The sequence below is a fragment of the Haemaphysalis longicornis genome, unplaced genomic scaffold (assembly GCF_048455015.1).
Source record: "Haemaphysalis longicornis isolate Haplotype H1 unplaced genomic scaffold, Haemaphysalis longicornis Haplotype H1 scaffold_1, whole genome shotgun sequence".
Classification (NCBI taxonomy): Eukaryota; Metazoa; Arthropoda; class Arachnida; order Ixodida; family Ixodidae; genus Haemaphysalis; species Haemaphysalis longicornis.
This window is the reverse complement of record NW_027526203.1, coordinates 216,867,113-216,938,961: the sequence shown is the minus strand read 5'-3', so window position 1 is coordinate 216,938,961 and position 71,849 is coordinate 216,867,113. Positions and strand designations below refer to the sequence as shown.

General features: G+C 49.8%; 1 protein-coding gene and 3 non-coding genes across 4 annotated transcripts; 3 read left to right on the top strand and 1 right to left on the bottom strand.

Annotated features, from left to right (window-relative positions):
- The first annotated feature begins 8,457 nt into the window (after window positions 1-8,457).
- Window positions 8,458-8,530, top strand: Trnar-ccu (transfer RNA arginine (anticodon CCU)). Its single transcript has one exon. It is a non-coding gene; the product is annotated as a tRNA-Arg (tRNA).
- Window positions 8,531-9,986: 1,456 nt separating this feature from the next.
- On the top strand, window positions 9,987-10,059 carry Trnar-ccu (transfer RNA arginine (anticodon CCU)). The gene has a single exon. It is a non-coding gene; the product is annotated as a tRNA-Arg (tRNA).
- Window positions 10,060-23,849: 13,790 nt separating this feature from the next.
- Window positions 23,850-43,716, bottom strand: LOC144157467 (beta-1,3-galactosyltransferase 4-like). Its single transcript, XM_077688423.1, has 3 exons — window positions 43,415-43,716; window positions 32,445-32,768; window positions 23,850-24,278 (listed from the first exon to the last, which is right to left on the bottom strand). Exons 1-3 carry the CDS (start codon window positions 43,714-43,716, stop codon window positions 23,927-23,929), a joined length of 978 nt encoding a protein of 325 aa, XP_077544549.1. The 3' UTR covers window positions 23,850-23,926.
- Window positions 43,717-64,868: 21,152 nt separating this feature from the next.
- Trnar-ccu (transfer RNA arginine (anticodon CCU)) lies at window positions 64,869-64,941 on the top strand. The gene has a single exon. It is a non-coding gene; the product is annotated as a tRNA-Arg (tRNA).
- The last annotated feature ends 6,908 nt before the right edge of the window (window positions 64,942-71,849 follow it).

Here is a 71,849-nt window from a genome sequence, read left to right as displayed (position 1 = left end):
CCTTGCCCTTTCCCAGGCAAAGACCAAAGTAATTATTACGGACAGTCAAGCCGCCTGCCGAGCATACCAAGCAAGTAAGATTTCAAGACAAGCGCTTCGGGTTCTCCTTCAGCGACCCACCCAGAAGCAGGTCAGAATAATTTGGACCTCGGCCCACACTGCTGTTTGCGGCAACCAGACGGCACCCGTCCTGGCCCCAGAACTCGCCCACCGGGCACCACAAGGAGAGTCGGAGCGAACCTGGCAACCGCTCCTCACATACGCCGACATCACCCAACATTACGGACTAGCGAGACAACTTTATCCATTAGTCATTGATCAAGCCACGAAAGAACAGGAAGTCATCCTGAGACAACTGCACACTAATACGTACCCACACCCAACAAGGCTACACGCCATCCATCCTACTCTTTATGATCCTCTGTGTACTCCTTGCCCAGCCCCACGCACACTGTATAATATTGTCTGGGAATGTCAACTGAACCCAGATCTTCCCCCAACCCCAACCTCTCACGCGAGCAGTGGGAGATTACGCTGGCCAGCTGCTGCCCCGAAACGCAGCTTTTGCTAGCGGAAAGAGCGAAGACAGCCGGCCTTACCAACGTAGTCTTCGACTGAAGACCCCGACCGCAAATATGCTCATTTCAACTGTGATTAAAGTCTCTCTCTCTCTCTCTCTCTCTCTCTCTCTCTCTCTCTCTCTCTCTCTCTCTCTCTCTCTCTCTCTCTCTCTCTCTCTCTCTCTGCTACAATGCTTCTGAAATCACCCCAGATGCGTGGTTGTTTTCAACCGCATGACCTTTATACAAGCGGCGTCTCTGTTGGGCCGGTCAGCAACTATACCTCTCAGTAGCAATAAAAACAAAACAGCGTGTTAGACATCGCCATCACCGGCATCATCGCCGGGTTATGTATGCATACACAGCATACCGAACGCCTTTCACATAATCGTTGAACCACTCCTATTTTGCAACACCCTCATGCACTCTTTGTACCGAATTTTATGATCTCGCATGATTTCACCGAGTTTTTCCTCATCCCCTAACAGTGACCCCATTCCCTTAGTTGCCATTCCACTTTTCTGGTGGTCCCTCTGTTGTCAGTCCTCCGCATTACTTGCCCGGCCCAACTGCACTTACGTGTATTAGACACCAAAGTGCAACCATGAATGATTCGATGTAACTTTAGACGGCCGCAAAGGCTAAGCATATGCGATCTACACACTTCCGCACAAGTAGGCACAGGATGAGAACTTCGAACAGGGCGGCGCGTGATGTACGTTCGGACATGGTTTGTGCGATGTCCTGAACGTAGACACCAGCCAAACTTAGGAAGGAAATGGACGATGGACTAACCTAACGACACTTCAAGCTGTAGCGGCGCTCCCCATCTGCATTCAGCTCCACCACCACCATCATGAGTGAGCTCCACCCTCATCATCCTCAGCGGTGCGTTGACTGGCGCGTGAGCTTTGCCGCGCGATAGATGGAACGGGACTGGGTGCCTGGGCGGTCGCTCGACATCACTGCTCCCAGATCCAGCCAGGCTTACGCGCCAGCAATAAATGCAGGAAGAAACACGCGCCCTACCCAGCCCACGTCTCCTTCCTACACAATGCCACGTACGCTGCTGAATACATGCCTGACAGAGGTACACATAATTCGGAGACCACTATTGAAAGAGTTTATACTCAGGTACAACTTAAGAACGACAACGGAAGTGGCCCCTGCGCCTCATCACTGCCGCCGGCTGTTCCTCCGTGTGGTGCAAAATGCGTTACTGCGAGTATTTTGAATATGACACGAGTCGTTACGGCATTTATTTGGGCTTAACCAACCAATAAATTACGGCAGCAACGACAGACAAACTAGGCGAGAACAAGCAGAAGATGTCACGCATTAATCGCTATCTCTTTTCAAAATGCAGCCGCGCGTTGACATCCGGGTCTGTTGCTTCGGCGCAGTGACACACTACATGAGCTATTGCCATTCTCACCCTCATGCCTCCGTTACAGCAACAGAGAGTAGGTAAAAGCAGTAACAGCCAGACACAGTACCACGCACCGCAAACTCTATTCTGACGGTAAAAAGATTTGGCAACGGCAGGGTCTTCAAATCTCTGGCTATGCATCACTAACTGGACGAGTTAAATGGAAAACCTCTGTAGGAGGGATTTGGGAGCCTCCTCACTGACTGCAGCTGTCCAAGATCCAAACGAGGAGACTGCATGCCCCATCTTTAATCAGCCGGCTAGCCTATGTCAGGAAGCCTGACGGTTCGCTACAAGGCCTCTCGGCCGGTTTCTTCCTAAACAGATTTTCAATTCAGGCTACGCTTAAAAAAACAATAATAAAACAAGAAATTCTGGTAATTATGGTAACATAAAATCAAAGGCCCAGCTGACCAGCGCCATCCAATCACTGGACCTTCGTTTACCCAACCGCCGCGTCACGTCGTGTGGGCACATATCGGTCCGGGCCTAGGCCCCCAAACAGTATCGTGTTTACACGAGTCGGTGTAGCGTCTCTTTGCGCGGATTCCGTCAAAAAAGGGGCGACGCGACTCCCGACGCACGAGTGTCACGCATATCGCAGGGGCCACCATGGCCGCATTAGTTTTGATTCCTGGCACAGATAAACATGTCTAAGCTCAGCGAATCTACTCACGCCGCCAGAAAGGTATGTGCATATATACATATATCACAAGTGTGGCTGGGTTTAAAAGTTCTCTCAAGGTACTCTGGAGCGGTCTAGGAATAAACAGTATAGAGCGAGACCCGTTGTCAAGATCCTTCCAATGAGGAAAGCAAACTTTAAAAAACAATGCGCTCGTTTACAATAACCGAACACGGTTCCGCCCACACTGCAGCCGCGACGACTCAACAGTTCAAAAGCTCGTCTACAGCTAATCACTTCACAAGAAGCGTATAAGAGATGATTCGAGTCGTCATTTGGGGTTCTGTCATGAACGGAGAACTCGCAGGAATGGCTCTCAATCTCAAAAGCGGATGCGTCGACGTTCGATGCTGCATGCTGGCGCTGGCGTGGAGTTGAACAAGCTGTCAGTGTTGTTGTGAAGCTGTTACACAACCCGGCTTCAGTGCTGGGGTGAATCACCGAAAACCTGCCTTAGACCCTTCGTCATAACTTTCCACGAACCGGCGTATTCACAGAAGCGAACTATGCGGCCGGCTACTTGAACTATGCGCCTTTCAGCGACCTCGTGGCTTCTCAAAGCGCCAACCGGCCAGCGGCGGTGCCACCACTGTTGGGAAGCCAGGGGCTGACTCCACTGTTGCGAACCATGGTAGCGTGGTTGCTGTGGACCGAGGTGGGTGTTGTGCCGGGGCAGTCATGATGGCGTGGCGAGGTTGACGGAGAAGAAGAAAACTTTATATACAATTATTTACATCTTCAAATCAGAACGGGCAGTGCGCTCCTGCGCGCGCGGGATTAAATAGGGCACGTTGGGTCCATTCCCCTTCACCCCTTTTCTCCGGTTGACGTCAGGATGCACCAATCACAGAGCATGGCACTGATGGCAGCGCCACCACACACAAACACACACACACACACACCCGAGAGACCCGCTCCTCTCCTGGGCAGGAGAGCGCTAAGTTGCTCCCGCCGTGGCAATCCGCCGTGGGTCAGAGCCCCCTTTGCCCTGGCGATGTGGCACTACCACGAAGACGCCTTGCATCCCTCGGTGGCAATATTCTTCGAGCGGCCTATTGAAGACAACACGCCACAAAAAGGGCGTGACAATAAAGCGCGGGCAGGCCGCCGATGCTTGCAGTGCAGGGCGCCAAGCAATACCATTGTTAGCACTTGCCATTGTTAGCGGTTGGCGCCTGAGAAGCCACGAGGCCACTGAAAGGCGCATAATTCAAGTAGCTGCATAGTTCGGTCCTGTGAATACGCCGGTTTGTGGAAAGTCGATGATTGAGGGTCCAAGGCAGGTTTTCGAGGAATAAATGTCGCAACAGTGTGCAGGGACGGCGAGTATACAACGAGTTGGGAGACAGACAGTTTAATCTGGGCGCCTCCATACATTGGTGTCTCAGGTAACGAGATTGCCCATCTCATAGCTCGAGAGTTGACCGGACGAGCACCCGAAGAAGAAGATATGCGTCCCCTTCCTCTAGTCTCGCATCAGGAGATTACCGCGCACTATCGGCTGCAGAAAGAGGCAAACTACGCCCCACTGCACAAACAACTACCCAAGGGCCACGAACGAATACTTCACGCCCCGCAAACTAACACTTACCCCCACCCAGGCAGACATCACTACATAGCCCCCCGCTGTGTATCCCCCTTTGTGCCGATTTTGTGGAGAATCTAGGACACTTGATCGTATGGTCGGCGGCTGTACGCAAAGCCCACTTGAGCCGCCCAATCCCTTCCATACTCACGAGCTTCGGGAGAGCGCCTTGGCCAGCTCTTCCCTCGACGTCCAGCACAAGTTGGTGGAGAGAGCAGAAGACGGGGCCAGTGCCAATGGACTCTTGGAATGAGAAGGCCACCCTAAAGACTCTTTCCTAGAAAACAATAACCATGTTTACTCTCTCTCTCTCTCTCTCTCTCTCCAGTACACTTGCCGAATGCGGGCGAAATCTGACGCTGAAGGTTAACCGGAGGCGTATTTCCAAACGCTGCACTGTACAGCCACCCCACGTGACATGCGTCTTCACGCGACGCAGAACGTAAAGCTAACGTGGTCATAGGCTGCGCCCCGAACCTAAAGTGACCTCTAAAACATACCAAATCACTATTATTATTAAAATCCACACGTAAAATCGAGTTTATGAGACAAAAAATTTGCAACACAAAATAAACGGTATAACCGCTGGGGATTGAACCCAGGCCGCCAGCGCCAGTAAATAGCTCTACGTCGAGGCCACAGAGTTTTTTTTTCTTCATTGCAGCGAAAGTCGAGAACGTTGCCTATGCGGACGCGGCTGATTACGCTGGTCGCGAGGCAATGGCCATAGCGGTGGTCAACAATCAGGGCAATACCATCGCCTCCTGCTCTATCCGAGCGAGAGACTCGGTGGTTGGAGAAGAGGCAGCCATTGCTTTAGCCATGGTTGCCTCCACAAAAATCAAGACAATCATCAGCGACTCCATATCAGCAATTCTAAATTTCTCACGAGGACACATATCAAGGGAGGCGTTCGCAATCCTCATTTCTTGTCTCCACCTCGAAAACCGGACAGGCAAGATCAGCTTAATATTTTGGACCCCCGTCCACTCCGTCCTTGCAGGGAACGAGTCTGCGCCCGAAGCCGCTCGAGGCTTTACCGACCGAGCGGACGGCCTTTCCGATGCGGAACTCGTCCCAATGTCAGGCAGGGACAGGCTGTTATCGTACAGTGATATCATCGGTCATTACCGTTTAGGCCGGGCCCGCTTCCCACCCGCGCACCCATCCCTCAGTAAACGGGAATTGGGTGGTCTGGCGACTGCTACAGACCCACTCGTACCCAAATCCCCTAGTGTATAGCTATTGTTACCCAGGGCGCTACTCCCCCCAGTGTCATAGATGTCAGGAACGAGTGGACCTGGCGCACATGCTATGGCAGTGTCCGCAAGCGATCACAAATGGCCGCACAATCACTAACAGTGAGCAGTGGGAGACCGTGCTGCTCAGCTCCAGCCCGGAAGATCAACTCTGGACCGTCCAGCTGGCTGAGGACGCTGCCAGAGCCCAAGGGCTCACGGGCGACGACTAAGCTACACAGCTGGCAAATTGAATAAAGTCTACTCTCTCTCTTCTTTATTGCATGGGAGAATATGCTCAGACGTGTCAGTACGAAGGCCACAGAGACCCAACGGCAGGCTCCGTTCAGAAGGAGTTAAATAAAATAGCGCGCGCAGTGACATCACGCATGTCACATGGGGCGCTGTGCAGCGAAGTATTTGGAAACACACTAACCCCGAGACCGCGGCAGGGGTCATGGCAGCTACGGTGCCATAAAAGCAAGGTGCCTACCCCCTCAAGGGGATCGACTCGTTCAAGGTATTATTTAAAACTAAAAATGGGTAGGAAGTAGGACTACACGGTACTCAATGTTTGTAGGAAATGAATCCGACGGCAAATTTTCAGAAAAAAAAAGTGAAACACTGATGTGAAAATATGTTACGAGAATACGCATAATTTTTTTCAATGTTGATCGCCCCAGACAATGACTGAATATGTATATGCGTTTCACTGACATGCTAAAGAAATTGGTTCAGAAATAAAAAAAGTAAAGGTCCCGACAAAGGTCTTGTTGCAATAATAAAATTCAAATCAACCCAATGGTAATAATACATTGGTTATCGATAAAAAGTGACCCAGCCGTGGGCTCCCTGGAATGATGATGACGATGATAATCATGATGATGATGATGATTCTTGGTGAATGGAACATTCCCTGAAATAAGCAGATTCGGCCTCGTTTTTCTTTCCGCAACAATGGCGCTCTTAGGGCATCACGTTTTACGATCATGGGGACGCTGTAAACTCTAATAACTTCACTGCGAACTACCTGATTGCGAAAAGAAAATGAAACTCGCCGTATTGATAGAATCGCCTGAACTGTCCATTTTCATACATATATCCCAGCCAGAAAGCGACCGTACCTTGTTTTTATAAAACTTTCTCAAAGAAAATTTTATTAAAACAAGATACAGCCGCTTTCTGGCCAGCATACGCGATGTATTCACTTGATGTGAATACATCAAGTGATATCCGCTAGACATTGGAGGCCGTCCCTGCATGTACGAACCCAAAGATTCCTTGAAATTTTATCAGACCTAAATATTTCCTGGTCTTCTGAATTAAATAGGTCGGCACACGAATATTCGCGATATCAAAAATATCCGGATATCTTGCTGGTAGCATACAGATCAGTGACTGTCGCTCCGTGGTACTCCTGTGTAGCCCATTTAACGAAGTTAGGATAAATATGAGGCTAAACGACCTTTGCGGCGGGTGCGGGCGAGCAACCAGATAATGCAAACCAAAGCGGAATACAAAGCCTTGTAGCTGCGACGGCGAATGAGCGGGTAGCTGCACCTGATGGGCGAAATGACAGCGGTCACACTTCATTCCGGGGCTGAGCAGCGAAATTACGAGCGGAGCAGCCTCGCCGTATCTTCTCCCGCGACAGATGCAGGCTGAACCTAGGCCAACCGCTTGTGACATTATCTGGCCGCCCTAGGAAGCGTTGTTTCCACTCCTGTCTTGTTCTTACTCCATGGGCCATGTCGACGTCTTACTGTGTCAGTCTCCATTTCCTCCAGAATCTTCTCCCACAAGTAGAAAGCAGCTAGAAGTGGGCAAGGTCTGTCTCGGCTCCCCGAACGGGTCGCCGTGCTTGGGCACTGTCGCAAAAGCTCATTGATGCGATTCGGCTTTTGGAGGTACATTTGTAGCATTGGCCGCATGCGAAAACCTAAATATTACCACGTAAAATAGAAACTGGCGGCTCAAGTTCAGGGCAACCACTGAAGACATTCTACTTTACCGTTCTTTTCAAAGCGTCAAAAGGAATGTGATCTCATTTCCAGCCCTGGACTTTTTCGGCCCCACAGGTCAGATACAGCATCCCCGGAATCAACATCAAGGACAATATGCCTATATATTGCCTGCTACCGTTAGCCCTTCACCGCATTAGGAGGTTGTACTCTGGTGCAAACCAGGTTTTTACATACAGCTCATGTACACCTAAACGCAGTTCTTCTGAAGTCTTTATGAGACAGCTGGGCAGAGTTAAGCAAGCGTAAAATCTGGGGAAGCTATCGCCTCCCGTATGTTACAGTTTTTTGTTTTTATTTTTTGTTTTTGTTTTTAGTGTTTGCCCGAACCACGCTAATAAAGAAGAATATTCATACGCCATTCCACTCTGTAAAGGTGGATGACCAGCGAAGGCAAGGCAAAGTCCGGGCTATACTCGGCCTCGCCATTACGACGATCAGAAGAGAAGTGCACGTTAAAATGCACAACAGCGACTTGTCTTGACGACGGGACCGCTGCCACGAGGAACCGGAGGAAACTAGAGACACGCAATCGATGGGAACGCCGACGAAGAGCGGGCCGGGCTAACGTAGAGATGCCCGACGCGGGTAGCACAGCAGCAAACCTTTGAGAAAACAAATAGCTAATCTACTCAAAATGCATATCCAAGTGATTAGACATGTAAGCTTGAACCCCAGATTAACGTTTTGAACAGGGTATGATTTTGATTGGGACCACACACACACACACACACACACACCCGCGCGTCCGTTTTCCAACGTTTTGCGCTTCGAAGACACGTCAATCATCGAAAGTTTTCCTTCGCTCGGAAAAGCTGGTTAAAACTTTAGAATACTTTCTTTTTAGTACCCTCCTAATCGTTTTGGTGCTGTAGAAGAGACGTTTCCGGGTTTGGAAATTCACCGTGGGCGTTCCGGCTTTGGAAGTACGCCGTGGGCGCCCCCGTGGCCTAATGGATAAGGCATCGGTCTCCTAAACCGGGGATTGTGGGTTCGAGTCCCACCGGGGGTGCGCACCTTTTTTTTTTTTTTTTGCTTCCCACCTAAGTTTTTCAAAGCAAAGCTGTACTAGTCTCGTCCAGCTGTTTCGCCGCGGATGTGCAAGTTCACCTTTTGACCACAGACACACCCCCTGCGACACACCCCTCGAAGCGCATCGCGTGATTCGCCGGGTCCGCTTTCTGCACTGTGCACAAGGCCCCGTTTTCACTCGTTCTGCTCATCTAGCGGCGGTGGCCTACGCGGTTGTGGGCACTCAGCTAATCGGCAGCCGACCAACCCCGCCGCCTAACAGGCATGCACCGCTGGGTCGTCTCGGGCTACGTGACTCGCCTTGCGCCCGGCGAAGAGGGACGTCGCGTTCGCCGTGAATAAAAGTGAGCGTTTCAGGGACCTAACTGCTTTGAGCCGTCGTCGGCGACGCAGCTACATCAAAGGTTAACCAGGCGAAACCAAGGTCCAACCAGAATAAGCCAAGCTTTTGCTTTGCATATCCAAGGTGAGCTGAGCTAAGCCGCAGCCATTTTGTCGGTGTACAGAAATTTTATTTCAGCGTCAGGAGCTCGGGACGTAAAGCCTCGAAAGTTTTCCTTCGCTCGGAAAAGCTGTTTAAAGTTTTAAAAAACTTTGTTTTTAGCATTTTAGCACCACCGTAATTGTTTTGGTGCTGTCGAAGAGACGTTTCCGGGATTTAGGCCTCACCGCGGGCGCCCCCGTGGCCTAATGGATAAGGCATCGGTCTCTTAAACCGGGGATTGTGGGTTCGAGTCCCACATATTTGGCCACAGCTGGTGCGATTAGGCCGGCGACGTCTTCGTCGTCTGTCGGGCAGCAGGGCCCCTTTTGGGCAGGGGTCCGCTGCCGTCGGCCAAGCGGGCCAGGTCTTCTTGAACTTCGGGGTTTGGGTCACGCAAGGCGGCCTCCCAGCGCGCCTCGCTGGTGGTGGTAAGGAGAATGGGATGGGATCGGTGCCTAGATAGTAGGATGCTATCACAGGCCCATATTATATGGGAAATAAATTTTATTTCCGCGCCGGGAGTTCGGGAGCCCTCACGCACGCGCCCCCTTTGTCTAGGATTTATTTTCTTGCCAGCGTAGTGTGCGTGCTCAGAACAACGAGATCGTTTCAAGCAGCAGTTTGGGCTGGCCTTGCGGCCGCGGTAGCAGGTCTTCTGTCTGTGACCGTGAAAATCAGTTAGCGCTCCTCATCTGTCGTGAGGACCATCTGCCCACGACAGGATTTTTTTTTTTTTGCGCACTGACGTCAAAGGACGGCCGCACAGGGTGGTAAGATGGTCTGCGTAAAGAAATTTTATTTCCGCGCCGGGAGTTGGGGACGTAAATCTTCGAAAGTTTTCCTTCGCTCGAAAGAGGTGTTCAAAGTTTCAGAGAACTTTCTTTTTAGTACCCTCCTAATTGTTTTGGTGCGGTCGAACAGACGTTTCCGGGATTTGGGCCCCACTGTAAGCGCCCCCGTGGCCTAATGGATAAGGCATCGGTCTCCTAAACCGGGGATTGTGGGTTCGAGTCCCACCGGGGGTGAACGTGTCTTTTTGTTTTTTGCTCCCCACCTGAGTTTTTTGTCTATGTAAACAAATAAAATTTCTTTACACAGACGCCGCTAGTTCAGGAGCCCGGACGCACGCACACCCGTTTTCTACAATTTATTTTCTTACAGCGAAGTCTGCATGCGCAGAACAACAAGATCGTTTCAAGCAGCAGTTCGGGCTGGCTTTGCGGCCTCGGTAGCAGTTCTTCTGTTTGGGACCGTAAAAATCAGCAATGGCTCCTCATCTGCCGTCAGGACCATCTGGCCACAACACGAGATTTTTTTTTTTTTTTTTGCACGTGGACGTCAAAGGAAGGCCGTACAAGCTAAGTTTCCGGGCCACGCTGATTCGTCTGGCGCTTTTTTTATGTTCTCGGCCGGGGGGTGTACCATATGAACCGTTTCTGCGCGGTGACTTTCAAGGACGCTAAAGGAGCGATGGAAGTTGTCCCTGCTACAGAACCTCAGGTCAAAGGACGTCGGTTCCTCACCGTCAATGCCCTAATCTAGGACGCCCGTTTAAACCCCCAAAAGCTTCCCGACGAAGAATTGCTAGCATACCCACCCCCGATTCTCACATACCAAATTGGGGTGTTGGTGAGTAAAGATGGCAGTGCCATGAAAGGCTCACCTCCAATTCTCCAATTTACGAAGCGGCAATGTTTTCGAATTCAAAGCATGCAAGCAGCACCAACTATCCGCCGTAATTCTTACTATGGTATTTTAACTGCGTTTGGGCGAACGAAGGTAGAAGTAGATAGATTCGCTGCTGCTTGAGGAACTAGAAAAACATGACAGTTGAGGTCGCACATTGTTCATAACGTCAGCACGCTGGGGTTCAGTAATTTTAAGGGAACTAACAACACCCATTTAGGCAGAATTTATGCGTCGCTTGATTTAGCTTCCACCTTGAAGGAACCAATGAAAACATGCATCATTCACTGACATGTTGTATTTTTTTTTCAGGGGTACAGGGAATTTATGAAGTTCAGCTGAGAGCTATAGATATTAAATGTAAAACTTCTAATCGATAAGGTGTACAAATGAAGCATTTATGCAAGCTTTAAAGAACAACAGCAACAACAACAACAACAGCCAAAACAAAAAAAAAAAGTAACTAAAGCCGGGCCTCGATAGATTGACTGTACTCTTCGAGAGATTGACCGCGTCAGCATCATGACTGTGCTGGCGTGAGATGGCCTCCGCGCTAGCCTTACGCCATCCACTGTGGGGTTCACGGACCATGTTATGAGACTGGAGAGAATGAACAAGCTCAGATGCATTGCGGGCGAGCTGGGATGACTTTCGACAGGCCGTATGCATGTGAAAGCGAAACATACCCATAATGAAGAAGCTGCGCCTCACGATCGGGTCCACCATATGAAAACCGAAATGGCCTAAAAGCGCGTTTTTATGGATGCGACAGCAGCGTATCCCATTTGATTTGTCGTATTACTATACCGCATCGCATAGCATCTAAGCAGGACAATTCGCTGTATGCAGATGATATCACTCTGTGGATTGGAGGCGATAGCGACGCATACATAGAGGAGACTCTACAGAGGGCCTCCCAGGTGGCAATAGAAGAAGCAAAGAAGGCAGGATTATCATGCTCACCAAATAAATCCCAACTCCTTCTAATTCCTCCTAAACGAAGTAAACAGCAACTCTCGGACATTAAAATACACATTAACCAAAATCGGATTCCAGGATCTCATCACAAAAAATCCTAGGCCTCCAAATTCAGAACAACAGGGTAAACACTAAATTCCTCCACGAAATCGAGAGACATATCAACCAATCAATCGGTCTGATTCGCCGAATTTCAAACAGACGCAAAGGTTTAAAAGAAGATGGGAGGATCAGGCTGGTACAAGCATTTGTCATCAGCAGGATAAACTATTCTTTACCATATCTAAACCCAAGCACTGCAGAACTGAACAAAGCGAATCAGCTAATCAGAAAAATATATAAATCCGCACTGCACCTTCCACTGTGTACCTCCAGAGCCAGACTCGAAGGACTAGGAGTCTATAATAAAGCCGAAGAACTCATTGAAGCCCACTTGTTAAATCAATACCGTCGATTATCCAAAACCCCTACAGGAGTACACATCTTGCATAATTTAGGTGTCAAACATCCAGCTAGACAAACTGGCGCACTCCCAATACCGCATGACACGCACGCAAACCTGATCCTTAGGCCAATCCCAAGAAACATGCATCCCCTACACCACGTAGAGCGAAGGGAAAAAAGAGCTCGAGCTCTAAGACGAAATTTGGTATGCGCCGTGACACCTTATTAATGATTTACCGAATGTATGTACGACCAATGCTTGAATTTGGATGTGTGCTGTTCTCAGGAAGCGCACATTACAAACTTCGGCCGCTGGTAATGCTAGAACGGCAAGCTCTCAGACTATGTCTGGGTCTCCCACGTTACGTGCCAATAAACGTTTTATACATGGAAGCTCGAATTCCCACACTAGTCTCCCGCCTGCACGCCCTCACTGCTGATGCATTTCTAAGAATAATGGCGTCGCCCATATCCAGACCGCAGACTGCCTTTGTAACATGGCCGTCGTTGTTTTTCAGCAGCACATGGCCCAGGTTCAAACGCCCACAAGTGATATTGGCACAATCCCTACTAGACCCGTTACGCGTGGCCCTATTATCTGTTACCGCACCTAATCGTCATGTCTCATCCTTAGATGTAGCTTTCGATGAAATTTTCCCCAGGAATGCTAAATTGCTCCCGTCAAATCTCTTATCCGGCATTTTGCAGGATCACCTTACAGGTTTTCCAGGTCACGTCATTATCGGCACTGACGCCTCCGTCCGTAATGAGAAGGCAGGCGTAGGGATTGTTTCTCCCTGTTTAGATTGGTCTTTTTCACTCCGCCTACCTGATTACACTAGCTCTTTTCATGCAGAATACTTGGCAATTATCTTAGCCCTTCGAAAGTTAGATTCTACTAAACAACATGTAATAGTAATCACCGACTCTCTCTCAGTTTGCACTGCTCTTTCGTCCCCAAATAGCTCTCCTCTACGTAGAGCCCTCAATTATTTATTGCCTACATCTCTACGAGAGCTGCGATTGGTGTGGGTGCCTGGACACGCTGGCATCTGGATTAACGAATCGGCAGATACGTTGGCGGGACTTGCACTGGACGGCCCAGTGGTGGAAATCATGCCGCACATACAGTTCCTCACCTCGGCACGTTTTCGCAGATTAGGCCTCCTAAAAAGCATGGCTGAAACTGCGTGCGTAGGTTCTGAGCTCGAGCACCTCCGGTTCTCCTGGAAGTGCCGGATTAGCCAATCACGCGAATGCGAAGTTAGCCTAACTAACTTTGGCTGTGGCGTACCAAATTTAAATTATTATTTGTACCGCTGTGATCTGGCCCCTTCACCCCTTTGTGTATTTTGCAATGAATTAGAGACTATAGAACATTTTCTCCTCCACTGCCGACGGTTTGCCTCCCTACGAAAAAGATATTTGGAAAACCCTTTTAATCAATTGGCCCACCCACTCACTCTTCCTCTAATATTATCATTCGGGGCGACAGTACTGGGTTTTTGCCGCGGGGATCTTTGCCGCGCTGTACACTCATTCATCTTTGAATCACGCCGTCTGCCGTGCTAGCAGCTAATTCAAGATGGCGGGCTGCTCTTAAAAACATGTCTGCGCCTGTATCCTTTGCCTTCCCGCTCTCTGCCTCCCCTTCGTTGCCGAATCTTCTTTCTTTAATTTTCTTACACAATTTCCACGAATGTCCTTCGGCCAATCCTTTCCTTATTCATTTGTGCTGATTTTGTAGTTGGTGAGCTCTATCTGCTACCGCACCTTATTTTCTGGCAGTTTACTTATTATCTTTTTACTCCCGCTCATACTCACCTTTTTCTGTAATTATTCACTTTTCTTCTTTTAATCCAAATTAGTTTTTTCTCTTCTCTCAGTTAGCGCCCATTTCCTGGCCAATCCCCCTGAGTGGGTACGAGCCATTTTTTTTGGACCAACAACAACAACAACAAAATTTGGAAGCAAGCCCAACGTCGTGCATGTTGATGCAGCTGAATATAGACACCACGAGGCCTACGCGATCGCCGCAGTAAACGCCGGAGGGCCCCCTTTAGATACCGCGACTGTCAAGACCCTCAGTCCTGAGACAGCGTAAGAGGCGGCAAAGCCATAGCAGTGTCACTGCAACCCACCCCAACCACAGTAATCTCTGATTCTAAAACCGCAATTCAAAAATTTGCTGCCCGCTTAATCTCCCAAGCAGCACTCAAAATTTTGAACCGAAATCCCCCCTTGTCCCCTGTAGAACTGGTCTGGACACCGGCGCATTCTGGCTTCGACGGAAACGAGGCAGCTTACGAAATGGCCCGAGGCCTCACCATCCGGGCGGGAGCTAGCCTGTATCCAAACTACGGAGCCAGATCTGCAAGGGACAGACTAGTGTCTTACAATGACATCAGGCAGCCTTACCCCCTCTGCCGCCAAGTCTGCTGCAATTCTATGTTCAAGTGCATGCCAAGTTTGTGACATTCATTGAATTCCTTTATTTTGCAGCATATACAAGCACGGAGTATAAGGTCGACCCAATAAGACTGAAAGCGAGCCGGTCATCCGTTCTTTCTCGGGAGATAGATTAAGCCTGCTGCAGCGAGTCACAAGTACATGTGTACCGCTAGCAAAAATAAAGTAATCCTGTGTATTCGAAACACAGTGGCTACGTGACATTTGTTTGCATGTTTTATCACACAGAGATGAAATGCACACACATTCAATAATTCTTTTTCCCGTTTCTTCCCACACCCACGAATGAAGCAGTACCCTGTACAGATATTATATTACCTTCAAAGTTTGGTTAAAGTTACCTTTATTGGGCCTCAGGAAGTACCTGATAAAAATTATTTTAAAACGCAATAAAATGTGCCAAGTATATTCAATTTAAACTATAGGGAACCTATATAGTGCCGCGAACCATACATTGGGTTTGTTTATTTGTGTTTTGCTTTTACCGCCCGGCTGCGCCGGTCTGTGTTATCTCTGCGCCAAGGGAAGCGCGTGTTTCATTCTTTCTTTCTGTGCCGCATGCGTTATCTGTTGTGATAGGGAGAGCATTCCGATCTAACGTGAACAGCCCAGAATAATCTTCTCGGATCTACTATGTTCTCGATGCGAATCGACGTTTCGAGAACCAGGCGCGCCAAAAGACAAAAAGCCTGCAGTGCGGACGCCGGGGCATTCGATTCTGCGACGCTCGCCGACGCAAGTCACTTTGTTGACCGCTGCTTCGCCGCCTCTGTATTCTTTTGAGTTGTTAGGGGAGCACAAGTTCGCTCCAATAAACGTGTCTCTCATTCAAGACAACTGCATCGTCCTTGTCTTCGTGACATCTGGTGGAGGTGCGGGGTAGCAGGGTGATGTGATCGTTGGCGATCCTGACAGCAGCACGGTGATCGGGGTTCGGCTGCGGCGTCGTGGAGTGATTGGAGGAAAATGTTATCGACTTGGTCTGCAGATCAATTATTGCGCCGTTGTCTGTCAAAAAGTCCATTCCGAGAATCACGTCGCGGGAGCAGTTAGGCAGAACGACGAACGCCGCAGGGTACGTTGTGCCGTCTATGGTGACGCGCGATGTGCACGTTCCACTTGGCGTCACGAGGTGGCCTCCTGCTGTGCGTATGTGCGGACCGTCCCATCTGGTCATAACTTTCTTCAGTTTAGACGCAAATGGTCCGCTCATTACCGAATAGTCAGCTCCCGTGTCTACGAGGGCGACTACGTCAAAGCCGTCGATGGACACCTTGACGTCAGATGCAGTCGTCCTCGAGTTCCGGGTTCGTCGGGGCGTCGTATCTCTGCTTGTACTTGTTGATGGTCGGGCACTGTGCATCGTCGTTGTCGTCGTCTTCTCAACGGACGTCTCGGTCAGGTCGGGTACGCGTGCTGCCAAAGTCATTCACATTGGCCGCGCCAACAAAGTTGCGGTCAACTCCGACTCACTACGCGACTCCGACTCACTACGCGACACTATCCGCGAAATAGTGAGGGAGGAGCTGCGGAAACTGCTCCCGATGCCGCCGCAACCACAAGTCGCTTCTCTTACCGACGTCATTAGAGAAGAAGTGCAGCAAGCGCTGGGAACTTCAACGACGCCAGTAGCACCTCGCGAGCCGCAAGCCATGACCTACGCGGCTGCTGTACATCGCCCTCGCCCACCTGCACCCTATCGTCACGAGGCTCCGTACCGTCGTCCCCTCTCGCCGGCCCGACCACCTGCGGCGCAACCCCCTGCCCCAAGGAAGACCGACGTGTGGCGAACGTCCGACAATCGTCCGCTGTGCTACCACTGCGGAGAGGCCGACCACGTCTACCGTCGCTGCCCCTACAGGAGGCTCGGTTTGCGAGGGTTCTCCGTCGACGCACCCCGCCCCCGAACTGGCCAGCGCCCATCGGAGATCGAAGAGTACCTGTCCAACACCAGCCATCGACCAGCCCGTTTCAACCGTTCGCCGTCACCCTACCCATACCAGTCGCCGAACCGCCGCAGCACTGCTGACTTCTCACGTGGAAGGTCCCCCAGCCCACGCGGGGGAAACTAAAAGCAGCAACTTCGGGAGGTAAAGTTGCACAACGGCGGAAAAATGAAAACCCTCCAACGACGCAGCGACTCGCTGAAGACCATCATTCACGACATGCCCTCAACCCGACGACCCGACCTAGCCCTAACGAGACTCCTGAACACGACGACAGCTACACGGCGCGACGCGTACTTTGCTTTGCTGCGTCGCTATAGCGAATGTTTTTCGTCGAGCGCAAAACTACGTCAGACCCCTCTAGCGAAGCACCGAATAATAACCGAAGATGGAGCCCGACCTACCCGACAGTCACCGTACCGCGTCTCTTCACACGAACGGGAAGCCATCCGGACTCAAGTCGACGACATGCTCAGCGACGACATTATACAGCCACCGAAAAGCCCCTGGGCTGCGCCCGTCGTACTCGTAAAGAAAAAAGACGGCACATTAAGGTTTTGTGTTGACTACCGGCGACTGAATAAAATCACAAAAAAGGACGTGTACCCCCTCCCCCGAATCGACGACACCCTCGACCACCTCTGCCACGCGAAGTACTTCTCATCGATGGACCTGAAGACCGGCTACTGGCAAATTGAAGTGGACGAGAGAGACCGACAGAAGACTGCATTTATAACCCCAGACGGCCTACACGAGTTCAAGGTGATGCCGTTTGGGCTGTGCACAGCACCAGCGACGTTTCAAAGAGTCATGGACACTGTGCTAGCTGGCCTTAATTGGCACACCTGCCTCGTATACCTCGACGACGTAGTGGTATTCGCCCGGACTTTCGACGAACACCTTGCAAGGTTGGAGTCTGTACTCGAGGCCATTCGTACGTCGGGGTTGACGCTGAAGCCTGAAAAGTGCCGTTTCGCATACGGGGAACTCAAGTTCTTGGGCCACGTCGTCAACGCCGCGGGAGTCCTACCTGACCCGGCAAAAACTTCAGCCATTGCGAACTTCCCAAGGCCGAAAGACAAGAAGGGCGTGCGGAGATTTCTCGGGCTATGCGCATAGTACCGGCGCTTCGTCGCAAACTTCGCACGCATTGCAGAGCCACTCACGCGCTTGACGAAAGATAGCACCCCTTTCAGCTGGGAAAACGACCAAGAAAAAGCATTCGGCGAGCTGCAAAAACGCCTGCAAAGCCCGCCCGTGCTCGCTCATTTCGACGGAAATGCCGAAACGGAAATGCATACGGACGCCAGTGATATAGGCTTGGGTGCCGTCCTTGTCCAAAAGCAAAGCGGCTGCGAAAGGGTAATCGCCTATGCTAGCCGTGGTCTGTCGAAGGAGGAGAAAAACTATTCTGCCTCTGAGAAAGAGTGCCTGGCTATTATATGGGCGATTTTAAAATTTCGCCCATACGTGTATGGAAGGCCATTCAAGGTTGTAACAGTCCACCATGCGCTGTGTTGGCTCGCCAATTTGAAGGACCCCTCTGGCCGTCTTGGGCGGTGGAGCTTGCGCCTGCAGTGGTTCGACGTTACAGTCGTTTATAAATCCGGCAGGAAACACTCCGACGCCGACTGCCTGTCCCGCGCCCCCGTCGACCCACCACCACAAGACTCTGATGAAGACAGCGCGTTCTTCGGGATCGTGACGGAGAGCGACCTAGCCGCCCAGCAGCGTGCCGACCCCGACTTACGCGTCATAATCGAGTACCTCGAGGGATGCAACGTTGCCGTTCCTAGGACCTTCAAACGCAGCTTACCAGCATTCAGCCTGAGAAACTCCGTCCTTGTGAAGAATTTCAGCCCCGGAACAAGAGCGAATTACCTTCTCGTCATCCCCGCGGACCTCGTGACGAAATTTTGGAAGCGTGCCACGACGACCCGTCTTCCGGACATCTGGGCACAGCCCGCACTATTGGAAAAATCAAGGCGAGGTACTACTGGCCCGGCCTTACCTCTGACGTCACCCACTACGTCCGGAGCTGCCGTGACTGCCAGCGACGAAAAACGCCGCCGACAAGACCCGCCGGACTTCTGCAACCGATCGCCGTCCCATCGAGACCATTTCAACAGATTGGAATGGACCTTTTAGGCCCGTTCCCTACGTCACGATCACAGAACAAGTGGATTGTCGTAGCGACAGACTACATGACGCGCTACGCAGAGACCGCCGCTCTTCCGAGGGGGACTGCACAAGAAGTGGCGAAGTTCTTTATAAGCCAAGTTGTGCTGCGACATGGAGCCCCGGAAGTCCTGATCACAGACCGCGGAACGGCATTTACTGCGGAGCTGATGCAAGGAGTATTACGCTACAGCAACACGGACCACCGAAGAACGACGGCGTACCACCCCCAAACGAACGGACTAACAGAACGTCTGAACAAGACAATCGCAATTATGCTGTCAATGTACGTTGACGTTGAACATAAGACTTGGGACGAAGTGCTCCCGTATGTCACGTTTGCGTAGAACACGGCTATCCAGGAGACGACACAGCTGACGCCGTTCGAGCTTGTCTACGGTAGAAGGCCGACTACGATGCTCGACGCCATGCTTCCGCACGTAGAAGACGACGACCTCAACGCCGACGTCCACGGATATCTTCAACGTGCGGAGGAGGCCCGCCAGCTCGCTCGAGTTCGTATAACGGACCAGCAGCTGGTGGATGCGGGCCGCTACAACCTCCGACGCCGAGACGCCGAGTACCAACCAGGGGATCGTGTGTGGGTTTGGACTCCCATCCGACGACGCGGACTCAGTGAGAAGCTCCTGCGACGGACCCGCCGCGGTGGCTCAGTGGCTAAGGCGTTGCGCTGCTGAGCACGAGGTCGCGGGTTCGATTCCCGGCCGCGGCGGCCGCTTTTCTGATGGAGGCGAAAAGCAAAAACGCCCGTGTGTACGAGATTTCGGCGCACGATAAAGATCCCCAGGTGGTCAAAATTAATCCGGAGCCCTCCACTACGGCGCGCCTCATCGCCTGCGTTGCGTCGGCGCGTTAAACCCCACAATCAATCAATCAAGCTCCTGCGACGGTATTTCGGACCCTACCAGATTCTACGACGTGTTGGCCAACTTACCTACGAAGTGATCCCCGATGGTGACTCCGGCACATCACGACGACGCACGCGGCCTGAAGTCGTCCACGTGGTTCGCTTAAAACCTTTCTACGGACGATGACGAACTTTTATTTTCATTTGTTCGGACTGTCGCTTATGTTAGCATCGGGTCGATGCACTCTTAGAGGGGGGGGGGTAATGCCGCGAACCATACATTGGGTTTGTTTATTTGTGTTTTGCTTTTACCGCCGGGCTGCGCCGGTCTGTGTTATCTCTGCGCCAAGGGAAGCGCGTGTTCCATTCTTTCTTTCTGTGCCGCATGTGTTATCCGTTGTGATAGGGAGAGCATTCCGATTTACGTGAACAGCCCGGAATAATCTTCTTGCATCTACAATGTTCTCGATGCGAATCGACGGTTCCAGAACCACGCGCGCCAAAAGATAAAAAGCCTGCAGTGCGGACGCCGGGGCATTCGATTCTGCGACGCTCGCCGACGCAAGTCACTTTGTTGACCGCTGCTTCGCCGCCTCTGTATTCTTTTGAGTTGTTAGGGGAGCACAAGTTCGCTCCAATAAACGTGTCTCTCATTCAAGACAACTGCATCGCCCTTGTCTTCGTGACAATAAAAACTTAATAGAGTTAATCTATTCAGTTTGAATAAGTACTCGATAGAAAATCTTTTTTTGAAAATAAACAGAGTTAATCTATCAAGTTTCGATAAGTACTCGATAGAAAAAGTCTTTTGAAACTCAACAAAAAGTTTTATGCATATTAAATGTAAACTCTATAGGCAACCTTAATAGAAACTTAATAGAGTTAGTCTATAGAGTTCCAATAGCTACTCGATCAAAAACGTCTATTGAAACTCTTTGTCCCATTTCAATAGGAACGCGGTGGCCAAATAACTTTTGAAACTCTATAGGCAGAGTTTGAAACTCTATAGGCAGAGTCAATAGAAACTTAAAAAGAAATCGTTAGGTTCTTTCGACAAAATTCAATAAACTTTCAAAACCATCACAATAAAAATTTCTGTAAGGGTACACTCCGGCAGAAAAAACCTAACTAACGAGCAAGCACACGCCTGGCGCCTCCTACAAACAAACGCCTTCCTAAACCCCTCAAGGTTAACGCACATTCACCCGTCAATATACCCCACACCTGATTGCCCCCTATGCGGCGCCCTAGCCAATCTACCTCACATAATGTGGGCCTGCCCTCAAAATAGCTTTCCTCTATTCACATCCGAGGAGCAGTGGGAGGAGGCACTGCGTAACCCGGACCCAGGCGTGCAAACCACCCTGGTCACCCGAGCTACCAACGTCGTCGCTCGGCTCATGCCAGCGGCCACGAGTATCCTCTGACCTAAAGAAAGGCACAATAAAAATGTTTTCTCTCTCTCTCTTGGGGGACGCGTCGCATCCGATGCGCTAAAGCGGGGTAGATTGAGAACGCAAATGCGACTTCCCGAACGCATGTAGCGGTGGTTGCGTCGCATTTCTCGGCTAGGCTCGGGTGTTGGGAACTTTAGGCTCAGCATCGTCGCGGATGTTTGATCGCCGGTACAACTGCGGATGACAATCCTTAACGCAACGTTTCACCACACTACCATGCCCCTTCTCGTATGTGGAACTATATTTCCGCGATAATTGCCGTTTGAGCGATCGGTAACCAAGGCATCTTCCGTGGCCTGTCGCGATTCTTCCGCGCAGGTAGCACCATCTTTCGGCCGCTGGCTCGCCGCACCGCGCGCCGCGGTGCCGGGTCTCGAACCTCCGCGGCCGGTCAGCATAAGCTAAGCATCGCGGCAGATACCTGATCGCCGCTTTTAAAATCAACGCTGATAACAATCCCTAGTACAATTTTTCACACCACTAGCATCTACTTTCTCTTATGTGGAACTTCTTTTTCGCGACCAGGTTTTGAAGAGTAGCGACAAGCTGTTGCTACCGTGGTCTGCAGCGGTTCTAGCCGCCTTGTGGTCCGTGCAGGCAGGGGTGGCCGGCGTGTGCGCGGACCGCTTCCGAGGGCAAGTAAACGCTTCAAGATTGCCTGCTGTATCCATTTCTTGCTAACGACGCGCGGAATGTAGGCATTTAGCGCAGCGATCGTCGTGGTTGCTCGAGTGGATCGGGGAACGAGTCGCAGGTTTCGCTTCAGCCGCGATAGACGCCAAAACGAACACAAGCAACTTGCCGGCTACCGGAAGCTGGTAACGCCGGAAATTCGACCCCACAAATCCAAGATATGACACAGGGCGACGCCAGTCTCCAATGCGCATGCATGTAAACGCAGACGCGTCGAAGAATTCGCTAGATTCGACGAACCAATGCGATACGCTACTGTCGCATTCATGTAAACGCACTTTAAGTCTTGCCGGCGGCGAACAAGCACGTTGCCATCCGGTGGCAGACCGGCGAGCAGCTAAACACCCGCTAAATCGCCAACGGCAACGATATAGAGTGCTCGTGTGCGAAACAAGATGGCCTAGATGAGTCGCTATGCGGAGTTCATAGCGAGGTCTGGCTTTATCGAATACGGCGCGTCTTTCAATGAGAACACCGGTACCCACCTTATGTGGCGCACGTGCCACGTGGTGGTGGGTAAAATAAAGGTACTGAACACCACTAAAAACAGAGGCTGGCCACGTGCTTGACGGTCGTAAAATTTGAGAAATGAGTGGCCAAAACCTTCTTCCCTCCACTGGCGACACCGTTGAATGCCAGCGCAGATGAGCCCGTGTAGGGCCTACGGACGACGGCAGAACGGTCTCTGCACATTAAATAAGTGCCAAACATCCCGGTGCTGAGCAGTCAACATCGAAATCATAGGCCGTTTAAAATATATTACGGGCTCCCCGAACCTCTCTAGCCATAAATAATCGAGGGCGCCAAGGCGTCTTCTTCCTCAAAGAAAGCGCGAGTATGTCTTTTTTGACGGACCAGAAAAAAACATGGAAGGTTAGCCATATACATCTTCGCTGTAAAATAGGCACAGAAGCTAATATCTGCACCGGTTTTAACCCGCAATAAAAAGACACCGGGTGCAGCTCATGGTGTAACCGGTATTATCAAGAGTCCCGATGTGTTTTATCTCTATGTTTCTCAGGGATTGTCATTGTAAATACACAGGTGTCTTTTTGCGTACAGATTGATGTGCTACTGGCGCACTGCGTTTCAATGAGTAAGCATGTCTTCAGCTAAAAGCTCAAGATGAATGAAATACTTCAGTTGTATAATATCCGTCTTTTGTTTGCTTGAGGTGTGTTTCTATTGCTTAACTTATTTTACATTAAGGCTCTCAAAAGTGTAATGGGCCTCCAGTGGGACCCTACGGTAGAAAGGGTGCGATAGTCGTGTTCTAAGTTACTGGATCTGTTGTAGAAGTGAACGTGCCTCACTATCCAGACGCTAATATCTGAACTTGTCGCGATACCGTTTAACAGGGCGGAGCAGGAAGCCAGCCACTAATGCCCGATGTTCATATGCTCTGTTGGTCAGCTGACTTGTAAGCCAGCGTCCATGGTCACCCTCTCGGCGCGCCTGCGAAACAGAGGCTATTGAGTAAAATTATTACAGGTAGTGCTTGCACAGCAACTATACAGTTGAAATATACTTCCCTCAGCCCTGAATATTCCGTCAGTCAACTGTGAAACCTAGAAGGAAACGCGCGCGTTGCGTCTTTCTCCGTACCTGTCAGTCGAATATTTCCACCTGCATGCCGCTGTGACATTTCGGTTTCTAGCCCATCGGCATGAGCTATGAGTCTTACCAGAGAAGATGGGAACTAGAATGAACCTGGGGGATCATTTCTGTAATGTGCTGCGATGTCACCCTAAGCACGCCACTACCTTCAGCCGCCAGCTGTGAGGCGTCTTGCAAACGCAACCGACCTAAACCAGCGGCTGTTAAACCGTGGTTGCGGAAACTTCACATGTTCGGCGCCTCCTGTATGCAGAAAGGGATGAGAGAGAGAGAGAGAGAGAGAGAGAGAGAGAGAGAGAGAGAGAGAGAGAGAGAGAGAGAGAGAACTTTATTTTTGTCCAGTTGTTGGTAAGGAGTCCTCCTCCCTAAACGGCGGCCAGCAGCCCTTGGGCCCTGGCGGCGTTTTCAGCTAACTGGACGGCCCAGAGTTGGTCTAAGTCACAACAAACTCTCCGCCGCTTTGTTGATCGCACAGCAAGCTAGTTTATTCCGTGTCCGTTACAGTTACTCATGTATAGGGAAGTCATTTGAACTGCGCGTTTTCAGGTAGCCGTCGTCAACACTCTACTGCGGTCTCACTACGAGCTGGACACAGAGAGGCATTGTGCAGTCGCTCCCACACGACGCGCAGAGTGTCAGGTTGGGACACGGTGGCGGCTAGGAGTCCTCGGTAGGCGCACGGGTCCGGCAGCTCGTCGCAGCATGCGAAGCACGCTGAGTGCAGCCTCCTCAAATGGAGGTCGGTGGCGATGATGCCCGTCAAGAACACGTCCTCGAGGATGAGCGACGGCATTTCCAGCGCCCTGTTCAGCAGAGGCCCCACCACGGCACCGGGAACCACGTACGCCGCGCCCGACAGGTAGCTGGGCACCATGGACGGCCGGAAGGCAGCTGGGCCAACGTGTGTGCTGCAAGAAGAGTGCGAAGCGCCATAGAGCCGCCTGTTACGTAGTCGCAGCTCAGCTAGTGAGGGCGGCGGGGTCAGTAGAACCTCGGAACAATATTGGGAAGACGCGCGGCGAGGCTTCTTTCTATAGCTACAAAAATCAAATGCACTGGCTAATCGTTTTTTTTACTTCCGAAGCACATATTGGCTAAGCAGCCACTTTTTCTTCAACCCGGTTTTTAAACTCATTTTCAGAAACCCATTTCAGTTCGTTGCTACAATACACATACTCACAAACACTACCACGTATTATTCTCTCGTTACAGTGACGCTATAACCAAGGGTCTAATTCAACAGCAAGTTGTTAAGAGCCTCCCTGAATGCCTGATCGATCTGTAAGTATACGTATTCCGGTCAGAGAAAGAAGAGCTGTAACCTGCGCTCTTGGATATGTACACTCGGTAAAACGCTCGTATATAACACAGCTTTCGAAATTTCAGCCTTATCCTGCGTCTCCTGAGTTGGACTTGAGGAAAACTACTGCGGCGTTCTGAAGTCCAAACCCAGCCCTGTTGTCTCCAACGTATTTGTAAAAGCGTGTTTCTTCAGTTTTCAGATTGAACTAGTTGAATTTGAACTCGCTGTTAAACACAAGCGTTTTACTGACTGTTTATTAAGCCAAATGATACGTTGGGCTGCCAAGATTGCTGCATAATTGCGCACTTGCGCACAAGTTCAGTCATTTTTGATGAACAGCTGTGTTATTGCGATGATGTGAATGTGATTGGAAAATATAGTGCTCCCTCCCCTTTTCCACTATGAGCTTCTGCGCGAGGAGTATTGTCGCATACATCGGCTGTGACAGACATTACGGTATCGGGCAGCGCACTCGTTTCTCCGCCAATAAGTCCCTACGCTCTGGGTTTCTACGTAGTCTGCCAAATATTATAAAAGTACAAAATACAAAACGAATGATGTAACGACGCCTATCGCGCCGTTGACGTGGCTCGGACGATCGGTTGTAAAATGATCTGTAGTGTGCATTATTTCAAAACAATTATACCAGGTTCGCGTGGTATGAATTAAAGTGTAATTTAACCATGTTTTACTGCAAGTAATAGCTCAGAATTGCTCTTGATCGCCACCGGAGAACGATTCGGACTACAGTCAGTCTTATCCGCCGGAGATTACGTTACAGATAAATTCAGCCAATGCTTGATTTTTGTGTTGCTGTTGCTGTTTTTCAGGGGTCTGAAATCCACCATAAATATTTTTCCAGTCCTTGGACGCAATGACACTCCATAAAACTGGGATGAAATCCCTCATTAGACCAAAAACCCGTGACCGAGTGGGTGTACGATTCACACTTAGGAAGCTATGAACAATTAGTCCCGATCCCCCTGATGACATTTATTTTATGTTGGATTAACGGCGTTCTAGGCTGAACGGAAATCGGTCGCTGGGGAAAGGGGACTCAGGTGAGCCGTCACTCACTAGCTCTACTCCGTTTCCCCTTCTTTTAGGCTTCTCTCTGTGTGCGTCATCTCCATTTAATCAGAGTCCTTAGACCCTGAGGGGAGGGGGAGGGGAGGAAGTACGTCTTCGCGAAATTCAGGCAATAGTAGCCGTTACTCGTGTAGGCGCGTGTCCATGAGAAAGATTGAGCGTGACCGGTTACCCGTACAGCCAGATTTTATTATATAGTATACCCGTTGATGGAGTTGGTTCGTAACTTGCGAAAGTAACTAAACAACATTAAAAGACGGGTAAAGGCAGGGCGCGACACGACGTTGACACAAAATGGCAGCGCCCGTCTAAGCTGTTTTAGGCCTCCCGTTGTTTCCGTCTTTAGCCTAGTTTAACTTTACAGCGACAACGTTTTTGTCGATGCAGAAGATACAAATACAGACATGGGGCGTTTGAAGAAATTTTTCCATGGAGGCAGCAAAAAAAAGAAACAAAGAAAAGGGGGGGGGGTCCAAACGGGTATCGTTAACTATTCATAGCTCTAACTGATTTCTTAACAAAATAAACATTTAGTATACCGCCCCACTGACCTAAACAGTGCAACTGAAGGTCATTACAAATTGAATTAGAGATCGGGGGGTGAGGGGTGCCTTCATATTCCTCCTGCGCAAGACCGTCCTTTAAATACATATTATTGTCTCTTACGAAGCTATGAACCCTCCCCTAAAGAAAATATAAGCGAGGCTTCTACAACTAAACACTTAACACTGTGCTTATATATGATCGATCACAAGGTCAAGGCAGTTATTTTAGGCAGGGGGAGGGGTGTTTTTTTTTTGATAGACGAAAACAGGAAACCGCGCGTTCAAGAACCATACAGGCTAAAATTATTTTTATATCCTTGTACTACGGCGAGCCTAGTTCAAGCGTAGCTTTTAGGCTCATCACAGTACTTTCATTACTAATTGCTTAGATGTTTTTCTTGAGTGTTACGCAATGAATTTTCGCAGCTGTGAGCCTCCTTTGTGTGCAATATTACTCTTAAAATGTTTTACAGCAGATTCGGGAGAGACGGGATCTATAATGCGGAATTCTTGTGCAGGAACTTGTGAAGGCAAAAGAGTCGCATAAAGAGTTTAGAGCGTTATACAAAGCACATATGCAGTGTTCTTGCTCTACGCATGCGATATCGTGTTCATAAGTGATTCTCTAAGGTTCCTTAATGGTTTACCCTCTGGGTACAATAATCGATATGGCGAGTTTAACGCGTAAAACCTTGCTTTTCGTTCTTATAGCGCCCCATAAAGATCGTTGCCGGATGCAGGCTCACATTTTCTCTTTGCATGGTGCTCGATATGACCCCCCTTCCTTACACAAAAATAAGTTGCAAATGTGGACAGAGTTAAAAGGAGACAGGTAAGTTAATATCTGTGAGCGAATTTCAGGGGGAGCGATTGCAGGCACAATGAGGTGGTAACGGTAGATTTCAGCAGCTCTGCGCGTGGTTCTAAGCTGTATGTATACGGGCTGGCAACGGCGGGGTCTTGCTACTACTACAATCCCAAATGGCCTAAAAGCCGGGACGAAGAAGCTAGTAAAGAGTGAGAGCAGGTAAGAGACAGAACCAGCGGAGAAAGATGAGTGGATGTTCATTGGGGAAGGGGCATGCGAAGAGATGTCGATGAACTGGTCGGAAGCACACACAGACAAAAGGCGGCAGGGGTGTGTGACTTTGGGGGAAGAATAAGTGAGGCTGCGACATTCTGAACAAGCTAATGATGTAGCAGGAATATAGTATTACGCAAAGGAAACCCGTGAAGGGATGTACAGGCTGAATTCTCGGGAACATAAACTCACAGTGGCACGAAACGTGAGGCTGTTGTTAGAGACAAAAATAAAGGAGGATGTTTTGTTCTTTCTTTGTGCATCGGTGTGTGTGTGTGTGTGTGTGCGGGTGTGTGGGTGCCTGCGCGTGCGTGCGTGTGGGCTTGTGGGTGATATATATATATATATATATATATATATATATATATATATATATATATATGTATATATATATATATATATGTATATATATATATATACAAGAGAAGAAAAACTTCGAACAAGGTAAAATCACGATTGTGGCCTACGTTTCAGCAAAGAGAACTTGCTTTCCTCAGGGCAAGTTCTCTTTGCTGAAACGTAGGCCACAATCGTGCTTTTACCTTGTTCGAAGTTTTTCTTCTCTTGTGTTCTCTACCATCTTCAAAGTTCTACTACTCCCTAGATTTTATATATATATATATATAAATATATATATATATATATATATATATATATATATATATATAGAGAGAGAGAGAGAGAGAGAGAGATAGAGAGAGAGAGAGAGAGAGAGATAGAGAGAGAGAGAGAGAGAGAGAGAGAGAGAGAGAGAGAGAGAGAGAGAGAGAGAGAGAGAGAGAGAGAGAGAGAGAGAGAGAGAGAGAGAGAGAGAGAGGCAAAGCTGTGGATTGTTGGTTAAGTCATCTTGTTCTTAGCACTACATTAAAAACGCCGAACCCCTTGATGAATCAAAGGTAAGCCAGGAGCAGATTATAAGCACGGATAAATCAAGAAGGATACACGGAAGAAGAGGAAGAGGGTGTTTGCAGCGCAGTACAGCCTCCCAGATTTTTAGAAATATAGCGGGAGCGACGACCGATCGGCATGTCAGCTCAATTATCACTGTATTCATCGGCAAAATAGGCGAGGGTATGCGCACGCGCATAGAACGATCTGTTGCGGCCGTGTCGTCTGCTCCGCTGTTCTTCTCAGGGCAAAACACCCCTTGTTTTTCTTATCTTGCAAAGCCGTTGCACTACCGCCAAAGGTAGCTAAGCAGCGTGGGGCACAAAGTCATTCAGATGAAGAAACAGTAAGGCAGTCACTGACCAAGTAAAAAAAGTAAAAAGGCGTTTCGGAACCCGTACGGGTTCCTTGTTCACAATGAGGCAAAAATGGACAAGTTTCGAATTTAACCCGCCGAGGTGGCTCAGTGGCTAAGGCGTTGCGCTGCTGAGCACGAGGTCGCGGGTTCGATTCCCGGCCGCGGCGGCCGCTTTTCTGATGGAGGCGAAAAGCGAACACGCCCGTGTGTACGAGATTTCGGCGCACGATAAAGATCCCCAGGTGGTCAAAATTAATCCGGAGCCCTCCACTACGGCGCGCCTCATCGCCTGCGTTGCGTCGGCGCGTTAAACCCCACAATCAATCAATCAGTTTCGAATTTAAAGGTGCAGTTTCTGACGCAATGACCGCATGTAAATCAATGGTAACGTCCCTTCATTTCGATTCATCGTGTCGGAGTGCGTTTGTATGAACGATGATTCAAGTAAAAGACGTGAGGTGACGTTTCGTTCTTTGCACAGCGTTGTCCAAGTCAATATCGTGCTGCTGCTTGTGCGCATGCTCGGCAATCGCATTAGAAGCCACCCTTTTGGTTTTTCCACGTCGCGTTCGTGCTCTTTCATCCTTCTGGGGAGTTTTCTTGTTTCACCGATCTAAACATGGTTGTAATCGGCTTAGGGGACACGATAGACAACACCGGGGAAAAGATTATCGGGCAGTGGGTCCTTGACTTTTACCAGCTCATTCCGAAGCTTGCTGGCCGGCACGTGTCCAATGCGTAGGTCATAATCCATAAAAATACGGGCCAAAGCTTCGCTGATATCACGAACATACGGAATGCCGGCAGTGGCGGTGAAGACCTTACGATTGGCAGCCTTAGGTTGTAGTATTTGCTTCTCAATGCTTTCCACAAAATGTTGTGGGTAGCCGTTGCCAGAAAGTTCCCGGCGTACTATTTTAAGTTCTGCTTCCAGGTTGTTCCGTCTTTGCAGATTCTCTTCGCACGCGTCACCAGCGATGAAACGACGGCTCTTTTGTGGGCGACCGGGTGGTTCGATTGGAAGTCCAAGTACTTCCCGGTGTGTGTTGGCTTGCGGTACACACTGAAGGAGAGCTCACCGTTCTTGCGTTCCACCGAGACTTCGAGGAATGGCAGACGATCATCTTCTTCGTACTCGACTGTGAACTGAAGTCTCGGCTCGACGGCATTAAGAGCTTGTAAAAACCGGGATGAGTCTTCTTTCCGCAAGATGCAAAAACAATCGTCCACGTATCGGTAGAATACCTTGGGTTGTGGTGTAAAACTTGAGAGGACTGTTCTTCCAGAGCTTCCATGACAATATTTGCGGTCGTTACTGAGATGGAGGCACCCATGGCTGTTCCGTGCGTCTGCGAGTAGAACTCAGAGCAGTACGTGAAATACGTGTTGCTGAGGCAGAGCCGAAGTAGTGTACACCGGTCGGGGACGTCAAATGGCGTGCGGTCGGCAAGAGTGGCATCCTTACTTAGAAGCTCCTCGCACGTAGCGACAGCCAAGTTGACCGGGACACGTGTGAACAATGATTTGACGTCAAAGGACACCATCACATCTTTAGCCTCGAGTTGTACGTCGCGTACTTTTTCCACAACGTGAAAAACCAAAAGGTGGCTTCTAATGCGATTGCCGAGCATGCGCACAAGCACCAGCACGATATTGACTGGGACAACGCTGCAATTCTGTGCAAAGAACGAAACGTCACCTCACGTCTTTTACTTGAATCATCGTTCATACAAACGCACTCCGACACGATGAATCGAAATGAAGGGACGTTACCATTGATTTACATGCGGTCATTGCGTCACAAACTGCCCCTTTAAATTCGAAACTTGTCCATTTTTGCCACATTGTGAACAAGGAACCCGTACGGGTTCCGCAACGTCTTTTTACTTTTTTGACTTGGTCAGTGACTGCCTTACTGTTTCTTCAAACAATGCCTGACCAGACGAACTTTCGTCGAACCCTTGACTTCATTCAGATGCAGTGGCAGGGGGTGTGCCACTCTCAAGGAAACAGCGTAGCAGACTACACTCATACAGCAGATGGCCCTATGCGCGTGCGCGTACTCTCGCCTGTTTCGCTGCTGAACACCGTCATAAGGCGCTGACATGCCGGTCGGTCGTCGCTCCCGCTATATTATTAAAAATTTGGGAGGCTGTACACGACGAGTTGACTACGATGACGTTTGAACTGTAAATCGTCCCCTCTTAAAGGTTTTTTTTTTCGAGTACGATAATTTATTCGCATGTGGTCGGGCAGAACCGATGAATAGCTTTCTATGAGCCTTCATCATATACAGTTGTCGTGACATCACAATGTATGTTTAGCCGTGTGTAGTGCCCGAAGTACGGACAGCAATGATCAGCCTCCTTAAGAAGCATCTAAATGAAGGTGACGGGTTTGGAAAAGGGCATGCGATGGCAGCCTTTCTGTAAGAGCCATATGCCCACGGCTTACCTCTGGGGTCCAGTGGTTACTTGTGGATTAAAAGCAAATGTTGGCTTTTTGCGGAAACAATTTTCTTGTGCGTGGTTCAGGATTCCGGGGCTCATGATGGTGTTCAGAGTGAATTCCTCTCCACAAAATCTTGGTTTAGCCATTGCGACGTATGTGTGCCCCGCACTGGCGGGCCCTTTACCATTGTTCCCAATGCGTGCGTGCTATCATGCAGTACTAACGCCGAATAGTTCTTGTCGACGCTCTGTGGCTGAACCGAACGAATCGCGGAGCCGTCAAAGGCTTATATATTCAAAAATATCAATTTATCTTTTTTAATACTTTTAAAAATCGCTTAAGGTCGCCCAATGCTTAGCCGTACTATATTCGGTTACAACTCAAGAACGGCACCACCTCATGTAGTCTATCACTCCGCCAAAGCGCCAGACCCGTGACGTCAGTGCGCGCGCGTTTTGAAAGGGGTTTGCTATGAATGGGTGATATCGTCTGTCTTGTCTCACGCAGTTTGTTTGTCCTCACTGGAGTCGTTTCTAAGCATATTTAGTCCAAAAAATCACGGGAACGGCTCAAGCCATGTTCAAAATATTCCCAGTAACGCCCTACTTGCGCCGCGCGGAGAAACATCCGTCTACGGTGATAAGGCACAGCGGCAACTTCTGGTGCCGTTCTTAAGTTGTCACCGAGTATATATGTTCATTGTATTATGAGGGGTCTCTCAGCGGAAGATCACTTTTCAAGGCTTCGTTAATATATTTGTCCCTGATGTTTGCTGAAGCATAAATAAGAACCAGAAAACTGTCATTTTGCTTTACCGCAAACAAAATGCTCCCTAACCTCGGCATTTTATCAAATAAAAAAACTTTGACGCTGTTTGAATTGATCCTAGAACAAACTCCGAAAGTTGAGAGCTTTACTTTGAGGCCTACAACCCAGTTCGTTCTCTTCTGAGCTCTGTGTTCGAATTAAATCTTGAAGCCTCAAAAACTGAGTAAAAATAAAAGCAGACCCACGAACACTTTCACACATGCCAAGCAACTTTTGGCAATCGCTGCGGCAAATTTTAAAGCACGAAATGCGACGGTGACTTCTTTGTCTGCCCTTGAATATCATATCTTTTTTTCATCTTGGCGTTGTGGTGGATAAGCTGCTTAGACGTTAGGGTGATTGGAAAGACCTAGGTTCGATCCCAGCCGCGGGTGTCGTCACCCTAATGGAAGCGGAAAACGAAAACAACCATGTCTCGGAACTCAGGTGTACGTTAAAGATCTCCAGATTCCAAAAACAATCTGCGACTCTCTGCTACGGCGCACCCCAGAGCCTACAGGTGCAGCCTACAGCATCTGCCACGGCACGTACCTTAATCGGTGGTTCCTGATCGCGTACTTTCCTCGGTGAAGCTTGCCGAGCAAGAATTCACCCTCACCCAGCGTGCCATTCTGCATCGCAGCCTGCTTCTCTTCTAGCAGACTGACCAGGCCGGGCAGGTCCACGTAGACGTCGTCGTCCGCCTTAAGGACGAAGCTCACGGACGGACAGAAGGTGCGCGTCCACTGGAGCAGCAGGAGCGACTTGAGCGTCAGGTTGCCGATGGTGTCCGCGAACTGGGCCCAGATCACGTCGCCGAACAGCGAACTCTCCAGGATGATCGATGAGTCGCCAAGCGGGTCCGGGTTGTCCGGTCTGCCTCAGCCATTGCCGATGGAAAAATAAAGAACACCGGAAAACTCATCCCGCGGTCGGGTCTCTGCTGCAATGCGGCTCTACCTGGTGGGAAACATGATGTCAGGCAAAAGAGTCATGGCCGAGGGGGCGGCACTTCGATGAAAATTGGTCGTACAGTGCGTCGAATACGCGTCATTGCCGCTGTAATTGTAAACTTTGGGAAATAGTTTTTACGGACCTGATCATACATGCTGGAGAAATTCCTAAACTCAATGGCTGCCTATTCAAGGTCTGCAAGTATTTTCGTTTCATTACACCTGTGCTACACGGCAGTTTAAAACGCCTTTATAAGGCCTTGGAGTATCTCTGCCGATCGCTTTACATACTCGGTTACCTCAACTGACTTATCACGGGTGGAGACCTACCGGTACCTCGGTGTCCTTTTAAACAGCAAACTAACCTGGTCTGACCACATCCAAAAACTTGCAGCCGATGCCTCTAAGATCCTCGGGTACATCCGGAGATCGCTATCATGCTCACCTGCTCGAGTCCGCCAACTGGCATACACTACCTTTGTACGCGCAAAGCTTGATTATGCTTCAGCAATTTGGAACCCCCATCAAACTTATTTGACAAATTCTCTTGAGTCTATTCAAAATCGTGCAGCCCGTTTTATTTCTTCTACGTACGACTTTCCTTCGAGCATCTCAGCTATAAAGTCGTCCCTCGGTCTCCCCACACTTGTTTCTAGGCGGAAAATAGCAAGGCTCTGTCTTTTTCATAAACTATATTATACATTTCCTGACATGCACACTTCATTATTGCTACCCCCACTGCGCACCTCGCGTCGCCTACATAACTCAATGAGCAAGCAGCGCCTGTATGGCTCCACAAATTCGTTCAACAAATCTTTCCTTCCTATCGCCATAGAGGAGTGGAATAACCTGCCTGAATCTATAGCAACTGAACGCGACCCTAACAAATTCAAGATGTCATTAACAGTACACGTATACAATTAGACCCCATGTCCGAACAGCATGTAGTACGACCACACCCAGATGTTAGTGTAAAGTTTCCATGTATGGTGTTCTCCTTGCTTTTTTTTTCGCTGTTACCTCATGCGCTAATCTGATTCTTATTGACACTTCCTCCTCCTATTGGCGCCCCATGAGTCGTGTCCTCCTTATTTCCTCTTGTGACTACATGTGCTCACACTACTGAAGGGATCACTACAAGCCTGTTGTCCGCCACCTTTGCTTGTGTGCCCTCCTTACTGCTGGCTCACCTTTTCATGAATGATGTTGAATCTGTTGTATTTTCTCCCTCGTTTATTTTTCTTAAGCCATTGTTACCCCATTGTTACCTCGTTTTATTTTTCATATAAGCCATTGTTACCCCACGCAGTCAAGCGGCTGCTGGGATGAGTCCCTTCTTGTTTCTCCCCCCAAACGGCTTTTACATGTTGCCCGATCTTTCTCTGGTGTTCCATTTGTTTTTCCTCCTGTCTTGTTTTTTCTTTTGTTTCTCCGAACATGTATACGCTTTCATGTTTTTCGCTTCACCCCATTTGTGCAATACCCCTGTTACTGCTATTGTCATGTTTATGTAGTCTTATTGTTCTTGCTGATGTCGTGTTTACGGGGCTTTAATATTGCCCCTGTGTTTTCCCCTTGTTTTATCATGACCATCGGAAGCTCTCGTTTCTGCCCCCCCTTATGTAATGCCCAAGACAGGGCCTTTAAGGGTAATTAAATGATGATGATGATGATGATACTCAACCCCTATATATTGTCTTCATAGATAACGAGAAAGCATTTGAGTCCGTCGAAACCTCAGTAGTCATTCAGGAATTGCGGAATCAGACGAGCATTACCTAAGAATAATAGAGGATATCTACAATGGGTCCCCTGCTACCATCATCCTCCATAAGGAGAGCAGTAAAATACCTATAAGGAAGGGCGTCAGGCAAGGAGACACAATCTCTCCATTGTTATTCACAGCATGTACACAAGAGGTATTCAGAACATTGTATTGGGCCCCGCAGGGGGCACCTTGTGTACTCAAGGTGTTTTGGTGAGTAGCGCCACCACGGTCCCGAGCTCCGCAGGGGTGCCTACTGCCGTAGGCACTTGGTGACTTGCAACACCACGGACCCGAGCACATGTGGGTTGGACCCACCCACGCCCCGGCTGTGCGTGGCTGAGCCGTGTCCGGGGAAAAGGGAATCCTGGTGGCTGAGCCAAAGCCGGGGTTGTTTTGGACCTTCATGGCAACACGCCACTTTGGTAGAGGCAACACGCCACTTTGGCCCCTGCTTCTCGCAGACGGTGCCCTCGGTCTGACCCGCCCAGGGGGAACCAGCCAGTCGCCTTTTCCTGCCTCCCTCTCAGCTCTTTCAGCTTCCTGTCTTCTTTTCTACCCCTATCCTGTCATCTCTTCTTTTCCTCATTTCCACACATTTCCAGGCGGCGAGGGTTAACCCTGGGTAAGGAATCAACCTTGAGGACTTAAACAGGGTTATAGCAGCTATGTATGGCTAACGAGAATCTAGCGCGTTCCCAGGTTGGGCTCGGTGGTGGGCGGCCAGCATAGCTGCTGAATTGATTTCACTTGTTATGGCAACAAGATTTTCTGCATCCCATGATCGTCCTCCAAAATGGGGACGCAACGAAGCAGTCCAGCGGATTTTCACTCCTAAAAAGTGGGAAAATTTTCTGAAGTTCCACGTCATGCACTCTGAAAAAGAAGGCTTGTCAATGAGACGTCTGTCACCATTCTTGGTAGCCAAAGCTCTAACGAATGAGCTAGGCGGCGGTTATAAAGTAAGCAAATTGGAAAGCGGTGACCTTCTCCTAGAAGTACAAAATGCAGCTCAGTGTGCCAAGTTGACGAAAATAACCACTGTTGGCGACAATCCTGTGAGCATCAGTCCCCACCGATCCATGAACACTACCAGAGGTGTTATCTCTGATGAAGACTTTCTGAACTTGTCTGAGCAAGAACTCCTGGAAGGGTTCGAGGGCCAGAATGTTGTGAATGTTGAACGAATCAAAATACGTAGAGATGGGAAGGAAATTTCGACCAAGCATGTAATTCTCACATTCTTGACCAGTGTACTGCCCGAGTCTGTCGAGGCAGGCTACGTTAAAATCCCTGTGCGTTTGTATATTCCAAACCCCCGACACTGCTATAAATGCCAAAGATTTGGCCATGGTTCATTGAGCTGCCGAGGCAAGGCAGCATGTCCAAAGTGTAGCCTCCCCGACCACTCGTCTGACACCTGTGAAGCTCCACTCCACTGTGTAAACTGCATGGGAGAGCACGCCGCGTACTCACGCCTGTGCCCGCAATGGAAGAAAGAAAAAGAAATAATTGCTCTGAAGTATAAGGAAAACATTACCTTTAGGGAAGCACGACAGAGACTGTTCCTGACACACACTAGCTTTGCCGATGTAGCGCGACGGGGGGCGGCGCTACACTCGGTTCGAGTTCCCCTTAGAACCCTCCCAGCGAGGCCCCAAGGGACACCCCAAGCCCCCTCAGTGCCGGTGGCTAAGGCCACTGCACATGCCACAAAAGAAGCGTCAAAGGCTGCCCCAGCACCCCTTAATGGCAACGCTAGGCCCCTTGCTGGCACTGCAGTGCCGGTCCCTGCTGAGAGGCAGGCTGCCGCAACCAGCCAGCCTAGACCTGCTGTCGAGGCTTCGCAAGAAGCCATGGACACAACGCCAAGCTCTCCCTTGCACGGTACGCCGATAGGGCGTGGCAAGTCGCTTGACCATTCAAAGCAAAAGCCACCTAGGGTCACGGCTCCTGGGAAGGTGTCTTGAGCCTGGGAGGGTGACAGCGTGGCACTTCCTTAATCCTTGTTCAGCATAAGCTGATGGTAGCTGATAATGTAGTCCAATAGAACTGCAGATGCCTCCTGAAAAACTTGGACGATATCTATGAATTGCTGTCACAACACGAAATAAGTATTATGTGTCTCCAGGAGACACATTTGAGGACGAACCAAACAAACTTCTTAAAGAACTACTCTGTATTTAGGAAAGACAGGGATGGCTGCATGCATCCCTCTGGAGGAGTTGCGATTATCGTGCAAAAATCAGTGGCATGCCAGTTCTTACCGCTACAGACCAGTTTAGAGGCTGTAGCCATACGAGCCATTATCTTTAATACACTGGTAACAGTATGCTCACTATACATACCTCCAGACCACGGGCTCTCCAGTATGGAGTTTGAAACATTAGTTGATCAGCTGCCAGAGCCGTATCTGCTAGTTGGGGATTGTAATGCTCACCACCCACTCTGGGGTTCTGCACGCATAGATGTTAGAGGACGCCTCGTTGAAAAGTTTCTGCTATCATCTGGAGCGTGCATACTTAACAAGAAAGACCCAACATATTATAACACAACACATGTCACGTACTCCTGCATAGATCTCGCCATAGCCTCTCCAGTTCTGTTTCCAGCACTCCAGTGGAAGGTCATTAATGACCTGTACGGAAGTGACCACTTTCCAGTAAGCCTCAAGCTTTTAGACAATAAACAAGACAACACTCCATGCCCACAAAAGTTCAAGGAGGAGGCCGCAGACTGGAAAAAATTCAAAGAGCTCTCTGAGTGTCACTATACACTTATAGACAACCTTGGTATTAATGAAGCTGCTGAGACTCTGACCACCCATTTAATTGAAGCTGCGCTGAAGTCCACCCCATTGGTGGAATGATGATTGCAGGCAGGCCCGTAAGGAACAGAATAAGGCATGGGGTGTCTTGCGTAGGTGCCCAACGACTGAAAACTTGGTACTTTTCAAGCGGGCAAAGGCCAATGGCAGACGGATTCGGCGTATTGCGAAAAGAGAAAGCTGGAATCGTTTTGTGTCATCAATCACATCATATACTGACACGCGGAAAGTATGGAGGAGAATTAAAGCACTCCGAGGAAGTAACACTCTTACGCACCCTTTGGTCAGCACAAGTGGGGACACTTCACAAGACCATGCAAATGCCCTAGGCAAGCATTTTGAGTATGTATCAAGCTCAGCTCACTATTCAAATAACTTCCTGAGACACAAGAATGCAGAGGAACGGAATATTGTACGTGACAAACAGCAGTCTGAGCTAGGGTATAATTGCCCCTTCACTATGCAGGAGCTTAAAGTGGCACTCACTACTTGTGGTAAATCATCACCAGGTCGAGACCGAATAACATACACCATGATTAAGCACCTGCACGACGACACGCTAGAAGAGCTATTACTGTTGTTTAACAAGATCTGGTGTGCAGGGCAATTTCCAAAAGTGTAGAAAAAAGCTATTGTGGTGCCGATTCTGAAGGAGGGGAAAGATCCATCACTTGCAACTAGTTTCAGACCGGTCCCTTTAACCAGTTGCTTATGCAACGTCTTCGAAAAAATGATTAACCGTCGCCTTATCTATTTTCTTGAGTACCATGGTATTATAGACAATCGCCAGGCGGGTTTTCGCTCTGGTAGAGCGACAGCAGACCACCTAGTGGCTATTGAATCCTACCTCAGGGATGCATTTGTTCATAAGCAGCATTGTTTATCAGTTTTCTTTGACCACCAGAAAGCTTACGACACAGCCTGGCGTTACGGTATTCTTTGCGATCTGCGCCGCCTTGGAGTTTGTGGAAACATGCTGAACAGTTTGAAAGATTACCTTTCGGAGCGCACCTTTCAGGTTAGGGTTGGAAATGTTCTCTCGAAGATGTTCGTCCAAGAAAATGGAGTGCCGCAGGGTGGTGAGCTCAGCTGCACCCTTTTTATTGTTAAAATGAATTCCTTAGAAACTTCACTGCCTCGCTCCATATCCTACTCGCTTTATGTTGATGATGTGCACATTGCGTTTAAATCATGTAATATGTCCATTTGTGGGAGGCAAATCCAACTAGCTGCAAACAAACTTACAAAATGGGCAGATGAGAATGGCTTCTGTTTTAACCCAGAAAAAAGCACGTGTGTGGTCTTCTCTAGGCAGCGTGGTATCAGCCCAGATCCTGTTATTAAACTCAATGAAACACCCATAGCAGTAAAAAAGGAGCACAAGTTCCTTGGGGTTGTGCTTGATGACAAACTTTCATTCATTGCACACCTCAAACGCCTTAAAGTTAAATGTTTGGATACAGCCAGGATCCTGCACGTCCTCTCACACCAGTCTTGGGGTACTGACACCAAGTGCCTATTGGCCTTATTCAATAGCCTTGTGAGGTCCCGCATCGACTACGGGTGTCTTGTTTATCAATCTGCCGCGAGAACAGCACTAAAGATGTTAGACCCTGTCTACCATCTTGGTCTTCGTCTGTGCAGGCGCTTTCCGAACAAGCCCTGTTTTAAGCCTGTATGTGGAAGCCAATCAGTGGTCTCTTGAAACACAGCGGAAGTACACTGGGTTGAATTATGCTCTAAAAGTGACATCCTTGACCGGACATCCGAACAGCACTCTAGGTAACCAGGCAATCAAGCTTTTTGAAAAGCGACCTGCCATGGCTGAGCCATTCCTTCTGTCGGTGAGGGCACTGGCCACAGGCCTGGGAATATCCTTCACTGACGCTCAGAAAACCAGCTTTGCTGACTTTGTCCCTCAATGGGATCTCTGCCCTATCTCTTATGATCTCTCTTTTATGAAGATTGACAAAAGAACCGCTCCAAAGGAATTAATTATGCAGCATTTCTCGTTTTTGCAGAACAAGTACAGAGCATCTGAGTTCTACACAGATGCTTCCAAGTCAGCTGGTGCAGTATCATGTGCTGCACATGGTCCAAACTTTTCCACGTCAAAGACTATGCCTGAAGCCACATCTATATTCACTGCTGAAACACACGGCCTTGTATTGGCTGTAGAATATATTATTGAGAACAATGTCCAAAAGTCAGTGATATTCACTGATTCTCACAGTGCTGTGCAGGCTTTAGCGTCAGGAAAGTTACAAAAAAATCCTGTCTTTAATCAATTGCTAAAACTTCTGTGCTCAGCCCACAAACAAAAACTTGAAATCACTGTCTGTTGGGTCCCAGGTCACTGCGGCATAGCCGGAAATGAGCAAGCAGACAGGAATGCTGTCACTGCAGCTCTTCTGAGTGATCTAGATATTCAAAGCGTCCCGCACGAGGATCGTAAAGCGTACGTACGTAAGTGGCTGCGCGACCAATGGCAGGAATATTGGAATGGGCAAACAGCAAACAAATTGCACATGGTTAAACCCAAGTTAGGTAGATCGATACGTGAGAAACAAGACAGGATCACAGAGTGCGCATAGGCCATACCCATGCTACACATGCGTACCTATTGAAAGGAACAGAACAGCCACGCTGCTTGAGGTGTGGAGGGTCGCTGTCAGTCATTCACGTACTGGTAGAATGCAAACTACTTGAACCGCAAAGAAAGCTTAATTTTCCAGAATTGTACACACGCATGATCCCTGAACACCCATTGCTGTTTTTATCAGAGGAGCCACTTTTCTCTGTCAACCGTGTTTTTAAGTACCTCTCAGACGTAGATTTTTTAAGGTATGTGTCATATCACCCGTGAGCCGAGCCACCATCGCACGCTAGAACCCGGTAGGGCCACTCATTGCTACCGCAAAGACGGTGGCAAGGGGTGCACATAGAAAATGCCTGTCATAGTGACAAATGTTTTTACTTGGCCCTCTACACCAATTCTTTTTGTAACAGAAATTTGAGATACCTTTTATTATATATTCTGTACTTTATATTCTCACTTGAATAATCCTCACCATAGTACTGGCGCTCTTTGGCCTTGATGCCCTTGCGCCAAGAAAACCTAACATCATCATCAACATTGTATTGGGATCAGGTGGGCGTAAGGGTTAACAGAGAATACCTCAGTAAACCTAAGAGTTGCTGACGACGTTGTATTGCTAAGTAACTCGGCGGACGAACTGCAAAGCATGCTTACCGCACTGGACAAACAGTAGAACCGTGGGCCTGAAAATTAATATGCAGAAAACTAATGTAATGATCAATAACCTCGGGACAGAACAGCGGTTTGAGATAGGTGGCGAGGCAGTGGAAGTGGTAAGCGAATATATCTACTTAGGCCAAGTTGTGACCCCAGATCCCAACCATGAGGCAGAGATATTTAGTAAAGCTTGATGTCGGGCTAGTTGGTGTAGCATTCTTTTGAGGGTAAGTTGCACTTGTTATGAACACTGAGACGGACACTGAGCGCCGTCTTTTCGTGAAAGTCTACGTTTTTTTCCCGTGTCCGTCTCAGTGTTCATAACGAGCGCAACTTACCCTCAAAAGAGATATTTAGATGGATAAGAATGGGGTGGAGTGTATTGCGCAGGTATTCTCAGATAATGAATGGCAGCCTACCATTGTCCCTGAAGAAGTGTATGACAGCTGCATCTTACCGGTACTCACTTACGGGGCAGAAATTTGGAGGCTCACTAAAGGGGTTCAACTTAAACTAACTCGGAAGATGATAGGTGTAACATTAAGGGACAAGAAGAGAGCGGAGTGGGTCAGGGAACAAACGCGTGTTAAGGACATATTAGAAGAAATTAAGAAGAAGAAATGGACATGGGCAGGGCATGTAATGCGAAGGGAAGATAACCATTGGTCATTAAGGGTAACAGAGTGGATCCCTAGATAAGGCAAGCGTGGCAGGGGGTGGCAGAATGTTAGATGGGCAGATAAGATTAAGTTTGTGGGGATATATTGGTCACAGTTAGCACAGGATCAGGGTAATTGGAGATCCATGGGAGAGGCCTTTGCCCTGCAGTGGGTGTAGATAGGCTGATGATGATGATGCTGATGAACGCCTTGGTACCAATTGTCTATCGACTGACCTTGTAAATACATAGGCCGCATTTGTAAGTGAGCGTTCAATTGTCGATTGAAAGTTGCCGTGTAGCACAAGGATTAGACATGTGAGTGCGAACCCGGACGGTGCTCAAATTTATTCATCCCCTTATCCAGCATTTCCCAAGAAAAGGTTTTACAGTTGAGCCCGGTTATCCACACTCCGATTCTTCGAATTATTGCTTATATCGAGCAGTCATAACGTCCTCTTAAAATCACGCGTAATAATACACAAGTATGCATTTTTTTTTGCCATAACTCTCATGTCGTTTACAGTGGTCACAAAACTGAAAATAAGGCCGCACCTACAAGTGGCATCGCATTTCAAATGTTTCTATTTTTCCACTTACCTTCAGATCTGCTTCATCACATTGTTACTCGCCAGCAAGAGAGAACTGCAATTGCAGCAGTATGAATACCGTAACGTTTACAAGGGTGGGAAACTGAAAGGAGTTGTACTACCATCAGCGAGTGTTGGAAGGAATAGTGCAGTGATACCGAATATGTGTTTGCTTCCTTAGTGTATCAGTCGCCCACACAAAAATATGTTATGGCCAGGCAATGTATGGTTCCCTTGCGCCTCTGTGCTTTGTGCTCCAGGTCGTGCATGCAATGCTATTCTGCCATCTATGACAAGTCATCTGCCGATGGCGTTGCCATGACAGCTGTGCTTGCTGGGCTTAGGGCCATAATCTGACTTCCTCCTCCACTCCATTTGCTCCCTCCACTCGGCTGAGGGGAGGATTCCGCAATCCGTATGCATGGGGAAATTGATTTAGCGGATCTCCTCCACTGGAGGCTCGAGTGGAGCAAGGACTCAGAATACCAGGGTTAGCCTTCTTGGACCACGCAGCCGTTTCTTACGGCAAAATATATGGGGGCAATTCAGAACCTCGACAAATGGAGGTATGTTTCTCGGTGCTTCATCTCGAAGCCTTCTTCTAATGGAATAAATACCAACCATGAAGACAGTCTAGTCCCAACTTAAGGTTTACACCTAATCACACAATTAGTGTAGTTTTTTCCACTTGAAGACACTCTGAAAGAAGCTATGGGCGCTAGAGTAGTATTCAGCTGAATATGCTGCCACGTATTTACCCCAAGTCTCGGAAAATGGCAAAGCGACGTAAGCTTAAGGGTTCCTTTCTTACCGGCAAACATCATGTTAAAATCTTAGCGGCGTTTCAGGTACCGCATTATGCGAAGAAACATGCATGGGATTCATAATGAAAACTTTACATCTTAATTTTCTCTCTGTGCGTGTGTGTGTATACCTGCAAGACGATGTGGTTGTTGAGGTTCACTCCAGTGCACTCGAGATAGCAATTCAGGACGCCCATAAAGCTAATATGCCGGATGACATGTACACGTACAATTTTACCGGCAGTCTGCCGTGGCATCGCACAATGCTAGCCTGACGTTCACCATGGCCACTTGCCAAAGAGAAGGACACATCCACAACGAATGCGGATTTTGCATCAGCGTGGCCATGTTAATGCATTAGAGCTATTAGATGTCTGTATCAAAGCCAGTCACAAAGAAATAAAACGCGAACAAGCATATGAACTTCGATGCAAAAGTTTGACATTGCTTTCTGCATCCCTCAAATGCATGCGTGGTTGTTATATCACCCGGTGCCGTCGTCGTAGCCCGTGAAAACCTGCCCAACCAACGCTGGTATTTTACCACTATGAAGTACATACCATACTGTTCGCGTTTCATTTGTTACTGTCTGTACTCGTACAAAGAGGAGGAATGCCAGAGTGGGCAATGCTGGCGCTAGGCGTGTTGCGCTCGAACCCTGTGTACTCACCTCGGCTGAATGGCCAGTGCGGCGTTTTCGAAGCTCGTGCCGACGGGGGCCGTCGCAGTGTCCTCGGCACGCTCGCCGACGAGGAAATACACGGCGCTTTTCCCGTGCTGGGCGCCGCGAGCCCACGTGTCGCGGATGGCGATGCGTTCGGGCGTGTGGTCCGGCGGCGAGCACACCACTACGGCCAGGAAGCTCGGACACGGCGAGCGTGGCAGCGCGAGGAAGGCACCCGGGACTTCTACGAGTGGGCGCAGGTCCGGCGCCGCCGTGGGTGCCTTGGGCGAATCCTCCTCCCAATGCATTCTGTTCGACCGCGCGCGTTTGACGAAAAACTGAAAACTTTTCTGGACAAAAAACTGACTTCGCTATAAGAGGTACTTTGTTAAAAGTACTTGCCTTCCTTAAACTGCAGTTGGGACGATGAAAACTTCGAGCAAGCGGCAATTCGAATACAGCGATTTTCACTAGGATCACTAGGGCAAGGCCTGTAACGCGGAGTCCTCGCACACGTTTTTAGCTTCACTGGTGTTAGCGTTGATTAAAGTACACGGTTTTTCCGTTAGTGCTTCCTCAAGTTATAGCATTACAAACGCTACGGCCATTGTCCGTTCATTATCTGTGAGACCATGACAAGCTGTGCGTGATAGTTTTCGGAGAAAATTTGTTCGACATACATCAGGTATGATAAGGTATTGCGAGATACCTTTTGACTATTTCTTCGGAATAAGAAAGCGAGGGCATATTTTATTTGAAATTGCTGACTCGTCGATTGGAAAGACGAATTGCGAACCAATCTGGTACTAAAAAGAAATGGCGCCAATCCACCCCGTGAATGTGGTTGGAAAGCAAAGCTGTAAACGGCAGCCACAACGATTACCCATGCGACGTCACTTAAATTCACTCACATCGCTCTACAAATAGCAAAACCAGAGAGAAGTGAAATGCACTTAACCACACCATTTATTACTTCAAAGAGATATTCTTTATAAGGTTAAATCAATGCATGATGCATGAACGGTGGTTGGTTGTGTTGGTGTAGCGCAAGAGTGGAAACTTTTTTTATAAAATTAAAGTAAGCTCCAATACGGTGTTAGACGATCAGACTTCTCCGTCTCTGCACCGCGGACGGAGGCAACGAGATTTGCGGCAGAGACGAAGGAGGAGGTGGAGGAGGAAGAATTACTCCTGTTCAGATTTCTGAACGGCCCAGAGTGCAGCCCCGGTGAGTGATTCCTTCTTCTGTGGGGCCGACCCATACGCAGTCCGCGCGGCCTCGGTTCTGTCCACCCGCTGAAGCTGGGTAGGTATAGAGGGCCTGGGCAGCAGCATCTTCCATTGCTCTTGTTGGGTAGTTGACGGAAAGAGATGAGGGTGCTCAGGGCTAAAGTCGCACACCCCGATTACGGGGCGGAGTGTTCCTACTTCTGAGCAAAATTTACATTCAGTGTCGTAGCGATTCGCATGCATTAAGTGAAGAGGCCTAGGCTGCGGGAAGGAGCCCGGATTGTATGAGCCGTAGGGTAGTTTGTTGTTCTCTGGAAGGCTCAGGGTAAGGCTAAGGTAGGGTCTGTCTCTGATGGAGGTAATGCTGTGTTATGTCCCTGAACGTGTCAAGCGGGTGACTGTCATCGTGCAGCTCCATAGCATGGGGGGGCAAAGCGCAGGCTTGTTGGTGGGCGTGTTCGGTGCCCTCCATTGAAGCGTGAGCAGGTGTCCAGATGAGCTGAATTGAACTGTTTGAAGAGTGGGTTTTAGCCCACGCAGTGCAAGTCGGAACACCCAATCCGACTGGTAATCCGACTGGTAATCCGATAATCCGACACCCAATCCGACTGGTAGGCTTTAGGAAGCGGTGACTACCTTCCGATCCTCTGGTTGAGTGAGAGCCAAGGAGATGGCTGCCTCTTCTGCTGGCGTCATTTCTTGGGTGCTAAGCGAGGTGCACGCCAGGAGGTTGGTTCTGGAGGTAGCCACTATGATGGCGTATTGCTGCCCTCGATGTTTGGAGGCGTCTGTGTGGATAACTGCATGATTCCCACCGAGGGTGGTGTTTAACGCTTGAGCCCGTGCTTTTCGGTGACCCTCGTCATGTGAGGGGTTCATATTTCTAAGCGAAGCGAGCATCCTTAGTTTCAGTCGCGAAGAGTCTGGGAGTACGTCAAGCGGAGTGACATTCTGGGCTGCCCAGCCAATCTGGTGAAGCATGCGGTTACCCACCCCAGTTCTGATTCGGACCTTCTGGTTAGAAAGATGGCCTTATATCAGGTCTTCCACCGTTTGTAGAGCCCCGTGCTAAGCAGCCTCTGTGTGGACGCAATCATGAGAAGACCAATGGCCTGCTCGACCGCCTTTCTAATCATTATATAAAGCATCTCTATGTCCTCCTTGTCGAGAAGAAGACAGGGGGTTGACGTAAGTGACTCTCGAGAAGACAAAAGCTTCAATTAATCGAAAAGTAGCGGATTCCTTTAGGCCTCGCTTCTTGGTGGCAGCTCGCCTGATCATGTGTATGATTTGATTAATGCTGTTTTTGAGGCGCTGCAAGGAGTCGTCACTCTTGGTGTTAGCCTGGAGATGTAGGCCCATGATCTTGATGCTGGGGCTTGGAGTGATGGCCTGGCCATCAAGGAGTATTTGAATGTATTCCTTGATTTGGCGTAAGGTTGGACAACAAGGAGCTGTGATTTTTTACATGAACACTGGAGGCCCACAGGCTTTAGCACATTGGCGTACTAGAAGTGAGATGCCACGCATTGGTGTTTAATTTTCCTTCCTTTATATTTTTAATTTTTTATTTAAAAAATTTTTTTTATTATTTTATTTTTTTATTTTTCATTTTTTAACTTTAATTTAATTAACTTCCTTTAATTTTTGTAACTATTAGCACATGAGCAAGGAGCGCACAGGGCCGCTAGATGGGCGTGAGTGGTCGCGTGACGCTTTCACGTGGAATTAAGCGAGAACGCAGGGGGAAAACCCGTAGATGTGCTTGGTGAGTAGTTTGCTTGGTGAGTTCCCCGACTTCGCGTGGGCTCGTAGCTAAATCAGTAAGACGATGGTCTCCCGCTTTCTTAGTCCATTAGTTCTAGGTTCGATTCCTGGCGGTGCCAGTAAATTCTTTTATTTGTTCGCTGGAGTTTTCTGGTGACACCAACGGTCGCGAAAGAACCCTTGGGGGGTAGAGGTAACAAGCTTTGCTTTAAAAAAGTGTGCTGAAAGCCTTCCAGAATATTACAGCATGTAAGATAAGAATATTTTGACAACAGCTCATACCTTACGTCTAATGCGGGTCCCCCGAATCTGGCCACTGCGAATTACTTGCGATCGAACTACGGAACTGTTATAATCAAATTTACTGTTCAAATAAACTATACGGGGTGATGTATTTACGCCTTTTTAAAGCAAGAAGGAAGTGTTTTAACCAGATTTCAGAGCGCATCTGCATATGGCTAGGAGGAAGGAAACTCCGGCAGTCCCTTGTACGCAGACTACTCCGGCGCAACCTCACGCGCATGCGCGAAAAAAAAAAAAAGACATGTCGGAGAGGAGTTAGAAGTAAGGAAAGAAAAAAGATTTCCTGTGTTTGTAAATGACGTAGCTACTCTCGCATCTCCCGACACTGGTAACTAGGAATGGCGGATCGCAGTGAGTGGAAGTCTCTACCAGCACAGCGCCCTCGCAGCGAGATGCTGAATGAACCACAGCTCAAGCGAAAAGGTAGGGCAGGAACAGCGGTGGGGAGGGCGGAGCAGCGTCAACGTGGCGACGGTAAACACCGGCCTCACATTAGTTCGAAGTTGGTAGGCCACGCTTCACACGTAAAGCACCGGTCACACGTTATAGCTTCGCCGGTTAAACATCTGTACGGAGAGCTCGGGCGCAGAATTTTTTTTTTACTTCAAGCTGTGGTTGGGGGTAACACGGCCCCGATAAATCCACTAACGTGTCGATGGTGCTATGACCACGTGGGAGTTAGGGATTCAACGGACCATGCGACACTTCTTTCAACCTTTTTTTTTTTCGAAATCTTAAATGCTTGCAGAACGTGGTAAACCAACAGATCAGTACTTAGATCAGGATGTCGCCAAGTACCTCAGCCAAAAATACTGCTATGTGCCCGTCAGATGACTTTAAACTTGATGGAAAGTTTTTTAAATGCAGAGCATTTCTTAGCCTCGCCTCTTCCTGCGTCGGACGGCGTCCACAGCTCCGCGTCCGCAGCAGGTGCGCGCATGCGTCGTAGTCAGCCCGTTCGCTCGTCACCCCCGGAACGCTCCGTCGCGGTCTCGGCCACGGCCGGGCTGGAGGAGCGGCGGGCGCGCACTTTCATATGAAAGTGCGGGCTCGCCGCTCCTCCAGTCCGGCCGTGTCTCGGCGTAACAGGTCCGTGATAGCAGCGCGGTGGGGCGTAGAAGAGCGCGCGCTGCTTGCGCATGCGCGCTCTCCCTCCCCCCCCCCCCCCCCCCCCCCCGTACCGCTCTCCCTCTACTGCGCGCGCTGCAAATATAAAGCCGCTAGCGGTCGCTCGTGCTTCAGTCACTGCGTTGCTCCTTCCTTCCTTGGTTGACGCTCGCTCCCACGTTTACTCGTGTCTGCTACTCCAGCATCACGGGAGAAGCGATGGAAGCAACACTGCCTTCAACCAGTACTGAGGCCCCAATGCTCTGCATTTACTCGTGTTCCCCTCGCGGGAAGGCGCGGGAAGTTTTTTTGTTTTTTACCACCGAACTGATAAGAATTTTGTGTGAGGACACAAAACAGCATACCGTAATTACCCGATTCTAACGCGCACCCGACTTTCCTGACAAAAAAACTAAAATAAATTGCCCCCACCTCCCCGAAGGGAATCGTGAGGAAGTGCGAATGCATTTCTTGCGCCGAGAGTACACGGCGTAGTAATTCTGCCATCGCCTTGAGAGGCGCAGTACCGGCGCGGGGGAGCTGTCAGGCGAGGGGAGAGGCGCGCGCCGAGGGTGAGTGCAAACCTAACGGGGGGAGAGGCGCGCCAGCTGCAGAGCATGTGACGTCACGGCGCTAGGAGAGGGGGAGCAGACGCAAAGGCGCCCGCGCGCGGTCACGTTGGAGTGTGACGTCACGGCGCGAGGAGCGGTGCGGGAGCCGGCGCGGGCGCGCGCAGCCACGGCGCGGGAGGCGGAGCGCGCGCGGGTCACGTGGGGTGTGACGTCGCTGCGCCGTTGCTACAGACGCTCCTCTCCGCTCCTCGCGCCGTTGCTAGGGGAGAGGAGAAGGAGCAATGCGGACGGCGGATTCAGGGTCGCTTATAAAGTGCATCGCACTTAAAAACTTGCACCTCCGATTGTAACGCGCACGGAACTGTGTGAGCAAGAAAAATGAATGCGACAGAAACGGGTGATTTATTTCCCGAAGTAATCTCACTCATCTCACTCCTCGTCGCTCTTCGCTGACAACAACATCTCGTCCTCGGTGCCGTCAAGCACGTTCGCGGTGCCACACTTCTGAACTAACGTTCAACCATGGTTGATGGGATCGTGGCCCACGCCTCACACGCCCATCCAGCGAGCTTCTCCAGAGGCGCATGCTTCAGCCGACCGCTCGTTTTGAACGCGTGAGAGCCGCTGCTGCCATTGCTGTTATCAAGCGCGCCAGTGGAACGATTTGACGATTTGTGTGAACGCCGATAGAAAAGCCCAGGCGCCTATGCTTCCTGCGTCCGAAAAATCGTTGCTGGAAGCTTTAGCGCCATCTTGACATGGCGATGGCGATGGGTGGGACGAAATTTCCCGCTGTTTCGGTTTCGGTTTCGTATCCGATTCTAACGCGCATGCGATTTTTCGACCTATTTTTCCGGAAAAAAAGTGCGCGTTGGAATCGGGTAAGTACGGTACTTGGATGCACGTTTTTCTCTCTTTTCCGGTCATGGCGTTCTACGACCGCTGGAATTAGGTCATTACGGCGATGTAGCAGCTACTGGCCGGTTTGCCTTCAGTTGCAGCAATGAACGCATTCCGTAGCCACATTAAAAAGAAAGCCACAAAAGATAAGCAGAAAGGGACTCTGCAACACTTTCGATAAACGATTTCACTCTTTTCTTCACGTCTGGAAGCACGGCGAAAACTACATTCATCGCCAACACGGAGCGTCACTGCCTTGTTTGCTCGTCTCAGCAGATCCACCTTCCGTTTCTACTTTTCTTTTGTGGCTTTTTTTATCAATTGGCTATCGAGGGCGTTTATTGCTACGACGAAAGGAAAGCGGGCCAATAGCCGCAACATCGCTCTAATGACATAATTCGAGCGGTTGGTTGATTGATTGTAGGTTTTATTGCCCCGACACAACGCAGGCGATGAGGTGCACCGTAGTGGAGGGCTCGGGAATTATTTTGACCACCTAGGGATCTTTAACGTGCGCCGAAATCTCGTACACACTGGCGGTTTTGCTTTTCGCCTCCATCAGAAAAGCGGACACCGCGGCCGGGAATCGAACCCGCGACCTCGTGCTCAGCAGCGCAACGCCTTATCCACTGAGCCACTGCGGCGGGTAATTCGAGCGGTCGAAAAATGTGAAGACCCGGAAAGAGAGAAAAACTTTTTTAGAAATATTCTATGTTATCTTATGGGCATCGAGCAGAAATGTTTTGGCTGAAGTACTTTGCGAATTCGTATTACAAGCACTGGGTGTGTTGGTTGATTACGTTCTGAAAGCCTTTAATATTTAGAAAAAAAAAGTTTAAAAAAGTGTTGCAGGATCTCGTTCGTTCAGCATGACTAGAACGCGCCCACAGCGATAGTCCGTGTAACTACACCAGCGATTACCTTCCTGATGTGTCAGGTTGTTAGCTTCACGCTTTCGGAGGGAGCGATATTTCTGGTTCATGAAATGCTGCCATGAGGAATTCTGCTTTAACATCGGCAACACACGGGCACGCTTGAGACCGCAACGGACTATGCGGATCCCCTCGCTCAAACCGTGCCTCTTTTCCATCGCTCTTGAAAAATAATGAGCTTCCACAGGACGCGTTTGGGGCAGGTAGGCTGTTCTTCTACATTCAGTGTTGTGTATTCTACTTGTGGTATTTCCGTGCATGGTGGCGGTTGGTTGCGGGCTGGCAACCACACTTTTTCAGTTTTGTACAAACAGCCCTGTGGCCAGGGTTATAAAACCCGGAGACTGCCTGTTAAGGTCCTTTTTTTGTTAGGCGACGGACAGCCTCCTCACTCGCGTAACGACTGGAGTGAGGAGGCTGTCCGTCGTGTTTTTTTGTTTTCGCACCCTATTCCACTGGGCACGATACAACACTACTGCCACCATTTTTCTTTAGAGAGAGAAGATGCCTCTTTAAGGGGTCTGAGATACACCGAGAAGATCACCCGGTACAGCCATCCACTTGACCAGAGCAAGGCCAGAAGTTAGAATAAGCTGGTATGGGGCAATTTGGATTACGCGACTTGCACCCCACTCGTATCGCAAGCGTCAGGTGTTCAAACATGAACGAAGTGAGGGCAGTGTTTATCAAAGATAAGATGAACTGGAAGAGAAGAGCAGGAAGGTCGAAAGCATCTACCACGAGAAATGTATTTCAGTCTGTATGTGCAGCAATAGTATGCCTGGGTATAATGTGTATATGGTAACGGGGATGTGCGTCCTGTTCCACTTCGCCGAGCCCACTCCGCCTAGATGGCTGCGCAGCACGAACAGGGCCGAACTGGTCGGAACTGACCAGAGTTCACACTCACCTGTCTGCCAGCATTTCGTACAGCATCAGCGACGTTAGGCTGAACCAGACTGCTATGAAGATACGCCGCAACACAGCGACCAACAGTGTGCCCATGAAGAGTTTCCCACGCAGGCCAGCTGAAAACGCTTGTGCCCCGATCCTTTTCTTTCTGTAACACCGCGCGTGTGAGCTCCCTGCAGTGCTTCGGAGATTGACAATCCGACGCAGCAGCAATGTTCATGTTCTAAAAGCGACAAAGGCAACTAAATTGAACAAACAAGTTTTTGCTGATTAATATTTTTATTGCTTTGGGTTTTATAACAACATTGTTTCCACTTTTTTCTTTTTATGTCCCTTTCACGTGTATCGCGCGGTTGCCGTACCTATGTTCTACGTGGATGTTACTGAAATCTTTCCAAGCCATGGCCAATGTTCCTCCAGGAGTAGGCACTGTTTAGGAAGCAGAGCGTGAACAGAAGAGCTGCCTAAAGCTGTCGAAGTATACGGTTTGACAGGTCTCCAAAGCCGTTTAGAGCGACCAAGGGGCATTGGTACTCAGAGCTTTAGAGCGACATTTTTTGTTATATTCTTTTTACTTACGTTACTTTTAAGATTCATGTATTTTAGGAGAGAAGATCTACCCAGCGATGATGAATCTTTCCGAGCTGGTACGAGGTGATTCCTCTTTCACCTCACCATCATTATCATCAAATACCTGCTTCAGCAATATTGCGACATTCCGCTCCCAGATAGGCACAAGTCCGGCATTTCCGGTGCGGGGCAGAACATTAATTAAACGTGTTGACATGCTGCGCACCCTCCTAAGCCAATTTAAAACGATTAAATCACTCTTATTTACGAAAACAATGCGTAGATTCGACTAAGAGAACAATTTACAAAAGAAAGGAATCACGGGTCTTACGAAAAAAATTCCCCGCATTTCCCCGAGGGGAAGAATGTGAAAGTGCGAATGCAGGAGTTGAATTTGCGCGGTTAGGTAATGTTCGCGAAAGAGAGATCACACACACACACACAACTACAAAGAAAGAAAGATGCATTTATTCACAGACACCTATTTGTGTTGTCGTTGTACTTGATTGCTAGAGCGGATCTCAGCTTTGAAATTTCGTGTCAGTACTCCTTTAAGCGGGTGCATTAGCTCTTCTCACGCCCGATTCTTGGCCAATCCCCCACGTGGGTATGTGCCATGCACAGACACCTATTTGTGTTGTCGTTGTACTTGATTGCTAGAGCGGATCTCAGCTTTGAAATTTCGTGTCAGTACTCCTTTACGCGGGTGCATTAGCCCTTCTCACGCCCGATTCCTGGCCAATTCCCCACGTGGGTATGTGCCATGTCAGCGGCCAGGCAGCGCGCGTCCATCTCCCCCCGTTGCCAAGGAAGACGAGGAGATTCCTGGCCAATCCCCCACGTGGGTATGTGCCATGTCAGCGGCCAGGCAGCGCGCGCCCATCTCCCCCCGTTGCCAAGGAAGACGAGGAGCGCGCGCACCCGCAGCTGTTGCTATGTGGACGGACGGCGGTCACCGGAATTCAGGGTCGCTTATAAAGTGCATTCGCACTTAAAAGTTTAGAATTGCATGGGCTCGAGCCCTGGCCGTTAGCGCTGAAACCCGCGATTTTACCTCCAGGCTACACAGGCGGGAGCGCTGAGCCGGTTTAGAAGCTGCCTAAAGGAATAGAAGGAATGTTCCAAACGAGTCGACCCAGTATATGGCGCGGCGTGCGCACATGATGTGCCGGGCTTGCACTTATCTTGGAAAGGAATGCCGCCACCGTGGTGGCTCAGTGGCTACTTCGCACTGCCACGGATCACTTCGTCGAAGGTTTGATTCACTGTCGTTGCGACTGCTATTTGGAGTAAAATGGCGCAAATACCATGCCACGTTCGGTGTTAACTGTGAACGTAAGACCTAATATGCCGATATCACATACGCGACACGTGTTGAACCAACACGCAATTTTGACAGTGCAAACTTTTTGCTGTCGTTTGTACCAGGCATGTCCCCTCTCTAAGTCGTGAGCCCCCGCTGTCAGATCTTGTCGGCGTGGCATTTTCAATTCTGCATTTTCTCTCACGTTCGGGCCAACGCGGACGATCTCTACCTTCATGTCCAGGAGATTTTGGACGGCGTTCTGGCCTGTTATAAAGACAATGATGCCCAAGCTTCAGCTTCCACCTCTTAGCTGACCTGGGCCTTGAATAACTGACTGGGTAATAAAGAGTTTCTCTCTCTCACTCTTTCACACACACACACTCTCACGCACACACACACGCACGGAGGAATCATAGTTGTTCGTGCCACCACCATGCTTGCTTCCGTACTCGTACAGTCGCAGATAAAATATCGGCGCCTCACGTGATAATGGGTGCTGCTGGCGCTGTAACTTTACCCACGCTTCGTTTGGCCGTGAATTTTTCAAACTTCCAATTTTAGATGTGAAGCATCTCTTGCTCTCGACTCCGTCGTCCGTCTTCCGTCGTCCGACCGTCCGCACCTCTCCCCCTACACTATAAAAAAAGAAATAGTTAGCGGCACCTGGTTTCAATCGCACGACTCTCTGGCCGCAACGGTAGGTACGTGGCGCTCTTCCCACTGCGCTACAAATCCGAGACAGGAGCAAGTGCTACGAATGCGCCTTATGTCCTTGACTCATTCAAACTACGTCAAGAAGCTACTGATAAAACGAAGGCACGGAAGCTGAACGTAAACGGAAACGACGAACTGAAAACTTTAGAGGAGGATCTTGAATGTCCCGTGGGAAAGCTGTGGCGGAAAGCGTCACGCGCCTTGCAGCTCAAGCAGAGAAGAGGACGAAGAGGGTGGGCAGCGGGGTAGGAGCGTGAGCACGCAATAAAGAAAGACGAGAACCAGGAGGTGTTCAATCAGGTAACGCCGGTGTCGGTCTCTTCGCTGTCTCTACATTTCTCTACATTTCTCTGTGTCTACATGGGGGTTCACACTACGTTCCCATTCGTGCTCCGATAAATGAAACAAAAGAACGGCAACACAATGGAACCTACACGGAACCGCTATGATTCTTCGCATCCTCCTCATGGTTCCCCACGGGAAGATGGTGTAATTTTTTCATGAACTCAATACTCGAGCAAGCGCATGCCGCGTCCGCGTTACTTGAACAGGACAAAGAGCGACATCTGGCCAATACCCAGGTGCCTGGTTACTATAGTAACGCGCTGGACTGACTCTGCTGAATTAGCCGGGGGAGCCGCCTACTAGCACCCGGTGACTCTGCTTACCATCAGTGTGGTCCCTAAGCATAGTCCAACTGCCAAACTTCAAGCCGCGGTTTCTCCCCCTCCGCTTGAAAGCATCATCCAGGGACAGACCATCAAGTCAGCTTTAAAAGACCACCTCACGCAGTAAGGTCTTCAGCTCATTGCATGTGATGCTAAGTTACCGCTATCAGCATCCACCCTCCCATCCCCATTGCCTCCATGGCAATGAAACCTCTTCACTGACTCCACAGTGCCTGGTCCCATACCATACCCCGCTCTGCACGATGTGCCAGCATCATAGCCATTGCCTCTCTTTCTCAGAACAAGTGCTGAGAAGAAATAGACGTTTTCACCGATGCTAGTCCCAATTCATCCTACACCGGCACCGCCTTGAAGTCCCCTGAACTCTTTCTGATTTGTGGCTCCAACACTCTTCATAATCCTCATGTAACACCCCTTGACGCTTAGTTCTACGCCATCATGCACGCTTTAGATTTCCTCATGCTTGATCCCACCTCCACCATTCCATCTCGCATATCATTCTCTCTGACTCATTTTCAGCCCTTCAGATTATCAGGCAACCCTCTTCAACACATTCCCTTGTTCATCAAACCTTAAACCGGCTGTCGGCCCTCCTCCATACAGCACTTAACACTCGCATCGACTGCATGCTTGGGTTCAAGGCCGGGAACCTTTTCTGGTCCCAGGCTTCCTTCTTCGCCGGAGGACCAGGAAGCCCATATGGCTGCGCAGTGAAGTTTGCGCTAACACATCTCTACTGATTTCCTCTCGACAAGGCATCCCCCTTCATCCTCAACACCACCCCCTACTCCGTTCTCAACACCTCCTCCGGCGATGCACTTGTTCATTACGAAAAATGCAAAAATACCCGGTTCCAACCCCTCCCTCCACTGCCCCCGCCGTTTAATTAAAAATTCCTTCATCTCTCCGCACAATCAGCGGTAGTTTTTAACAAGTTTCTAGACGATGACTACTATTCGTGTGTAGCACTCCGCAAATGGTACGCCCGCAGCGGCCGGTTTTCTGATGGAGGCGTAAAGCAAAAACGCCCTTGTGTACGAGATTTCGGCGCACGTTAAAGATCCCCAGGTGGTCAAAATTAATCTGGAGCCCTCCACTACGGCGCGCCTCACCGCCTGCGTTGCGTCGGCGCGTTAAACCCTACAATCAACCAAAGCAAATGGTACACGCCTTTCTCGACACCGACATATCCTTACTGCTTCTCCCAAACAGCAAATATCCCGCTTCTTGTCTGGTGCTGTCCCGAATTCTTTCGATACCTGACTTCTTACCCCCCCCCCCTCATGATCCCACTTCCCCTACCGACCCACATTTTTAGGCAGTAACCGACTGACCCTCATCGCTCATCTTCCATTAAAAGCGCCATAGCTACTCCTGCATCACATCTGGCTGTCAACATCGCATTCTTCGAGTACTCAAGCACCTTTTGCAAGTTTCTGCGGCATGAACCTCCGTGCCCAAAGGCGACTACTGCCTGCACTGTCCTATACCACCCCTTACTCCTTCTAATTGGACCAGAGCCATCGTAAGCAATAAAAGTTGCAAGAACCAATTAGCGCACGCCTCGACTGGCTTCGTCATTAGTAGAAACCACAATGTGTGTGCATGTGGCGCTCGCGTTGTCATCGTCGTCATCTTGAGGCCCTTTCTCACCTATTCGCGATGAACAGTACCTCGTATGAGTGATAAGCGGTACGACGAGTGACGCCATGGTTCCACAGTTCAAAATATAAAGTGGCGGCTCATCCCTCTGCTTACATCAGTGTGGAGCTGAACAAGGAGGGTCATCCCGCACCCTATCCGAGGCAGTGGTCGGTGTATAAAGCAGAATGTCATGCCGTTGTCTCTCCCCAGGAACGGGAACACGGTAACGTGGAACGACGGTCCTTGTGCGGGTGAAGGGCAATAGTGTCTGTCTGCTGAAGTCCTCATTCTCGTGAGGGGTTATTTATGAGTACACTAGTGGGTCAGACCTTTTCGGTTTACCAACCGGTCTATGGGGAAATGCATTACTTTTTAGACAGGACGCCATCGGCCCTACTAAGAAATCTTTCGCTTTAATAAAGTGTTGTCGCGTAGATAATAGGACAATCTCCTTCTTGGGGCGTGTACCACAAGGAATGTCTGTCGGCATCGTGCAACCCTCCGGGTGAGGGTACGTGCCATGTGCGGTAGGCAGGGACTGAAGACGACGGGGTTAACGTACCCGTATCCTGCGCTCGCGTGCCTGAGTCAATCAGCCATCTTCGCTCACCAGTTAAGCGCCACACCTAATAAATAGGTGCATTACCACCCTGTTTTTACGCCTACGTGTACCAAGACGCAACAGTATAACATTGCGAATCTCATTACTGATAAGTCTTTGAGGGCTTTGCTTGTAAACAAAACAAATACATTAGCCGATCTCCAAGACCACGACGGATTGACGCTCAGAAGTACAGGCTACTGTAAACTTTGCAACTTGTCAGGAACTGGAGTGCGAAAGAAAATTTATGAGGCAGAATGGAGGTGGGAGGGATGGACAAGGGCACTAACTGTGGCTAACATCAAATAACTAACTATCCATATTCGTTTTGATTTTGCAAGCTCCAAAGCAAGACTTCGATGTCGGCTCTCACACGACAGTGAGGAATTTGCGATTTCCACGGGGGAAAATGAACAAGACAACTGGAAGGTCGTGTAGAGTACTGCACGGCACCGCGAAGTTTTACAGCGTAGCTGGTTGAGCTAGGTTCTGACCGAAATTGCGCTTGTCCACAAAGAATAGTACGCGCTCGCTCGCGAGCTATTGGAAAATGCTGTTCAGCTCTCCATCTAATATAGGTACCTTTGGAAAAATATAACTAAATAAAGCCGCTGAGACGACAATATTCTTCCGCCAAGTTTTATTTTATTGTCATAATTAGTTTACGCCAACGTTACAAAACTGCCGCCTGCTGTCAATACATAGCCGTATACAGCTGTAATTCCTGTTTACAGCTGTACAGCTAACAGCTCTAACTCCTCTTTTATCGAAACTATGCCGAAACAAATTACATGAAAACTGGTTGCGAAGACGAATGTATCCTTACGCCGACTTTAATTCACTTTTAATAATGACTCAGTTCACAGGGAAGTTGCAAAAGTTAGAGACTTCCTGTCTGCTGTTAGTACATAGCCGTCTATAGAGGCAGTATGTTTGCAGAAAAGAGCTGTAACTCTGGTTTTGCCGAAACTGTCCAGAAATAAATTGTATCATGCAGAAATATACTGAATCAGTTCTAAGGAAATTATGTGTCTGTTTTTATTCGCTCAATATAGTAAATCACCGCACATAACCCAACGTGGTTAGCATTTACGAATACAACTTCGCTGGTCTTCCATGTTCACAGTAGTGGGAAGGCAGCATTCTTTTTGTTTTAAAGATGAATTTATTCCGTTCCCGCGTTTTTATTTATGTATTATGCTTGCGTTCTTTTCTGAGTTTCTCTCTTTATTACATATCTTTTATTTATTGTCCAGTCACCTTTCACCCTCCCGCGATGTTAAATCCTGCATACACCATTATTGGGCAGCAATTGTGCCTTCTCATGTCGTTTTAAAAACATTTCGGGAGAAAAAAAATTAAGATTAAAAGCCCTAGTAAAGCTTCTGTCCTCGTGTTTTGGTGCTTTTTATGGGCATACGAAACTACTGAAACGACCACTGAAGCACATTCAGGAACGCGCACGCAGTTGACACAAATGCTGCTGCGGCCGGCTCTAAGTACTTGCGTGAATGCGTGAATGCTAACTCTTTAATGTAAGGCGCTACCTTCAGGCATGGAAGCCACCGGTAAGGCACAACTCCTGCGGCTTTCTCTTCTCAGCGTCGCCCAACTTTTCCGCGCCCTTTCTGCTGGTGTGCTTAATTTAACGATAATGAATGCATGGAATCGCAAAGAAGTACGGAATTACGTTGGCTATGCGCGATTGCGAGCGCGTGGCGTGGTGCAGAAGTCTGCTCGGTTTCGACGCAACCACCATGCTAAAAAGAGAGACTGATAAACTCGTGCTCAGGCAAAACTGCCAAGTAGGCGCAACAGATGGGGCAATTGACGCAGTCTCTAACAGGGCCGAACGCGCCGCGTTGTTGTTCTCATCCTGTTTGCTGTTCTTCTCGTTGTTCTCGAAAGATTCGTTGTTCTCTTTGTGCAACGTACAAATGACAAGACTAAACTAATGCATTGTCTGCTAAAGCCCTACATCGGCCGAAACCGTGGAAGGGCTGCCAACATTGTTTTTCATATTTGCACCTGGCTTGACGCTTCCCCCATCGACTACTACACTCTCGTAACTAGGTGTGAATGTGTATTCACGACGAAGTCGCGGCATCTAAAAGAGAACTAAGTTGGGCGCCATCCCAGCGAACTAGCTTTGTTACTTGCACGTGCACAGTCAATGAACTATATTTTATACTTCGTTAGCTTTAATTCCAGGCCGCTCGCCTAAACATACGTCTTCGTAGTCGCAAAATGCCACCAGTCGTCTAAATGTCCTCTTAACAAGTCCGACATGACGAAATGCTGGTATTACAGCCGAGCGCAGAAGAGGCGTTGGGAGGGATTCTTGGACATCGTCATGTTAATTAACAGTTCTTGGCGTAAGCTTGACGTTCCGCAGCCGCTCCCCGGTTGCCGCCTCCGACCAGGTAACCATAAATGTAGCATCGAGAGAGGCAGCTACATGTGAGGAACCACGCAGCAGTAGGGAGAAAATAGCCTTGGAAGCACAATTCGCCGAAAGACTTTTTGTTTGCTAATGTGCACGTTCGTCGACTTGGTTGACAGTGCTGGTGCCCCGCGGTGCGGGGCACTCCTGAGATTCCGTGGTCAGCCACGCGCTGGCGTCAGCAGGACCAAGTCGTACCAGACACCACTCTTTCCCTCGTCGTCTTCGTACCTTACCAGTCGGAAGTTCCGCACCACCAGGCAACCGAAGACGACCCAGACAGCCACAGCCAGCACAAGAAGCACCCTGGTACGGAAACGCGCCATCAGTTGTCTCGAGATGAACACCAGATCTCGCGGCGACGCGAGGATATCGTGTAGTCGTACAGTGCCGCTGCGCCGCCCATTAATTACAGCGATGGCGATAGATATTCCGGGAAAGGGGGCAGAACTACTGAAAGCAACTAACCATTGATCATGATGATAATTGGATGAGAATGAAAATCAGTGATTTTTTTGCGAAAGATTGCCCTACGGCACAAGAAAATGTTTTCATAGGTACAACACTGCACCCGTAATGCGCAAAAATCCAAGATGAGACCGGTGCTGGGGCCCCCATATCCAGCGCTTGAGATCTGGGAGTCTGCCAGGATGGAGCCCTGTGCCTCGGAGGTGTTGCGCTAGGCGTCTCTAAGGCCTGGGCAATTCCACATCAAATGTTGAACGTCAGCTTCTGACGCAAGAAGCACACAGAAGGGACAAGTTTCCGCAAACGGCGTGTGATAGCGGGCAGGCCAAGCATGTGTAACTACTGGGGATAACGCCACCCCAACCCGAAGCCTCCGCAGCACGACCTCCTCACAACGAGCGAGAGAGAGAGAGAGAGAGAGAGAGAGAGAGAGAGAGAGAGAGAGAGAGAGAGAGAGAGAGAGAGAGAGAGAGAGAGAGAGAGAGGAGAGATGAAACGTTTATGTGAAATGAAATGTCTTGGTTGGACTAGGGTAGGTTCCCTCCTTCCAGGGCCCCTGTTTCCTCTGCTCCAGTCTTGGCCCTAAAGATCAGATACTTCTGAACCCCAGGGTCAGAGCTGGCCAGAGCTGCCTCCCATAGCTCATATAACTTGACTTGGTGTTGGTGTTTACTGAGGGCCATATAGTACGACAACCCCAGGATGCATAGAATAGGGTGGATATTTCACCGCACTTATTACATGCGTTTGAGAATTTCTCGGGGAACATCTTCGATAGCCTGAGGATGTTGCGATTGTCCGTCTGTATTTGTCTGAGAGACTGATGCTCTGCAGCTGTTAAGCTTTTATCTGGTGGTGGAAATAGAGCTCTGGCTTTTCTTTGAATGTTGAGTCGCTCACCGAAGGTATTGGGGAGAGGGGTGAGTAAGCTAGGACTACCGGCTGAGCGGTTAGTAAGTTCTCGCGCAGCTTGGTCTGCTCTCTCATTACCCTCAAGCTCCTCATGTCCCGGTGTCCAAATGATATTTTGGAACTTAGTGATATTTAGAGGTAAAATTTTTGTGAGCCTTTTGTGGATTCGGTCATTTATAATGTTTTGTACGGCTTTGTTAGAGTCCGTAATTATTTGGAGGCTTTTTCCTTGGAATTCTCCATACCTTACGGCCAATAGAAGGGCGCCAGTTTCGGCCTCCTCTGTGCTGGTGTTTGTTACAACGAGCGAGCCCACTGGGGAGGTTAGTTTCACGCGGCGGAAGTAAAACACGCGTGGCGCGACGGAGGGTTTCCTTTTCCACCAGCAGTTCTTATATCGTAGATACTGGAAGAAATGGTAGTGGCTGTGGGAGGTCCCTGTGACAGGCGCGATCCGCCGCTGTGTGGGCAGAAAGCATGTCCTGGCGAATCCACGAAACGCGGACAGGGCATGGATAAGTCTCGTGAATGCGTGCGGCCAGCTTGTACAACGCGCAACGCGTCGCAAATCCCGAATCGCTGCCGTTGAGTCCGTGTAAAGTTCCAGCTTGTCTCCAGTAGTCAAAGTCGATGCAAGCGCCTGAAGGCCATCCCTAATGGCAGTATGTTCTGCTAGTAGGCTTGGGAGTGCACGGAGTGACTTGTACGCGCAGCTTTGATTTAGGGCAGGGTAGAAGGGACACGTCAAGGCCACGGTAACTAAGCAGTCGTATACCCCAGCGTCCACAAAAGCCTGGACAACCAGCGGTTGCGTCTCAGGCGCGTAGTCAGGGACATAAAGGACGGCATGTGGAGGCTGGTGAAGGCCCGAAGTACGAACGTGTAGCCTTGTCAGAGGCTTGTTGTCCGTCACCTGATAGAACAGCCAGGGTGGCTTTGCGGCGGAAAAGGCTGGCATCGCATTCGGCGGCTGGCCCATGTACGCGACGGGAGAAGCTGCCTCTGGAACCAGTCCACGCTGATGAATGAGTTCATGTGGCGTGTTTAACTGGGCTTTTGCTTGGAGCTGTGGAACTGGTGTTACTCGGGGGAGGCCAGTAATAGTGCTCATGGGGGCCCTGTTAATAGCCTCCAGCCGGTCCCAGTGCCATTGCGTCATGTGCTGGAACTGTGCCTGGTACACGAGCCTTGGCTGCAGTACGGAGCCCACTAAGAGAATAGGCAATCGTCCAGCGGGCCCCGCCAGACTTCTGGGAGATGCAGCGAACAAGGTGAAGCATTTTTCCGGCTTTCTGTCAGGCAGATCGGAGCCACTGAGCCGCTGAACCTGAAGCCGATGTCTCCAACCCCAGAACCCGAAGGTGTCCAATAACGGGAATGGCGGACCCATTCAGCTGCAGTGCGATCGGAGATAATGCAAGGGAGCGACGGCCCCAAGCATTTGCGACTGGAAGCGCAGCAGTCTTCTCTTGAGAGAGGGTAAGGCCCGCATACTCGCACCATTTCTGGCAGTCTGTTAAGGCATGCTGGAGGCACTCTGCTTGCCGGGACAGGTCTGTATGAACTGACAGTAATGTCATCTGCGTACCTGAGGAAATACAAGTCTTAGGTGGTGGAAAGGTGCCAAGCTAGCGGCAACAAGACAATGTTAAAAAGTAGCGGAGACAGAACAGTGGCTTGTGGTACGCCGCGTACTGGTGTAAATGAGCTTCCACCATTGATGAGCTTCCACCATTGATGCGTATAGAAAAAGACCGGTGTTGAACAAAGTGTCCCTACTTTATCGGATACTTTGACCCTACTTTATCGGATAAAGTCACAGACTTTGTCTGGGAGGCCAAGACAACTTAGGATTTGTAATATTGCAACGTTGTCATACTCCTTGCACATGTCCATAGCTAGTTCAGTCCTCACACGGCAAGAACGGCCTTCCACCACGACCATAGATGACAGGTATTACAAGCCATCTTCAGTACCAAGATGAGGCCTGAATCCGATTTGCGCCGGGTGATACCATTGAAAAGTATCAAACCACCACTGAAGACATGTGGCAAGCATCCGCTCTAACAGATTGAATAGCGTAGCTGTCAAAGCGATTGGCCGTAAGTTGTGAAGTTCGCGCGGTGGGTTCCCGAGCTTTGGTACTGGAACAATATCAGCCCGAAGCAAGGATCCAGGGAGTTGACGAGATAGTCACACCTGATTTACGGAGTCCAGAAGCATCGTGAGAGCTGGGTCAATATTTTTGTATACCTCATAGGTAATGCCATTGGGACCTGCAGCAGTCCTCAGTTTAGCTCGATCGATCGCCGCCAAGAATTCTGCCATTGTGAACGGCAACTGAATTCCAGAAATGGCATCATGAGTTGGCGGTAAGCCCGCACTGCTCGGAAGGGGGAACGGAACCGGCATTGTCACTGCACAGCATCCAAGGCAGGAAACAAAGCCCTGGCACCAGTGGCAACGCCGGGGGCCAATTGTGCCGGATCCTTGTTTGATGCAAGGCAAGCATTGGCTGCTGCTTCCGGAGGGCGACTACCATATTCCATGGCGCGAAAGGTGCGCCAGACATACGCCGCAGAAGATGACGACCAAGAGAAGCGCCCCAGTCAATCCAGCGCTGCCTGGACAGTCTTTTCTCGTGCCGTCTAGCAGCAGCGGTGAGGCGCTGATACTGCAGCTTGGCAGGTATCGACGAAGGGTCCCGGGTGGCAGTTACTTCAGCTTGTTTACGTTTGGCCCAGAGATTCAGGAGACGGGAATCAGGCTTTGGGCGGGTCTCCTTCATCCGCAAGAACACGGCGAAGCAGATCGGTGGGGTCTGGGGTGATCGCTGAGATGGAAGCGTTGAGGTTAGATCGGAAGGTAACCCAGTTGACCCCTGTGCACCGGCGACGAAGGCGACCTGTTGACTCCGGAATGAGACCGATGCGAATTGGGTGGTGATCGCTGCCCCAACAGTCCGCTTAGCGTTGCCAAGAGACCATCTGCGTACCCAGCCACCACAACAAGTCAGGTGAATAGGGGGGCATCCGTACTTGGGTACACCGGCGTGTTGGGATAGTAATGTCATTCAGAAGTGTAAAGTTGGCATCGGTGAAGAGCTGTAACACCAATCTCCCACGCTCACTTGAAGACGGGTATCCCCAGCCACAGTGCGGAGCATTAAAGTCTCCCGCCGCAAGAATGGAGCACCCAGGGTTAGTTCGCCGTAGTTGGGTAAGCCAACCCAGCCGCAGGCGGGGAGCACGACAACTATAAGGGCGCACACGACCCCAGTACTACCGCACAACGCGAAAGCTGCACTTTTACCGCCACCACTTCCTACCAGTCTGTACACCACGAGTTTAGAGGAATAGGGTTTTTGAGGAAACCGAGATAGAACGTGATTCAAAACTGCGCTTATCAGAACAAAATCAACTTCATTGAAATTTCTTGAACTCCGAATTTGAATTGAAAATTTGGTTTAATACGTCGAAGCTACACCGGGACAAGGATTTATGATGCAGTGAAATCACATGTAAAACGTGCACCAAAATCTTGGGTGTATTTGTTAAGCATGGATTTACCCACCGAAATTGAAATAATTCCTGAATTGTCGTTCAGGCCTGGCGCAGGCACAGGCAGGCAGTCAGGCAGGCAGGCAGGCGCGCGCGCACGCACGCACGCACAGGGCAATCGAGATACTTGATATATTAGGAGCTGCATATCGCCTTTAAAGTACGTGGATAAGAATTATTCGAAGATTTACCTGACCCACAAAAACAAAAAAGTATAGAGATTATACTCCAGGAAATTTTTCAGTCTGTGAAGATGAATGGCCAGCGAAGCTGAATAGATATACCGCAAACCTTTCACTGCCAATTACTTCGGAGAACAGAGAACAGTGCCACTAACTGTGGGAATAGATCTAATGACTATGCAAGAGACGGAATCTTAATTTACGGTATACATATACATATCCCCAGGCATCCCAAAGCGGAGATCGATAATTCGTTTTCACGCACTTTGCATGGTCGAAATGTGATCAACACTTTCCGGTGTTAGTCGTCGGTGACTTCAATTCGAATGGCGCCAAGCCAAGCGATAAGCGGTTCATCTAGTTCATGTTGGAAGTGTTTAGACCGGTCGAGGCCGGCATTCCTATTTTGCCTATAGCCTTCATTAATATTTGGTCAATGCCTGGTGCATAAGTGGGTATGAGCCTTTACACTGTTCTGTGTGTTTACCACTTATTCAAGAGGTCGCGGCTACGAAATATTGTAACAGCACACACCTATGGCTTTAGTAGCCTTATCCTTTTTCCCTCTAGAAGGTCCAAGAAATAAAATTCGTGTTGAATGGAAGACAAGTGAAACGTCTATTTGTGCAATTACTGATAAACATGTGCGCCCCCGTGGCCTAATGGATAAGGCATCGGTCTCCTAAACCGGGGATTGTGGGTTCGAGTCCCACCGGGGGTGAGCAGGATTTTTTTTGCTTTTTTGCTCTTGACATTTACACGCTTTGAGATCATAACCCTACGGCTTTTAGGGAGCCGAGAGGTGAGCGCCTCCGTGTGCTCATGATTCTTATTACGGTCACAGTGAGTTGAGGACGCAGATGTCGGGCGCTGTTGAAGGTGCAGTTTGCGGCGCGGTGGGGCGGTGATAGCAAAAATCAGATTGCTGAATTTGAAGTTTATCAAGTCATTCTGACCCAATTGCCAACTGGCTTTACCGCTACCCTTTTTCTCATGCTGACCCAATTGCAAGGCAATACCGTAGCCAGGACTCCAGAGACACGCTGGTTCTTTTGGGGCTGCGTCCAGATGTTCTAGCACTATAAGAGCATACCAAATTAATCAAATGTGGGTGGCAACGTTGGCAATCAAATGTGGATGGCAACGTGGCAACAACGACGGTGTGAATAAGTTGGTGGCCACCATAGGCGCACTGTGCCGGAATATCGGTGCTTCGTGGACGGAATAAGAACAAGACAGGAGGGGAAACGACACTCCCTACGGCAGCCAGACAACGTCGCAAGCACTTGGCGTAGGTTATGGTGCCGGAATCTGTTGCGGGAGAAGAAAGAGCGTGGTCGCCGCAATCGGTATTTCACTGCGCAGCCGCGGAATCAATTTTGGCCGCTATCATTTCGTCCATCAGGTTCCAATACCCTCATCTTCCCTGTAGCAGCTACGAAGCTTTGTAGTTCGCGTTGGTTTTCATTGTGACATTATCCGGTCGCTCCCCCAAGCTTGCCTCAATGGGCCATTTAGCCTCCTGTATATATTCTTGCTCCGTGGTCTCTTGGTAGACCCAGGTAACTACTTAAGACGTCCGTTTGAACTTACACCAGTTCTTGTGAAACGTTCCGAACAACGACGTAAACGGGGGTATCGATAAGAAAGGGCCGAGCACTGGGCTAGGCCGAGAGAGCCACGAGAACACCCACCGTGTCGTTGAAGCTTAAAGCTGGGGTCTATATCGAAAACGTGCCCCACCAGTTCGATGTCGCTGCGGACATTGTCATTGCTTTACCATGTAGGACATTGCGCCTGCATTCCTTACTGAAAAGGTTAAATGAGAATGTCATGGGCCTTAATGCACCGTGTGTCGCTGGTACGGGCACAACGAAAGCGCGTGATTGAAAACATACGGAAGTGTTGCAGGGCCCTTGGGGAGCAACGATATTTCGCACCAGCTCATGGCGAGGCGGACGCCGAGGAAGCCGCCAACAGTGGATGTTGGGAGCCGGCAACCATGACAATTACCATAACACGCAAAACTGGTGATGGAATTTCTGAGGAAAAAAACTGGAGCTTAGGTGCACGGTCAGGATGCTCTACAAACAGTTGGAGTGACGAAGCCCAACAGTATCCGGAAAAACCTTCGGTTCAACAAATGTGCTACCCTGTTCTGCGGGCCTTTCTCCCTTCAAGGAGAAGGCCGAAGCCATAAACATTATCAATACTGATAATACCAGAAGCATACCGAAGCGGCAGCATCAACACAGTGCTGGCCAGGCCAGTACCACTGAATTGCCCAGGTCTAAACTACACCGGCGGCACTTTGACCCTACTCCACGCATCGAAGTACGGCTAGAGTGGGACGATACGCTACAAACCTTTGCCTGCTGGAAGGACCTTTACAGAGAGGTAAGTGCTACGTTCCTACATACAGGGGCCACGGCTCTGTCCTGTTTGTGGGTAATGACGGCACCGTACGCGAGCACAAATACGGTAAAAGGAAACCCGCGAAGGGGGTGGTCATCGCTCATTACACTCCCGCGAGAGTTTCGGCGCAGACCACGAAACAAGCGCGTCAGGTGGCTCTGAATTTCTCACTGTTGGAAAGGCGACGACGACGACAAGAAGCGGGCTCGCCCGCAACTCTGAAAAAAGAGTGATGATACGAAAGGAAAAACTGCAGCGGGCTCATAGATGGCCTCCAATGTTATCGTTTAAATGTTTCGCTTTTACAGCTACTGTAAAGCCACGGCTCAAAGAGGAAGGATTAAGCATACCTTAGAACATAACCTGTAGCATAAGCTGAAAGCCCGAGACCATCGACCATATTTTTCTACACAGCTCTGACAGTGTTTCATTGGGACATCCTGCAGCGTAGTGTACCAAAATCAAGGAGGCTCACATTACCCCGTAAGACTTGAAGGCAGCGAAGCTGTACGCAACCTTCACAACCATCACGAAAGTTTAAGTCCACGATTGAAGCCGATTTGTTTCTTCTTCGCGACCGTAATACATTTACTCCATCTTCGTCGCCAGACGAACGAACGGAACGCGCACACTTAAACTAGGCACGCAGGTGCAATGTGTACTCTATCACGTGTTCTATGTCGAGCAGGTGGCGTGATTCCTCTCCCCGCCGTCACGGCCCAGTGAGAAAGCCGTTTGACTCTCGGGTAGTAATTCACGGTCGTAGCCTAGTGGGTAAGACGGCTGTCTCTTGCTCCATTGATCAACCAGACACAGGTTGGTGTCCCGCCAGTTCTAGTGATTTCTTTTCTTTATACTGTTATACTGAGTTTTGTGAAACGCCGGATTCAATGAATTGCTAAACAGCTTCGCTGTTAAAAGGATTTGCCCGCAGGTCTCTTGGAATCCGTTCCCTTTTTGTAGGAGACAAGGGGTGTGCTTTATGACATGTTTTTGTTTATCAGTATGCACAGCTCATTGCCCACGAGGACGGCTGACAGGAATGCCGACCCCAGCGCGCGCCCTGCCTTGGAATATCTTATTGATAGCAGGGCGTATATACCATAAGTATACAGGACTCTAAGTGAATCACCTGAACGGCTTCTGTGCCACAATTAGTGCTGAACCGGGGTTACTTCCTCCGTACGCTTTGAGAACCGTAAAGCTTCTATCTCCGAGCACTCGTTATATGGGCTCATTATATTCTTTATTGCGGAACACGAAGGTGCTCTGTCCTCAGTTCAGGAAGCGTCCTATCCAAGCCCAGACGGGTTCAGTCATGGGGTATATGCAATCTAGGTGTCAATGCGTAGCGGCGGCTCCCTACAATGTTCAACCGTTCCTGGTAGCCTGGTTGACATACACCATAGTGGAAATGTGCTCCATCGTGCCAGTTTTAAATCCTGGCGAAGACACCACTCATATCGATTTTGTAATGGCCTATTGCACTTCTCAGCTGCTTTGCCAAGCTAATTAGGGAATATGGCACTGGTGCGCTTAGATTAGGATCAGACTGAAAGAAGCGTTTATTCATCGCATGTCTGCCTTCCTCATGGAACAGGTCAGCATTGACAATATGATAGCCCTTGCGAGTCGACACATGCGAAGCACACAAAGATTCGACGGCACATAACCACCGCAGCCGTCATTGATATCAAATCTGCGTATGACTGGGTGCTCTATTGGCCTATTCGCATAGCAATAAGGTCTGCAGGAATTTCTGGACGATGTACAACTGGATGTTTGATTACCTTTATCTACATGTCTGTAGCAGATGGAAAGACATCCCTGCATACGTCATCCACTGTGTCCCTCCTCGGGGCGTATAGTGAGCCCGACTCTTTTTCACATTTCCGTGACCGGCCGTGACAGATGCCTCCCGCAGTTATTAGAAATATACGTATACGCATATGATATCTCATTATGGGCTCAGACATTAAAAGGCGTGCACTCCGCCTGAGGTTTGCGCTTGCAGTAAGCTAGATTGGGAAATTTCTCGGGAGATCTGTATTCAATATCCCGACAAAATACAGCGCGATTGCCACCACGAAGCGGAATGCCACCAACTACCAGCTAACAGGCGCGTATGGATACCAAACGATAATAACCCAAGCTTCTCGGTGTCATCTTCCACTGACATCTGACAGAAAATCGCCTATCCGCAGATTTAAAGAGAAGCTACCATAACTAGGCATGCACAGTAACTCCTCGGGAATTCGGTCTCCAATAATTCGGAAATCCGGATAATTCGTTGTTTCTACTTCCTCCCTTCAAAAATGTCCCGGATCTATGGCCGCGGACCTTTGTTGTTTCAACGAAAATTTACGCGCGCACCACTCAAAATTCGCACAAACCCCTTCTCGAAACGTGAGCCACCACGTGCCGCCCTTCACTCACCTGCTCCCCCCCCGTGCAGTAGGGAAGATGCAAGCGTACATCGCGGGCAGCAAACTGCCTTACTCTCATGTCGGCGGCCGGCAAGCTCATGGAAAGCACTGTCCTGGCCCACCTGCAGTGGATAGCTGACCAGCGCGACGTCTTCCCAAAGCAGCACAGTGGTTTCCGGCGGCACTGCTGCACCGCTGACTTACTGGGGAACGTCGCCTCCCTGCTGGAGCAGGCGCGCCACGACGAGGAGGTGCCTACCTCGTCTTCCTTGACATTAGTTCGGCGTTCAACTCTGTCCCCCACATCCCCATCCTGGAATCCTTGGATGGGATGGTCGTCATGGGACATCTGAGGAGGTATATACGGGCGTTTCTGGCTGGACGGACCCTTCGGGTAAAGGTCGGCAGGGCGACCAGTAGCCCACGAGACGTCCGCTCTGGGGTGTCCCAGGGGTGCGTGCTGAGCCCGTTCCTCTTCAAGTTGGTGCTCTCTCCCCGGCCAGACTGCATTCCCACTGGGCTCCGGTATCCAGTGGGAGTTGCAGACTACGCGGACGACGTCGCAATCTGGATGCACTGGCCAACAAGACAGCTGTCCAAGGTGAAGGCGTGCCTCCAGGAGGTGCTGCGGGTGATCGCAGACTTCCTGAGAAGCCGTGGCCTGCAACTCTCCGAGACCAAGACAAAGGCCATGCTGTACCACCCACGCGACTACGAGACACGCAGGACTACCCCCCTCCCCCCCCCACCCTGAGCGGCCGCTCCCATGGTGCCCAAGAATACCTGGGGCTCCTCATTAACTGCCGGCTGACCTGGATCCCAGCGGTGAGGGCACTCCAGCAGCGCACGGTGGGAGTCCAGCGGGACGTGCGGAGGCTGCTGGCACGAGGCCAGGACTACTCGCACTCCATGGCCCTGCGGATGTTTCATGGAATGGCGTCCTCGGCCGTCCTGTATGCTCTGACACTGATACACCTGCAGCCACTGTGGTGGAAGAAGCTGGAGATGGACCAGCGCCGGGCCATACGCCTCTGCCTGGGCCTCCCAAACACTTCCCCTGCTCCGGCTACCTACACAGATGCCGGCAACTGGACCATCTAGTTGCGAGCCCTGCAGACGGGGCTGCCCCACATCCACCAGCTCCATAACACACCGAATGGGGCAGCCCTTCCGCAGCGCTACCGCAGCCACTCCTCCTCAAAGATGGGCATGCTGGCGTCCATCTACGTGAGTAACATACAGCTGCCGCAACGTCCCCCCTCTAGACATCACCACCTGGCACCGGACGAGCTCTTCGCATCAGCACCACGCTCCCGGGTATTCGTAGCAAGCGGTCAACACCAACAAAGTTATCCATAAGGAGGTTGCTGGCCTGCAGGACGAGACGACCGACCTCCTGAGGTCTACACAGACGGGTCCGTACAACCGTCCATGGGCAGAGCTGGAGCCGCTAGCACGGCCATGGAGCTTGGCACCAATCGAGTGTACTGCCTGCCCTTCCCCACCTTCTCCACTCATGAAGAGCTGGCCGAGCTGTACCTTGCTGCAGACCTGCTCCTGGAGAAAAGCAACCAGATTCAGGGGGCCGTCACCATCACCGACTTCAGGCTCGCTCTCTTGCGGCTGCGAGCGGCGGAACAGCTATCGAGCTCCAGCGGCTACGTGGAGCGGTCGTCGGCGGCGAAGTTTCACCTGGTTGAGTCCCGTGGTTGTGACCGACGGCTACACTAGTTGCCATCTCATGCCGGCATCATCGGCAGTGAGGTGGCTGACGCCCTGCACAGAGGTGCTTGTCGCCAGGAGGGGGTTCCTTCTTGTCGCGACCTCAAGCCCTTCGACGCCGCACAACCCATCCTGGCGCGGGAGGTGGAGACGATGCACCCGGACTCCAGGGTCGTCAGCGGCAAAGCTCCACAGGTCCTGCCTGGCCGCATGAGCAGGGACGCCCACTCCATACTCCTTCGCATGCGGCTCGATTGCTGCAATGTGGCAGCCCGCTTGCACCGTTAAGGCCGCCGGTCGTCGCCCACATGTGCTGACTGCCCAGTGCCCGAGGCCCCGGAGCACCTGCTGTGCTTCAGACGCCAGCACGACGCCCCGAGAGCAGAGCTTGGGGCCGCACTCAAGCGTCTTGGGCTGTCCAGCCACACCCTGATGGACCTGCTTTTCCCGAAGGGCCCCAACTCCATCAGGCGGGAGGCATTCCGACTTGTCCTGGCCTTCTTCGAGGTTACCGACCTCATCAAACGGCTGTAGCCCAATGCCTGCTGGCCAGCCTTACGCACTCTTTATCTCTTTCTTTCTCTCCCTCTTTCTCTGTCCCCATTTGTTCTAACCTATCGCCTTTCATTCCCCCTCTCCCCTTCCCCCGGACTGGGCTGCATGCTGAACTCCCAAATGAGTTCAAAATATCCCCAGTCCATTCCTTTTCCGCTTTCTATTTTAATAAATCCCTTACGTTACCTTACTGTAAACAGCCGCGGTGGGTCCTACGGTGTAAGAAGGTAGGAATGCTCTCGCTGTTCAGGAATATTTCTGCTATGAATGCTCAATGCAATACTCTTGCTCTGCACGAATTGTCGCACGTCCCAACACTTGTTCTTTACGCCCAGCTATCCACCAGAAGACAAACTAGCATCACCGACTTCCCCGTAAAGTAAAGGGCTGCATAAAAGATGGGTAATGGAACTGTTCTTACTGTTCATTCGATAATTAGGAATTCTGAAAATTCGCACATTTTTTACTCGCTAGATATCCGGATTAACGAGCTTTCACTGTATTTACGGCA

Bases quoted from the DNA above. Each gene is read 5' to 3' on its own strand.
- LOC144157467 (XM_077688423.1), bottom strand. From the start codon at position 43,716: ATGCATTGGGAGGAGGATTCGCCCAAGGCACCCACGGCGGCGCCGGAC. The intron at 32,769-43,414 runs GTGAGTACACAG...TGGCTGAGGCAG, and splicing joins GCACTGGCCATTCAGCCGAG to ACCGGACAACCCGGACCCGC. The intron at 24,279-32,444 runs GTACGTGCCGTG...CTCTTCTTGCAG, and splicing joins ATCAGGAACCACCGATTAAG to CACACACGTTGGCCCAGCTG.